The following is a 72,089-nucleotide window of genomic DNA, read 5'->3' as shown; positions in this document are numbered from 1 at the left end:
CATCATTGCAGATAATGGAACACAATTCACAGGAGCTAGGGTGGCAGCGTTTCTACAAGCGTTCAAATAAGACGATATTGAACAATCTGAAAAGAAAGCTGGAAGATAAGAAGGGCGTATGGGCCGACGAGTTGAACCATGTTCTTTGGGCTTATCGAACAACACCGCGGACAACCACCAAAGAGACCCCATTTTCTATGGCATATGGCGTCGAGGTCGTGATTCCTTCGAAAATGGTGGTGACTACTTTGAGAACCAAGGCTGTGGAAGAGGGATCGAATTGGCGTATCTTGGCCGGGGATTTGAACTTGGCAGAAGAGAGAAGAGATTCAGCTCGCATCCGATTGGAAGAGTATCACAGGAGATTACAGAGGCAATATAACAAGCGGGTCAGGCCGCGACAGTTCAAGATTAGGGAGTTGGTGCTACGTCGGGTGACTCCAAGTATAAAGGAAGAAAGGGACGGGAAGTTGGGCCCAAACTGGGAGGGGCCGTACATTGTGGTGGAGGTAGGAGGATCTGGTACCTATAAGTTGTAGACAGTGAAGGACAAACGGATAGAAAAGCCTTGGAATGTAAGGATGCTGAAGAAATTTTACAACTGAATGTACTGAAGTTACAAAGCATTGTAAGGAAGGTCCAGAGCAGAGGACTATAGTTGTTTGTAAATTTATAAAACCATAGCACTTTTGTGAAAGAAAGATATGTTTATATTGTGATTTCTAAGTGAGAATGCGAACCATAGAATAGAGATACGAGAGACGCATGGGGCAAAGAGAATGCCTCAGTAGTCTTACCTAATGGGAGGCAGCGGAGGGGAGGAGCCCATCGCTGACCCTAGAGGTGGAGGGAGCCTGGGACAAAAAGAGTTGTTCCGGCAGGCTTGAGAGCTGGACTGAGCCTGCGGAGTGGGATGAGCTTTCCGCAGATCGGAGATGCACGAGACATGTGGGGCAAGGGGAGAGGCCCCAGCAGGCTTCGACACTTACCAAAGTGATAGGTAGTGGAGGGGACGAGCCCTTCGTTGACGCTAGAGATGGAGAGAACTGGGGAAAAAAAGAATTGTTCCAGCAGGCTTGAGAGCTGGACCGAGCCCACAGAGTGGGATGAGACCTCTGCGGATCAGAGATGCAAGAGGCACGTGGGGCAAGGGGAGAGGCCCCAGCAGGCTTCGACGCTTACCAAAGTGAGAGGCAGCGGAGGGGATGAGCCTTTCGCTGATGCTGGAGATGGAGAGAGCTGGGGGGGAAAAAGAATTGTTCTAGTATGCTTGAGAGCTGGACCGAGCCCGCGAAGTGGGATGAGCCCTCCGTGGATCACAGATTCAAGAGACATGTGGGGCAAGGGGAGAGGTCCTAGCAGGCGTCAACGCTTATCAAAGTGAGAGGCAGCAGAGGGGGTGAGCCTTTCACTGACAATAGAGATGGAGGGAGCCTGGGACAAAAGGAAGTGTGCCAGCAGGCTTGAGATTCGGACCGAGCCCGCAGAGTGGGATGAGCCCTCCGCGGATTGGTGATGCAATAGACACGTGGGGCAAGGGGAGAGGCCCCAGTGGGCTTCGATGCTTGTCAAAGTGAGAGGCAGCGGAGGGGATGAGCCCTTTGCTGATGGTAGAGATGGAGGGAACCTGGGACAAAAAGAATTGTGCCCGCAAGCTTGAAAGTTGGAGCGAGCCCGCGGAGTGGGATGAGCCCTCCATGGATCAGAGATGCAAGAGGCACGTAGGGCAAGGGGAGATGCCCTAGAAGGCCTCAATGCATATCAAAGTGAGAGGCAGCGGAGGGGATGAGCCCTTCGCTGACACTAGAGGGGGAAGGGGCCTGGAGCAAAAGTAGTTGTACCAGCAGGCTTGAAAGCCTGACCGAGCCCGCAGAGTGGGATGAGCCCTCCGTGGATCAGAGGGCAAGGGACAGACTAGAGATGTGTAAATGTTCGTGTGGGTATACTTTGCAAATCAGACAGGCAAATAAAGCTCAAAGATAAAGAGATGACGAGCATATAAAAGCATGACCAAACATCAAAATCAATACACTTAGGGCGAAGAAAATCGCAAGTTTGTAACAAGTTTTAGTACAAAAGAACACTAGGGCATTCCCTAGGTGGATTCATCAATCCTCATTTCCTCGGAGGTTCCTTCGGCAGTGGCAGCAGGGGTCTCCTCAGTGGCTGCCGCGGGAAGGGAGTCTTCGCCCATCACCGGGTTCTCAGGAGCGACCTCAGGATCCGTGGTTTCGTCCCTGGTGACCACAGGGGATTCAATCACCGGGGTGGTAGGTCTCTCGGGGAGAAGGTGGCCTTCCTGAGTGAGATGCTCCAGTGCTTCCTCAACCTTCCGGGACACCCTCTTGTCAGCCAGAGCCTTGAAGCGATCACGGAGAACCATCATATCGGATTGGTGCTGCTCCACCAGCTTGGCAGTATCCTCCGTATGGGTCTGGCTAAGAGCGGCCGCAGTCTTCTGGTGCTGAAGGGTGAGGGCGTCCAAATCAAGCTGGTGTTGACGGAGGAGCGCTTCCCTTTGATGGCTCATGCGCTCGTTGACCGAATCCATGTACCATTTATGAGATGACTCCATAGTCACGAGTTCATCTTGCGCCCTGACTTTGGCCAAGTTGGCAGCTGCCAGATCTGATTGGAGTTCGGCATAGGAAGCTCTTAAACCAGTGGGGCCGTTAAGTTCCTGCTCCCAGGCTATCACCTTCGTCTTGGCACTGAACAGGCCGCGGATCATGAAGGAGATGTCCAGGCTCACCTGGGAGCAAAGAGGAAGATGGATAAAAAAAAAAAAAAAGAGAGAGAGACAGTGGTACCCTTTCCCAGTTGGTGTACAATGAGGTGCTGTGCTGGTCGAACGAACCCCCATCCGCGTAGGCTATGTCCTTGGGTAAGTGTGCATTATAGAACAAGGAGGAGGCCATAGCAGCATTGTCAAGAGCGGAGTCCGCCGTATTTAAGATACGATTGCGTACCTTGAAAATAGGACAGAAGTCCTCTACAGTGGCAAGTTCGGAGGATGGGGCAGTAGGTGGAACCGGTTCTTTTCCAGGGCGGCGTGTGCGGGGCGAGGAGACAGCAGGATGATGGGGTGAAGAGACTGGGGCTTGTTCTGTGGGGGTGGAGTCCCCTTGAGTGTTGTGGGTGATAAAAGTAAAATGATATAGTTTTACCTACGCATAAATGATTAAACTCTAAACGCAAGTAAAACTAAAACTATACTCGTGTGAAGGGATTTATCAAAGTTTTTTACTCTCGATTCTATAACAATATAGTGGGAATGGAAGATTCGTTCCACTCCTAGTACTTTAGAATTCACGTTTCCTAAGATTCTCAACCTATCCAAAGTTAATGAGAGTTTTACGAAATTATATTACGATGCAAATTATACTAACGAGATACAATAATTTAACTATGAAATGCTAAATTGAATCTATGATAAGGAATTAGGGGGGATTGATTCCACCTTAACTCAACTTAATCAATTAACAAAGAAATGTCGTAATCCAACTCGAAATGCTTTCGCATAGCAAATTGGTAATTCTAATCCCTAGTTGTTCATGGCAATCTCTACCAACTAACATCTAGCATGTAAAATAATCAAACCCATTCTCATGGTGAACTAATTGCTTTCTAGACATGAATAGATTATCGTGACTATTTCTAAGCTAACAACAATCAAGTTTTCATCAAGGTTTCTTCAACCCGCTCTAATGGAGGTTTAGCCTAGAATCATTACATTATCATTTCTATATAAATTTAAGCAAGACATGGTGTAAAGATTCTAACTTTGCTTATTTTAATTCAAATGGAAATCTAATCTTGCAAGAATTAGTCGAAACTAGTAATGACGAATAACTAAATCTATAAATTGAAACTAAATAATTAATGGAAAATGAAACTAGATTATCAAGAACTAACTAACTTTATTGATCTAATGAAGAAATAAGAACTGATTCAATAACTAAATTAAAACAAGGTAAAATGAAAACTAATTAATAAACTAATTAATGGATTCTCAAAACTAGATCTAAACTCTTCTCTAATGGCTACTTGCTACCTAAAACTAATTATCCTTTTTTAGAATTAAGTCTTGTGTGTTAAAATGGAGGAGACCAAATCCACATTTTCGTACATGGGCTGAGCAGCTATGTTTTGGGCCGGAAAATCGAGCCCAAAACCCGATTTCTTCAGTCCACCAAGGCCTTCTCAGCTGGATTTTATTTCAACAGACATTTTGTTCACTTCTTCTCCTTTGATTGGGTGAAGTCTTGGACCATTGGAAAACTCTTTCCGAGCTGGTCGTTTTGACATAAGGTAGGCCCAATTCCGAGGTCTGAGTCCAAAGATACAGTGTTCATAAGTTTTGCTGACTTTTGTGCGCTATTTCTGCCCGCGTTAACTTTGACTTTTCATCTTTAACCGGGCTTTCCAAAGGCTTTTTCTCCTTGAATCTTGGCCTTTAATCATAGAACTTCTTAGCAACCAACGCTCCTTTATCTCGCAAAAGTGACACATTTCTGCACATAATTGACTTCAATGCCTGAAATACATAAAAGCACGTAATCAACATTAACTCTTATTTATTACTCGCATAATTGGTCTAAAAGTATTATTGTTAAGGGGTTAAAACTAAAGTTTTGGGCTTTTATCAAACCACCCCCAAACAACATTTTGCTTGTCCTCAAGAAAATATGAGAAATTAGAATAAGTGACAAAAAATGGAGTTCTAAGTACTCTCGTTTCGCCGAGTGCAATTGCATTGACCCTATGCAACAAGGCCTTAAACCACTAGGAATTCCCTTGTGGATGAGTTATAGCCTCGTGAGAGTTTTCCAGTGAAAGTACTCACAAACTTCATCTATACTACAACGACTAAGAAATAAAACTATTGTTTCCTTATTCATGCTCCCAATTATCTATATATCTCACTAGCAATGAATACAGAATAATCAAGTCAAAACCTAAGCTAATATATGCATAATAATCAATCACATTTATACAATGAGTAATACTATGAAATGCACTAGCAGGTCCGTTTATGAAAACTCGGAATAGCGTCCTTAAGTAGGTCCTCACATAAATGTCAAGACAAAAACCACTCTGATTTTTCCGCTCAAGTTTCGCTACTCCAGTGTGCAGTGGGCACACTTTACCTTACAATCTTAATGACACACAAGGAAGCCGGAGTCGATCAAACACATCTGCCACTTACTATCACACTAACTTATTCCTAATTGAGCTAGAGGTCTTTATTAGGTGTTGCGGGGATTAGGAGATGGTTTAAGAAGGAATGAAATAGATATTCAAAATGGACAAGTCTGAGATAATAGAGTTTTCATATTATGTAACTAGAGAAAACTTTGTTCTTTAGTTTTGCTTCTACACTTTGTTTCCATCTTTAGCTATATTTTTCTTTTTCTTTGGCTTTTGACTCATTTGATTCTATTTTTGGAGTTCTAACTCTTATTTTCTTTTATTTATATATATATTTTTTATTTGGATGGAAACTTCTTTTCTTATTTGAAGCGACTAACAATTTCTTGATTTCCCAGGTCTTTCTCTTTTCTATTCTTCATCTCTATTCTCAGACTCATTCAAAGAATGGGTAGGCTGATTTTTATTTTGTTTTATTTTTGTAAAAGGTTAAAAGATTTGCGATTTATGAAAGGCTAAAGAAAGGCTCAGATGGGCGACTAGTGGAAAATAATTTCATAAGGGTTGAATTTCTGCTATATTGATCCAAAAAGGGCCTAAATTCTCGTTTAGGATATGGTATAGTGATCAAGCAAGTGGACGTGTGATTTCTCTATCCAGATTTTACTTCTTCCTTGTGTCATTTCTCAAATGTTTCACTCATATAAGGCTTTAGGCTATATTCTCACAAGATTTGTAGAATAAGTATTCTAGCCTAGATTTCAGAAACTTACTGCCAAACAATCATAGATACTCATGTAATATATTTATAGATAGATGCAAAGATTATTACCTACATATTAACTTAAGTTTTTAAAAACTATTCTAATGCAAAAGCTTCGTGAGACTTCTAGATTATTAAGAGCATAAAAAAAGAAAACAATACCAATATTCGTAAGTGTATATCATAACTTTTTATTTATATTTTTAAATTTTTGAAATTTTTGAAATTTTAACTAGAAAACAAGTGCATATTATACATATCTATATCCTAACAGATGCCTTAATTATACGGGTTTCTATGCCACCCCCAAACAAGAAGCATGTTTTGTCCTCAAAGTATTAAAATAAAAAGGGTAGAAAAATACCATGGAAATGCGTGAAATTCTGGAACATCTAAAAAACAAGGTTAAAACATACTAATATAGAAAATAAAATGGATGCAACTCTATAGGAGTTTCACCCATTATGGGGTTAACAAGAATAAAATTGCTTGGGACATAAGCAGAGACTAACTGAAACTAAAAACTTACCTCCACTCCTATTTACTCGTCATCATCCTCATCATTCTCCTCAAAGAGATGAGGTTCCTTCGCGTCCTGCCATGCCATGATAACTTGCCAAGCCTTTCATCGTGTATTATCAACTCGTGCTAACCTGTCGAGTGTTACTTGGTCTGATGGGGTGTAAAGAGCAACCAAATGAGGTTGCACCTGCTATCCCGGCCAAGTTATTACTCGGAATGAACGAACCACACAATTGGTGGGTCTCATGATTTCAACCCTAACCCAATCCGTGAATTGGGTACAGAATACAGGTAAGCAATCGCGTATGATGTGGCAAACCAAAACAGGCATAAGAAGATACTTATGCCTCATGTTATGGGCTCTCTTTAGAGTAGCCACTAAAACTCTGGGAATGTCATATCGGCGACGTCCCTCAACTAGAGCAAGGAAAACGTCACCAACGGTACTATTTGCAGAAGTAAACTGCCATTCCCCTAAAATATTCATCAGTATAAATAGCATGGTGGTGCCTACATTCAAGGACAGACTACCAAGGGCTATGTTATATCGCCCTTGGTCTATTACACGAAATACCCCTCCCCCATAATACTCATGGAAATATGCATATTCATAGAGGTATGAGTTATCAGTCATATATCCCCATGTGTTTGTAGGGTCAGGCAAGGGCAATCCCGAAACTAATGCTACCAAATTCTTACTGAATTCCATAGTCGTGTCATCAATTGCAAAGGAGAATTTTTGTTCTCCATTAGCTTGACAAAAGAAACTAACATTATTATAGAAAAATTCAGTTAGTTGAGGTGAATATGAGTCGTCATCACTCACCAGAAGATGCTACCATCCTAACTGCACGATCCTCTCACGGAACGATGCTCCATAGGTCTCGCTTCCCAACAAGTCTTCGAAAGACTGTTTAGGTATGACTATAGGAGATGTCATCTCAATCAATACTCTCTAGAAGTGCTACAGACGACCCCGAAAAGATTCACAGAAAAAAAAAATAGAAAATCGAGTTGCGAAGGTCAGGGCGTAGGGTGCGCTCGTGCCTTGCTCGAGTTACAGTGTTTTGAGTGTGGGGTGCGCTCTGTTTTGGTCTTGTGAGGGCACAGGGTGCGCTCTGGTTTTGATGGCCGGAGTTGCAGGCGGTTCAAGCGCAGGGTGCGCTCTGGGTAGTCTGAGCAGGCTGAAGTGAAAAATAAAAGAGTAAAAATTGGGAGTGAAAGGTGAGAGAGAGGCAAGTGAGATGTGTGGGTTTTGCGTGTAGAATGAAGAAAGTATATATAGGTTTTTACTTTCTAAAACGAATTAACAAGTTGCCAAAAAAAATTAAGGCAATTTCCTGAATCAAAATATTTCCAAAAAACCTAAAACGGAAACAACCCATATGCATTATTGTAAAACAAACCTAAAAGCTTTTAGATTTAATTTAAAATAGAAACTTCCTAAGTCATTGAAATTTCATCCTACCACAGTATCTAATCCTCCCATGCCAATATCGTCAACATTTCCAACACTTATAGTTCCACGATTTGCAAGATTTAACGTCTCAAACGGTAGATAAGATAAAAGCATAGCTAAAAAAACTATAATGCCACCCCCAAACAATTCGGGAAGGTGGGATTTACTCAAAATTCATCGCATGCTTTTGTCAAAAACCAAATTAAATTAAACTAGAAATTCAAATAACATTTAACTACAGAATTCAAATTTAACTACGGAATTTAACAACTTAACATCCAAACTAATAAAAATAATAAAAACAACATAAAAACAACAAATTTCATAACCACTAGCCACGAGATGAAGATGGGCCATGAGATGAAGACTGTTCATGAGACGAAGAAGGGCCAGAGTCATTCGTCCTTCTTCGACGACGCTCATGCCTCACAGACGCCTCCTCAGAAGAAGAAGAACCCCCCTGGGGTGGCAAACGTTCTAGCATTTCTACTCGAAACTTGTTTTGTACCTCCATAAATGTTTTCATCTCTTCCCAACGCTCATCCTCGCGCTGGGAACGAGTCTCATAATTATGATGTATGGTAGTCTGCTGAGTCCGGAGATCTTCACAAATAGTATTAAGAGAACGCATGCCACGATGAAGCACTGACATGCGTTCCATATCCGAATTACATCTCTCCAAGGCATCGACATCAAAACATGCCATATCCTCCTCCTCCCCATCCAAATCAACTACCCTATCTTCCAGCAACCTCCAAGTCTTCTGGATACACTCCTTATAAATAGTTGCATTTGAATGCAACTTCAAATATATGCGATCATATTTTGGAACAGCTCCAAAAGACATCATGATCTTAGTGATCAATATAGGGAAGGGTGCAATACTCTTTCCAACTCCTCTAATCATATTTAATATAAAGTCGAGGATACAGAATTTATACCTCTTCTCCTGCAAGATCCAGAGAACGTGCAGACAGTTCAACCCGATGTCGCTGACTTTCTCTTTTCCAATGACGTTCTTACCAATCCACTGGGCTACAACCAATTGGTTGGTTCGCAGAGATGACTGTTGGACACAATGTGATTTCGGATTGTACTGTCCTTCCATGATAGTGTCTCTCATCAATACAGGAACTCCACCATACTGTGATTCCTGCAAGGTGGCTTCGAGATGGCGTTCTGGCATAATGCCTAAAATATTAGCCAACAAATCTCTAGAAACATCTCTCCTCATCCCAACGATCTTCACAAATTTTTTTTGATCCTCCAACTCCCTCTTCTTATAGAATTGTTCAACCAAATCCAAGTGATAGAAGTCGTTTTCTGAATACCACAAACCCTTCCAATTCCACTGAATCATCTCGTCACTAAAAAATGAAAATGGCGTAAAGTGGTCATCAATAAAAGCCTGTTCCGGCAAAATTCGTCGTTTTAGAGCCATTGAAGTTTTGAAACGATTTGTGGGATGAAGACAATGTAGGGAACGAGTTTGAATCCAAACTCACTAAAAAAAAATGGGAAGTGGCGCGGTGGTGGTGGTGGTGGTTCAAAATTTTTGTTATGTTTTGGTGGTGCAAAAGGTTAGAAATGGTGGTGGGGATGTTGTGGAGAAGTTTTGGAATGGGTCTAAACTTTTGGCGTGGTGGTATTTAGGTTTTTTTTTATTAATTTTGGTTAGGGTTTAAAGTTTGGTAATGGTGGAAGTGAAAACAAAACTCGCGATCTATTTTTGATATAAGGAAGGAGACGCACGTGCGTGCGAGATTTGGGCCCAAGCCCAATTCAATTTCTGAAATTTTCCAATTTTTTTTACACAACTTCAAACTAAAATTGCCGCTTTGTTACCGGTCTGATTTTTGCGAATGAGATAAGGAAACGATCAGGAGAGAATTTCCAATCCAATGTTCCATAAAACACTCTATTCAAACCGTGGGTGACATATAAGAAGATGAAAAATGCCTCAAAGTGTGTGCATGATGTAAGTTATATGAACGAATGAAATCTAAATTTATAGATCATGTCAACCCGAATCAAAATACAATTAAACGACATAAGTAACAAAATAGAAAGTTGAGCAATCACAGATGGAAAGACCGACACCCCACCTCCAAACAAATTTTAGACAACAAAGTTTAGAAAATTTGTTTTAAACGTGGGTCTTTTAAAGTCAGATTCCCGAGACTTACTAGATTACTATTTTTATGATTTTAATTTTTTTTTTTACTTTTTATGCATGATATTTACCATAAGAAAAATGAAAAATAATAAAGACATAATTCACACCATAAATGAACATGACTAAAAAAATGAGAAAACATGCAAGAGTGGAAAACATGAATTATGTTAAATGTGAACTTATGATCCGATACTTACAACCACACACTCCATAGGGAGGGCCCGATTACCTGAATGGTGCACTTACCAATATATGGACGTGAAAGGAAGTACACCAAATAACAAAGGTCACTCCTCATAGACCCATTAATTTGTAAAAGGACTTCCTCCACATCAGGGGACATTAATTTGTGAAATTGTTGTAACAGTTGGCCATTGACTTGAAAGGTACTGTTGTCTTTGGGATTTACCAAGGTGATTGCCCCATAGGGGGTGACTTCAGTAACCAGAAAAGGACCAGACCAATGGGTTTTTAATTTCCTGGGAAAAATGTGCAAACGTGAGTTGTAAAGCAAGACCTTTTGACCTACCACAAACTCTTTGCAAAAGATTTGCTTATCATGAATACGTTTCATGTTAGCTTTATAATCCTTTGCGAGATCATAAGAATTGCTACGGATTTCTTCAAGCTCATTTAATTGCAACTTGCGCTTGACACCCGCCTCATCAATATTAAAGTTAAGGCTTTTTATAGCCCACATAGCACGGTGCTCCAATTCAACGGGCAAATGACAAGGTTTCCCAAATACAAGTCTAAAAGGAGACATACCTATAGGAGTTTTAAAAGTAGTTCTATACACCCATAAGGCATTAGTTAGACGCTTCGACCAATCTTTCCTATCAGGATTTACAGTTGTCTCTAAGATCTTTTTGATTTCCCTATTAGAAACTTCTACTTGTCCGCTAGTTTGTGGATGATAAGGAGTTGCTAACTTATGTGTAACTCCATACTTTTCACTAGAGATACAACATTGATCAATGCAGAATTTTACGTTTATTGGTTTTCTTGGTTAAATTTCTTAAGTCCGAGGTCCACAATCCGAAGTCCGAAGTCCGAAGACCAAAGTCCAAAGTCCAAAGTCCGTATAGTCGTCCATTTTAGTCAAGTTACCTTACTCACGTGGGTTTGGTAGGATAGGTCGAGTAAGGGATCGTCCAAACCTTAGGGCTCGAAAAGGTTCACAACTGGAATTACAACTTTTGGTGAGTAGGATTTTAGGTTTTTTAGTTGGTTTAATTAAATTAACGGTAATGTAAATAATGTAAATTACTACTGTGATTTTGATGTAGATAAACAAAGATAGAGAAATAGGGAGAGGGTTAGTCGTACTCATGCAAGAATTATTTTTAACAGTTTATATTAACACATCACTACATCTCTAATTCGTCTCGTGTTCGGAGACGACGTCGAGTATTGATCCCTAGCGCATGCCCACATCTCTGAGCCGCATCGCACTAGCATAAGGAGTTGAACTAATATTTCATCTCTGGAATATCATTTCAGCTCCTGGCTCGATTCCACATCAGCTGGACAAATTGGAGAGCTGTCTGACACCATAGAGTCACGCGCAAAATATTTTGGGTCGCGCACGAGACTGTTCTGGAGCATCAACACTCCAAATTTGTACAGTCTCAGTCATTTTGGGACTAGATGTCTAATCTATGCCTAATTCCTAAGTAATGATTCTAGAATATTAAAGAGTCAATCCGAATTCTCACACGAAGAAAGATAACCCTCCCCAGCGGGGATTAGCTCATGGTCATTGAAGGAATAATAAAACTTGCTGTATACATTAAGTAAATAAATGCAGGACAGGAATTAAACTAGAAAAGAAATGACTGTTATTAAGGGTAAAATGACTTACAGTATTTAAGCTGCTGGAATGAAAATGACAGAGTTTAAGTGCTGGAATGAAACTACAGACGTTAAAGTAAAACTAATGTATAGCTAAAGCATAGAATGCTGAAGGCCGAATAATGAAGGCCACCCCCTCATATATATAGGTTGATCTCTCGTGAAGCTTTTAATTGGGTTTTGTCTGTTTGCTAATTGAGACATTCAAAACTTTGAATGTTTCCATGTGAATTAATTTGATCCAAAGTTAAACAAAACTTTCATTTAATATTTTGTCCTTTTGTGTTTTGTCTTTTAGCCAATTTCAACTCAAACCACCTACTTTGAATTGGTACATGTCTTCTCCTATTGCAAGGTGGCACCAAATTAAGACCATCACTTGCCACCTGCTTATGCTGACTCATCATGCCTTTTGGGCCCATAGAGTGGGTCCACGTGGTGTGTCTAGTGGCAGCGCCGATTTTGGCATTTTTATAACTTTCTGTCCTTGCGAAGAGTTTGTCGCCCTGGTCGCTCTGGCAGTTCACTAGCCAACATCGACATCCAAATTTATCAGATATGAGCTTCGGAAGTTTGCTACTTCTTTATAAGTGGACCCGTTCTGCACTAGTTTTGTTCTTTTGAAAACTTCGGCTCTAGTCAGGCCTTGTTAGGCTTCACTGGGGTTGAGTGGGAAACTTCAAATATTCCAGTATTCCCGTACTTCGATGCATGTTTTATCATTATATTCATTTTAACTGCGGAAACCTGTAAAAGTACGAAAATATAATTATTACATGATTATTAAACACATAATCGACCAAAAGGCTATGTCTCTCGGGGTTTAATATTATAGTTTTGGGTGCTTATCAAACATCTCTGCTGCAAAAATATGTGCCACCATCACTAATGATGACTTTAGGAATGCCAAATCGACAGAAAATATACTCCTTAACAAAAAGCACAACTATCTTATGGTCATTGCTACGGCAAGCCATGGCCTCTATCCATTTAGACACGTAGTCCACGTCAACTAGAATATAAATGAAACCATGGAAAACAGGAAAAGGCCCCATGAAATCAATGCCCCATATGTCAAAAATTTCTACCACCATGATGGGATTTAATGGCATCATATTACGTTTGGTGATTCGCCCCAGTTGTTGGCAACGAATACACGTCTTGCAATGCACTTGGGCATCCTTAAAAAGGGTAGGCCAATAAAATCCATATTGAAGAACTTTAGCAGCTGTTTTCATACACTAAAATGGCCACCACACTCTTTGTCATGGCAGAACGATAGAACCTCATTATAGTCCCACTGGGGAATACAACGATGAATAATCTAATCCGCACAATACTTAAAAAGGTAGGGCTCATCCCAGTAGTATAACTTAACTCTGGCCAAGAATTTCTTACCTTCATTTCTTAACCAAACGTCAGGAATAAGATCAGATGTGAAATAATTAACAATGTCAGCATACCATGGTGCATAAAAAATAGCATAAAGATGCTCATCAGGAAAAGAATCCGGTATGGACTCAGAATCACTATCATCGTCATTTGTTAGTCTAGATAAGTGGTCGGCAACTATATTTTCGACCCCTCTTTTGTCCTTAATTTCTAAGGTGAACTCTTGCAAGAGAAGAATCCATCAGATCAATCTCTGTTTAGCATCCTTCTTTGCAAGAAGGTACCTAAGAGCTGCATGGTCCGTGTAAACTAAAGTTTTAGAACCAACCAAATAAGGTCGAAACCTATCTAGAGCATAAACGACAGCTAAGAATTCTTTTTCCGTAGTTGTATAATTCTTTTGAGCATCGTTTAAAGTTTTACTAGCATAATAAATAACGGTGGACTTATTATCTAGTTTCTGTCCCAAGACAGCACCAACAGCATAGTCACTAGCATCACACATGAGTTCGAAAGGTTTAGACCAATCGGGAGGTTGTATAATGGGCACATATGTTAAAGAGGCTTTTAAAGTTTCAAAAGCCTGTTTGCAATTATAATTGAAATAAAAAATGGCATCCTTTAAAAGTAGATTAGTTAAAGGCCTAGCTATTTTTGAAAAATCTTTGATAAAACGCCTATAAAAACCTGCATGGCCTAGAAAGGCTCTAATATCACGGACAATCCGTGGTATAGGTAGAGAGGCTATCTTATCTAATTTGGCCTTATCTTCTTCGATGCCATCGCTAGATACATTGTGACCTAGCACTATTCCCTTTTTCACCATGAAATGACATTTTTCCCAATTTAAAATCAGGCTCTTCTCTTCACATCGTGTCAAAACCTTTGATAGGTTAGACAGGCAGTTAATGAAAGAGTCTCCATAGATAGAAAAATCATCCATGAAAACTTTCATGAAGCGCTCTACCATGTCACTAAATATATGAAGCATACACCGCTGGAAGGTACCAGGATCATTACAAAGGCCAAAAGACATTCGTTTATAGGCATACGTTACAAAGGGACATGTGAAGGTAGTCTTCTCTTGGTTATCAATATCAATAATAATCTGAAAATAGCCAGAGTAGCCATCTAGAAAACAATAAAAAGCATGACCAGCTAAACGTTCGAGCATCTGATCTATAAAAAGTAAAGGAAAGTGATCCTTTCGTGTCATGGCATTTAAACGTCTGTAATCAATACAGATAATCCATTTCATAGGACCTTGCATGAAAACATATTCACCCTTAGCATTAAGTACCATGGTAATCCCCAATTTCTTAGGAACTACATGAATGGGACTTATCCATTCACTATTAGAGATTGGGTATATGATACCCGCATCGAGTAATCGTAAGACTTCTTCCCTGACCACCTCTTTCATGGTAGGGTTCAAGTGACGCTGAGGTTCATGAGAAGTCTTTGTGTTATCCTCCAAATGGATACGATGAGTGCAAACATTAGGGTCAATTCCCTTAATGTCGGCTAAGGATCAGCCAATCGCAGAACGATGTTCCGTAATTACCCTGATCAACCGTGCCTCTTCATCCACAGATAACAGAGAAGATATAATTATCGGATGACTACCATCCAGATCAAGTTGAATATACTTTAACTCCGAAGGAAGAGGTTTAAGCACTGGGGTGGGAGGAATGTTGATAAAGGCTTCTGGAGGGTCCTCATCTTGAGTAGTGAAGACTTGTTTAGGTAGCAGGTTTTCAAACTCAGTAGATGGAGCAACATAAGGATCCAAGGTAGGTGTAGACTCGAAGAGGGCATTGACTTCCTCTACGTAGGAATCATCTTGAAAATCTGAACTTCCGAAAGAAAGGAATTTATGCATCTTGTTTTCTGGGAACGTGTTATTAAAATAATCTTGAGCTAAGGTCTCGATCATGCTAACCTCTCCATCGATAGTCGTATCAGGTAACTGTTGTGTCATTTTAAAAACATTTACCTCAACAGAAAGATGTCCAAAAGATAAAGACATCGAACCATCGTGACAGTTTATGAGCGCGTTGGCAATAGCCAAGAAGGGACGCCCTAAAATGATAGGAACAGAGTCGTTAGCAACTTCTGTGTCGAGGATAACGAAGTCGGCTAGGTAATAAAAATTTTGAACTTTAACTAGCACGTTTTCAACCACACCCTTAGGATACTTAATAGAACGATCCGTTAATTGCAACGTCATTTTCATTGGTTGCATATCTTGTAGACCGATTTGTTTATATAAATAATAAGGGAGTAAGTTAACACTTGCCCCTAGGTTTAATGGAGCAGTTGTCGTGTGATTATCCCCCAAGGTGCATTGTACAGTAGGACAACCAGGGTCCTTGTACTTAACGATTCCATTATTTTCATATAGAGTTGGGAACTGTTCAGTTAAAAAGGCGTCTTTAGGAATATTTGTCTTACGCCTAGTAGTGCACAGCTCTTTGAGAAACTTAGCATGGTGAGATAACTTTTTAATCACTTCGAGAAAAGGTAGGTTTATTGCTAGATTTTTAAAAACTTTTCTAATCTCATCGAAATTTGTATCCTTGTTCAACATCGCTAATCTCTGGGAAAACGGTGGTTTCTCTCTATATTTAGCATATGGATCAACAAGATGTTTAACCTTGGCCTTTTATTTCTTTGGTTGTGGTTTAACTGGTACCTCTACAGGGGTAAGATCTTTAGTTTCTAGTTCGGTATCTAGTAAAATATAAGGTGTAGGGACTACTGGTGGGGTAACTACAGGCATAGTTACTGGGCTATCAACCACTCTACCAGAACGGAGAGTGGTGATGGCATTTAGCTCACCTATATTTCCATTTTCATTACTAGTATTACGTTTACCTCAAAGATTGTGTTTGTTGTTTTAGGATTACGTATCGCTTGACCTGGAAACACACCTTTGGGTTGGGTTTTATCTTGGTTTATTTGTTATATGCCTTGATTAATAGATTGTAAAATTTGTTGGTTAGATTGAGTCATGGATTGGAAAAGTTGTTGGGTAACCTGTATGAAGGCGTCGAGACGATCCGGTTGTGGATTTGTAGTTGTTACAGGTGGTGTGACAGGAACTATCTCACGATGATTATTAACAGGTAGGTTGTGATAGTTCTAATTAACTAGAACGATACCCCTATTAGTATTATAATTATTATTGTTGTAATTATTATAATTGCCTTGTCCTTGTGCTTGTCTAGGTGGAGCTTGATGATAATTGTTGGCTGGCCTAACATTTTGATTATTAAACCCTGGAGGTGTGACTTGTTGATTATTTCTCTAACTGAAGTTGGGATTTTGTCTCCAAGGAGCGTTAGAAATGGGATAGCTATTTATGGAGCAAGCGTTATCTTGCTGTGATGGTTGTTGTTCATAGGCGAGAGGATAATAGGAGTCGGGATGCTCAGGACTCAAACAGAAATTACATGGGTTAGAGTTGACATTCATGACAGGGGGGTAGGCTTTTGTTGAACAAAAATAGCTTCTACCTTTTTAGTGAGAGATTCGATTAAACTTTTAAGTTCAGGATCAGGTTTCATCTCAAACATACCGGCAGCCTTAACTGTTGAATAAGAACTAGCTGAGCGGGGGATATCGTCATTACTTCACCCCCCCCCCCCCCTAGTTATTATTACACTTTGTTTGATCTTCTAGAAATTTATAAGCCTCTGAGGCTTCTTTACTGAGGAAACTACCCCCATTCATTATATCAAGGACTTCTTTATGGTGGTGTAGAGGTCCCTTGAAAAAGGCACGAACTAACGTGTCTTTCGCAAGGTTATGGTGTGGACACTCTATAAGAAGGTCAGTGAAACGATTCCAAGCCTCTGAAAAGGATTCATGAGGATTCTGTCAAAAAAAATGAATCTTGGAAAGCATTCCATCTGTCTTCAATGGTGGGTAAAAATATTCCGTAAATTGTTGAACAAGTTTGGCCCATGAGTGCACAGAATTAGGCGTTTGGGCAGTTAACCAAGACGCCACCTTATCGGCTAGCGTGAAAGGAAACACCCTCAGTTTAATTTGTTCAGCACCAACCGTAGGATGATGGAATGTGGTAAGGACTTGTTCAATCCTACGCATGTGCTGATAAGGTTTTTCATGGTCTAACCCATGAAAAACGAGTAACAAATTAAATATATTCGAGGGAATTCGGAAATCCCCCACTAGGTCTGCAAGAACGATGCAAGATTTAGGGCTATCGCTCAAGGCTTGTAAAAGTCAGAGAGAGGAGTCTCTCTTTCTTCAGCCATTATATCAGGTGGAGTGTGTGGTATATTAGCTAGAGGTGTAGTGAGTGGTATACTAGATAGGCGTGTTTGTTGACTTTGACGTTTGATTACGTTAGGCATTTTTCTTCGACCAGACCTTAATCTCTTGCAAGGCTAAGTCCAAATTTAAAGAAACACGACAACAGTCAAAACAATCCTGATATGCTAGTATAAATCCTCTTATAGGAGATGCGGGGAGTGGAAGAAAGAAGTACTTGAATGCCTCCTTGCTACGCTTATGAATAGCGTCTACGCGCGCTCAGTGTAATTAACAAGTTAGAAACACTGAATAACTTGAATAAATGGAAGTTTGAACTAACCTATGAAAATCTGGCTGTTTAGAAGAAGGCACGGGGTGTGCTCTTTTTTAGCCTTGGGAGGGCACAGGGTGCGCTCTGATTTTCCCTTGCAAGGGCGCAGGGTGCGCTCCGGCCTTGGCAGAGTTACAGTGTTTTGGGCGCGGGGTGCGCTCCAAATTTGCTTACCAAGGGCGCAGGGTACGCTCCGGCCTTGGCAGAGTTACAGTGTTTTGGGCACAGGGTGCACTCCAAATTTGCCTACCAAGGGCGCAGGGTGCGCTCCGGCCTTGACAAAGTTACAGTGATTTGGGCACTGGGTGCGCTCCAAATATGCCTACCAAGGGCGCAGGTGCGTTCAGTGTATTCCTGCAAAAAAAAATCAGTTCTGAAGCAAACAACCACAGTCAGTATCAAACAAGGGTAGATGGGTTTACTAGGACTTTGGGAAGACTAACAATACTAATGAAAACAATTCTAAACCGAACTAAGATGGCAGCGACACCATTTGATAAAAGTAAAATGATATAGTTTTACCTACGCATAAACGATTAAACTCTAAACGCAAGTAAAAGTAAAACTATACTCGTGTGAAGGGATTTATCGAAGTTTTCTACTCTCGATTCTATAACAATATAGTGGGAATAGAAGATTTGTTCCACTCCTAGTTCTTTAGAATTTGCGTTTTCTAAGATTATCAATCTATCCAAAGTTAATGAGAGTTTTATGAAATTATACTATGATGCAAATTATACTAACGAGATACGATAATTTAACTACAAAATGCTAAATTGAATCTATGATAAGGAATTAGGGGGGATTGATTCCACCTTAACTCAACTTAATCAATTAACAAAGAAATGTCACAATCCAACTCGAAATGCTTTCGCATAACAAATTGGTAATTCTAATCCCTAGTTGTTCATGACAATCTCTACCAACTAACATCTAGCATGTGAAACAACCAAACACATTCTCATAGTGAACTAATTGCTTTTTAAAATTGAATAGATTATCACGACTATTTCTAAGCTAACAACAATCAAGTTTTCATCAAGGCTTTTTTAACCCCTCTAATGGAGGTTTAGCATAGAATCATTACACTATCATTTCTATATGAATTTAAGCAAGACATGGTATAAAGATTCTAACTTTGCTTATTTTAATTCAAATGGAAATCTAATCATGCAAGAATTAATTGAAACTAGTAATGACGAATAACTAAATCTATGAATTGAAACTAAATAATTAATGGAAAATGAAACTAGATTATCAAGAACTAACTAACTTTATTGATCTAATAAAGAAATAACAACTGATTCAATAACTAAATTAAAACAAGGTAAAATAAAAACTAATTAATAAACTAATTAATGGATTCTCAAAACTAGATCTAAACTCTTTTCCAATGGCTACTTGCTACCTAAAACTAATTATCCTTTTTTAGAGTTAAGTCTTGTGTGTTGAAATGGAGGATACCAGATCCACATTTTTGTGCATGGGCTGAGGAGCCATGTTTTGGGCCGGAAAATCGAGCCCAAAACCCGATTTCTTTAGTCCACCAAGGCTTTCTCAGTTGGATTTGACTTTAACAGACTTTTCATTCACTTTTGCTCCTCTGGTTGGGTTAAGGCTTAGACCATTGGAAAGCTCTTTCCGAGCTGGTCGTTTTAACATAAGGTAGGCCCAATTCCGAGGTTTGAGTCTAAAGATACGGTATTCAGAAGTTCTGCTAACTTTTGTGCGTTGTTTCTGCCCGCATTGACTTTGATTTTTCAGCTTTGAACGGGCTTTACAAAGGCGTTTTCTTCTTGAATCTTGGCCTTTAATCACATAACTTCTTAGCAACCAACCTTTGCTCCTTTATCTCGCCAAAGTGACACATTTCTGCACATAATTGACTTCAATGCTTGAAATACATAAAAACACGTAATCAACATTAACTCTTATTTATTACTCGCATAATTAGTCTAAAAGTATTATTGTTAAGGGGTTAAAACTATAGTTTTTGGTTGTTATCAGTGGGCAGGCTCCTCGGATGTAGAAGTTCGCTGCCTCTTGGAGGGAGGCTGATCAACAGGAGTGGGAACTCCGATGGGGGGAACTTCACTCACCACATCTACATCAGAGTCACTATCAAACAAGTTTTACTTATGGACATCCATGTTCACAGAAGGGGAGAGAGGAGAAGTATATTGATCGTCCCAGGAAGAGATGGAGCGGTATGATGGGACATGTTTTGGTGTGGAAGAGCGGGGTGGATCAGGAGACTCAAGAGGTGCGGGGGAGTGGGAGGAAGTTTGGAGAGGCTGATGGGGTGAAGTATGTGGATGAGGCCTAGGCCTTGGAGGTGGAGATGCTTAGGGATTTCACTCATTAGGAGGCGGAGGATGGAAAAAAGGACCGGATAGACCGCTGATGTGTTGTGGATCGAGGATGGGCAGCAATGGAGTCGCGGTAGTGGGATGGATACCTAGCCAGTCCGGTTGGGCAGCACCCAGGTTGCGAAGTCGTTGAAAAACAGGGGAAGTGATGTGGGCGTAGATTTGGGATTTGGAGTCCGGACGCCAACCTGCAAGCAAGAGAGACTGTGGATTAGTGGATAACTTGAATAGTGCTATAGGAAAGGTGGAAAGATCTAAGATACTCACCACTTGTGATGAAGGTGAGATAGTTAAGCGTTAAGTCAGAAGGAAGGTCGGCAGATAGAAAGTTGCCCGATACATATAGCGGGTAGTGATGCCACACCTTGTCGGAAGTGGTGACACGGAAGAGGAATGTTTGCTTCATAGGACGAACACAGAAAGACTGGTACTCGATGCCTACATCTTTAGTACTCTTTTTGATGTAATATTGATAGAAGATAGCACGGCTACTTATCTTGGGTTCACCGGTTTTATTGTATAAGTTCGCGGCATATATAATCCGCCTAAAATTACTGATGCCTTGGCAAAGGGGGATGTTAAAATGGTTACACACTTCGACATCTAAGTGAGTGAGGGGAAGCCGTAGACCGACAACAATTTGGCCTATGGTAACAACAAGATACCCCGGTCAGTAGGGAACCAAGTGAGGGTAGTGGGTCACGGAGGACACGTGCTCCAATTCTATGTTGGATGGGATCCCATAGGCAGCCCTAATAGCACCCAAAATAGGTCTACGATATCTAGATGGAGGGGGTAATAGAGTGCCCTGGCGGCCAGAGGTAGAAGGGGCCACAGCAGGATCAAGAGGGGGTAGGGACGCTCCCTCGGTAGAACGAGAAGAGGATGAGGCGCCAGAGCTGGGGCCAGACATCGAGAAAGAGATGAATGAAGTCTAGGTGTGAAACAAGTTCAAATAAAAGTGGGAACTAAAGAAAGACAAGGTTAGAGAACTTACCAAGGGAGCGAGTAACCTGAAAAGAATGCCCGGAAGATGAGGAAGTCAGCAAGAGGAAGGAGAGCGTACCCACAAGCTGGAAGTTGGCCAGAGGAAAAAAAGAAGGCAGAGCAGCAGATGAACAAGAGAGATGTGTAGAAGGAAAAGTGGGAGAGGAAGGAGAAGGAGAAGAGGTTATATAGAGGAGGGGTAAAAGGGTACTTTCGAAGGGTTGGGAAAATTGAAGAGACAAGGGGTAAAAGGGTAATTGTGGAGAATTGGGGAAAACGAAGCTACGAGATAGGGAGCGAGCCTAAGGGAGATGCGTGTCAGTGAAAGGTACGAAAAATGGCCACAAACGCGCGTGATGATTACAACCAACATCACACACAACCCAATGAGTGGATATTAAATTGCACAGAGAACGAGGCGATGAGGACCGCAGAATCGAGAAGGGACATTTGTGGTGGCTCAATCAGGGAAAAGATGTCAGGTCAGCAGTACACGGAGTGGGACGCAGCATAACAAGGTAAGCCGGGGAGTATGTGATCATGTCTGCAAAACCCTAAATCGCGGACGTGGCACTGGTATGACTTTAAGAGGGACCGATGGATGAAGGGAGAGAAGAACGGTCTGGATGAGGGCATTTCCACAGAGGAGAGAAGACCAAGTCAGCGGGACAAGGAATGGGAGGCACCTTAAGATGCTAACTGGGGGAGTAGGAGAATAGAACTGCGGAATCCTAGATTGCGGACGTGGCGTAGGTACAGCAATAAGGGGAGCCATCCGCTGAGCGGACAAATGGACGGTCCAGAAAGGAAGAGGAAAGGTATAAAAAGAAGAGGATGAGGACAGGAAAAGAGCAGGCCACACAGTGAGAAGAAAAAGAAAATGAGAGAAAAATAGAAAGAAGAAGAGAGAATAGTGAGTGTGTGTTGTTTACTTCGAGTTTCTATTGAATCTTATAGATTTTGGTTTTTAGGTACTTATAATTTTTTTTTTTTTTTTAGCATTGCTTTTATCTTATCCACCGTTTTAGAAGTAATTTTGCAATCTAAAAAAAAAAATGAGTTGGTTGAGAATGTTGCCAATATTGGTGTGGCTAGGATTAGATATTGTGGTAGGATGAAATTTCAATGAGTTAGGAAGTTTCTATTTTAAATTCAATCTAAAAGATATTAGGTTTGTTTTGGAATAATGAATCCAAATCGTTTCAATTTTAGTTTTTTGGAAATATTCAGTTTCCAAAAATTGCCTTAATAAATCGGGAAACTTGTAGAATTCGTTTTAGAAACTAAACCTCTTTAAATACTTGATTCATTCTACTTTACAAACCACACATCTCACTTGCATCTCTCACCTTGAACCTCCAACTTTTTTCTTTTATTTTTCACTTCATCCTGTTCAGAGTACACGGAGCGTGACCCGCGCCCTACCCACACCATTCCAGAGCGCCCACTGCGCTGAAAACACTGTAACTCGAGCAAGACCAGAGCGTGACCCGCGCCCTACCTAGGCCATTCCGGAGCGCACCCCCACACCTTGACCTTCGCAGCCCGATTTTCTAATTTTTTTTGTTAGGTTTTCTAGGGTTGTTTGCAGCTCTTCTAGAGAGTATTTATTGTGATGGCATCTCCTCATATCATCCCTGAGCAGTTTTTGAAGATTTGTTCCAAAGTGACACCTATGGTGCGTGGTTTCGCGAGGAAATCATACAAGCAGGCTGGGAACCGCTAATGGTTAGCGATCGTAGATGATAAATAGCGTGAAGCCTGGCAAATCATCATGGCATGGCAGGATGCGAAGGAACCTCACTTCTTTATAGAAGAGAAGGATCACGCTTAAACGGTGAAGGTAAGGTAAGTTTTTAGTTTCAGTTAATGTCTGCTTATGTCCCAAGCAATTTAATTCTTGTTATCGTCATAACGGGTGGAACTCATATAGAGTTGCATCTAATTTTCTTTATCTATATTAGTATGTTTTAACTTTGTTTTGTAGATACTCTAAATTTTCACGCGTTTCAATGGTAACTCCTATCCTCCTTAATTGTTTACTTTGAAGACAAAGCATGTTTTTGTTTGGAGTGGCATAGAAATACGTGTAAATTAAGGCACCTATTAGGATATAGATATATATAATATGCACTTGTTTTCTAGTAAAAAAAATGAAAAAAATTCAAAAATATAAATAAAAAGTTATGTTATACACTTAGGAATATTGGTATTGTTTTCTTTCTCTATACTTTTAATAATCTAGAACTCTCACGTTAGCTTTTGCATTAGAATGGGTTTTAGAAACTTAGGTTAATATGTACGTAATAATTTTTGCATCTTTCTATAAACATATTGCATGAGTATCTATGATTGTTTGGCAGTAAGTTTTTGAAATCTAGGATAGAGTACTTATTCTACAAATCTTGTGAGAATATAGCCTAAAGCCTTATATGAGTGAAATATTTGAGAAATGACACAAGGGAAAAGTAAATTCCGAATAGAGAAATCACACGTCTACTTGCTTGATCACTATATCATATCCTAACCGAGAATTTAGGCCCTCTTTGGATCAATATAGCCAGAAATTCAAACCTTATGAAATTATTTTCCACTAGTCACCTCTCTGAGGCTTTCTTTAGCCTTTCATAAACCACAATTCCTTTACCCTTTTACAAAAACAAAACAAAATAAAAATCAACCTGCCCATTTTAGAATGAGTCTAAGAATAGAATGAGTGAAGAAAAGAGAAGAGAAAAACCTGTGTAAACAAAAATTATTTAGTTGCTTTAGAAAAGAAAAATAAAATAATTTTCCATCCAAAGAAAAGAAAATAAAAGAAAAATAAAAAATAGAAATACAATGAAAACTCCAAAAATAGAATAAAAGGAGTCAAAAAGTCAAAATAAAAAGGCTAAGGATGGAAACAAAGTGTAGAAGCAAAAAGAACAAGATTTTCTCTAGTTACGTAATATGAAGACCCTATTAGCTCAGACTTGTCCTTTTCGAATATCTATTTCCTTCATTCTTAAACCATCACCTAATCCCAGCAACACCTAATAAAGACCTCTAGCTCAATTAGGAATAAGTTAGTGTGATAGTAAGTGGCAGATGTGTTTGATTAACTTCGGCTTCCTTGTGTGTTAATGAGATTGTAAGGTAAAGTGTGCCCATTGCACACTGGAGTAGCGAAACTTGAGCGGAAAAATCAGAGTGATTTTGGTCTTGACATTTGTGTGAGGACCTACTTAAGGACGCTATTCCAAAGTTTCAAAAACGGACCTGTTACTACATTTCATAGTATTACTCATTGTATATATATTTATTCGTAGAAGATTGATTATTATGCATATATTAGCTTAGGTTTTGACTTGATTATTCTGTATTCATTGCTAGTGAGATGTATAGATAACTGAGACACAAATAAGGAAACAATAGTTTTATTTCTTAGTCGTTGTAGTATAGATGAAGTTTGTGAGTACCTTTACTGGAAAACTCTCACGATGCTATAACTCGTCCACTAGGGAATTCCTAGTGGTTTAAGGCCTTGTTGCATAGGGTCAATGCAATCGCACTCGGCGGAACGAGATTAGTTAGAACTCCATTTTTGGTCACTTATTCTAATTTCTCATATTTGTTTGAGGACAAGCAAAATGCTGTTTGGGAGTGGTTTGATAAGAGCCCAAAACTGTAGTTTTAACCCCTTTAACAATATCGCTTTTGACCAATTAAGTGATTAATAAGTAAGAGTTAGTACTGTTATCGTGTTCTTATGTATTTCAGGCATTGGAGTCGAATATGTGCAAAAATGTGCCCCTTTTACGAGATAAAGGAGCAAGGGTTGGTTGCTAAGAAGTTCTATGATAAAGGGCCAAGATTCAAGGAGAAAAAACCTTTTTAAAGGCCGGTCAAAGCTAAAAAGTCAAAGTCAACGCGGGCAGAAACAGTACAGAAAAGTTAGCAGAACTTCCGAAAGCCGTATCTTTGGATTTAGACCTCGGAATTGGGTGTACCTTATGTCAAAACGACCGGCTTGGAAAGATCTTTCCAATGGTATAAGCCTTTATCCAATCATAAGAGCAAAAGAAAAAGTGGATGAAAAGGCTGTTGAAGTCAAATCTAGCTGAAAAGCCCTTTGTGGACTGAAGTACTGAGGTTTTGGGCTCGATTTTCTGGCCCAAAACAGGCTCCTCAGCCCATGCACAATTTTGTGGATCTGGTCTCCTCCATATAACAAAAAAAAAGACTTAGCTCTTAAAGTAGAGCTAGAGCTAGATCAGAGAAATTAGTTTTGAACTTAGTTTTTTACTTAGCAATTCATTTTCTAGTTAGTTTTGAATTAGTGAATGATCCAAATGCTTAGTTTTAATTCATTAAATTAGTTTATATAGATTAATCTAGTTAGTTGTCAATTCTATTAGTTGTTAGAACAAGTTTTGAATCTTAGAAGAAAATAATTAGTTTATATTTCAATCTTTAATTTCGAATTCAATTTTGCATTCATAGATTTAGTTGTTTTACATTGATAATTAGTATTCATAATTTTAGTTCTAGATTAGTTTTAATTTCAGTTGTAATCCATTTTGAATCTTAGACTATTGTTAAATTAGATTAAGAAAGTTAATTAGTTATTCTATAATGACTTGTTTTGATTATTCTTGATTTAGAAATGATAGTTTGATGAATCAAAGCTAAACCTCCATTAGAAGGGTTTGAGGAAGCTTTGATGAAAACTTGATTGTGTAGTGTAGAAATAGTTGTAAGATTCTATTCCACTCTAGAAGATAGTTGATTCGCCATGAGAATGGGTTGAACTTCCTCACATGCTAGTTATTAATTGGTAGAGATTGCCATGAATAATTAGGGATTAGAACGACCAATTTATTGTGAGAATGTAAAGAATTAGATTACAACAATCTATGCTAGTTTATTAAGTCGAATTCAAGGTGGAATCAAATTCTCCTAATTCTTTATATAGATTCAAACCTTAGTATTTAATTGTCATTTTATTTATTAGAACATCAAATTCGTATTTCAATCGTATTAGTATAATTGGGTTTGCATTACCCTCATTGACTTTGATAGACGGATTATCGTAGTTAACATTAATTCTAAAGAACTAGGAGTGGAACGAATTCTCTACTCCACTTAGTGCAATAGCATCGAGAGTGTAGAATTTTGATATATAAAATAGGAAATAAGCTTTAGTTTTACTTACGTTGTCGTAATAGTATTCGTGGGTAAAACTAACGTTTTCCCTTTTATCAGTCCCCAGTAGAAAGTACATTTATCGTGATCGAATCGAGACTCACAATAGGATTATGAGGGATTACTTCGTGCAAACCCCAAAGTATCCCCTTGATGTCTTCCATAGGAGGTTTAGGATGCAACGCCATCTCTTCCTCCGTATCTTAAAAGTCGTCTCTGACCATGACAAGTACTTCACATACAAGGTTGATGGTATTGGAAAGCCATATTTGACGGGTATGCAAAAGGTGGTTGCTTGCATTCGTTTGCTTTCATATGGTTGTGGTGAGGATGCGTGGGATGAATACGTTCAAATCGCAAAGAGCACCTTTTTCGAAAGCGTGAGGCATTTTTTGTGATGTCGTGTTGGCGGTCTTCAAGGAAGAATATTTGAGGGCTCCCAATGAAGAAGACATTCAATGTCTACTTGCACAAGGTGAAAATCGTGGCTTCCCAGGTATGCTTGGATGTTTGGATTGTATGCATTGGTAATGGGAAATGTGTCCTACTGCATGGAAAGGTATATATGTAGGACATAAGAAGAAACCTACAATCATTTTGGAAGTCGTTGCTGATCAAGACTTGTGGATTTGGCTCGCTTTTTTAGGTATGGCGGGTTCAAACAACGACGTCAACGTGCTTCAACGTTCTCACCTCTTTGACAATCTGATGCGTGGTGATGCTCCTCGTTGCAATTACACTGTGAATGGTCGCACATACAAAATGGGTTACTATCTAGCCAATTGGATTTATCCTAAATGGGCTACACTTGTACAAACAATCTCTCACCCAATAACTCAAATAGAAGGATTCTTTGCTAAGATGCAAGAAGGGTGTCGCAAAGCATACATTTGGTGTCCTACAAGATAGGTGGGGGATAATCAAGAGGCCGGCGCAAATGTGGAGTAGGGATGACATTAATCGGTGTATAATTTTATATAATATGATTGTTGAGGATGAACGAGAGATTAATATTGAAGATTGGCAAATTGACATGGATTGGGAGCCACCAGTCGCATTGTATGTTGCCGGGAATCGGAATGAAGAAATTGCAAGAAGACTCAACACACTTCCTCACATTCAAAGCAGAGAAACTAATGTTCAACTAAGAGTTGACCTCATCAATCACCTTTGGCAATTTCGTGCAGATCAAGAAATATAGTATGAGTATTATCTATGTTTGTAGTTTGAGTATTTCTATGTTTGTAGTTTGAGTATTATCTATGTTTGACTTTATGTTGTTTCAAGACAATTCAAATTAAAATTGAAATTATAATATTGGAAATGAACTAACAACAACAATGGAAATGAAATAACTAAAACAACATTGAAATTAATTTAAGTAGTAGAAGCACTACCCCCACTAGAAGCACCACCACCATTAGAAAGCACCACTTGGAGTTCCAAACGTTCCACTCTCTCTCCTTTTGTGAATTATCTCCATTTTCATCGTCTTGAAGTATTCAACAACTTCCGGCTCAAGAGTGGAAGTATCTTGTGCTAATATTTTGTTGTCTTCTTTCCACTTCTTGAGCTCCATCATCTTCACCCTATCGGCGGCGGCATTCGTCATTTGTGCCAAATACTTCTCCATCATCTTGTAATTCTCTCCTCTTTTCTTCAACCTTTCTTTCTCACCCCTTGTTCCCGATGTTCATTTTTTCTTGGTTCCACTTCTACTTCCACCTCCACCTCCACCATCATTTCCATCCCCAACTTGTGTAGGAAATGGATCAATTGGAATGCCACCAAGAGTTGCCGACGGCGTTGTGGGTGTTGAAGGCACGACTTCGTCATCTACATCGAGAATGACGTTGGTTCGTCTCCTTGATATAGTTGTGGACCGGCTCTCCAATTCTTTATTCCATTTTGGGCTATCCTTGAGGAGGACCCAATAATGCTCAAATTGAAAGTGTGTGTTATGAGCCAACATATATGTTGTTTTTGCCTCGGCCAACCGATCTTGGATCATTGTGCCACTTCTTGTGGTCCTCTCCAAAGTGGAGATAATTCCAACCCACCGGTTGCAAGCTCGTTGGATGTGTCCAAATCGAGTTGACACCAAGTCCTTGCTTCTCTTGTTGTTTTCGCCAACTCTCTCTCTCAAAATTTCTCTAATATTTTCTCTCAATAGTGTGTGACTCGTTGCCCCACACGAACAATTGGATCTTCATTAACATATATCCACGCTTTGCAAAGAGCCTCGTCTTCTTTAATTGAAAAATTGGCGGACCTTATAGATTTCTTTCCTTTTGATGTGGTTGCATGTTCATTTGGATCTATTGTTGTACTTGGAGTAGTGATTATTGTAGTTGGAGTAGATAGAAATTTTATGAGAATTGGGAGCAAATGGTGAGAGAGTTGTGTGAAGTAGTTGCTATAAATTTGCTGTTTCAGAAAAAATAGCCATTTCTAGCCGTTGGGATGTCTGAACCATACAGACGGCATAGAGTCTGCCGTCCGTTACAACTTAACATACAGACGGTAGAGTTTCAGCCGTCCGTCTCCCGAACTTAACAACTGCTAAAAATATCTGTTGGATTAGTTTTTTGTGTTTGGCCAACCAAATTTGGTTGGGCCTGCTAAAAGGCCTATGTGACACCTTTTAGCAACCCATTATGGCAGCCCTCCATTAGACTTGCTCTTAGAATACACTTCACCAACAAATAAATGCGTCATTCCATATGTTTCCCATATTTTTTCTTATAGGCGTACGTGTATTATTTAAACTATTCAAGCCATTGGATTTGACAGTTACTAATGGCGTGACTGGTGTGTGAAGTATTTATTCTGTTAAAGTACTAATTAATTAGCTCATTAGTTATTCTTTGAAGTTTAATCAACAGGTAGGTGTCTGCCCCTCAACCCCGTAACCAATCCAAAAAACAATTAGCTCATGATCTAGCTTATGCTGCTCCTACCTGTTGCAGCCACTAATGAAATTGTGCAAGATTTGCCGGCCTTTAGCTTCTAAGATTTCGCCTCTCGTATGCGTCTCCTTCCTTACCGTACGCAATGTTGGCTCTAATCGTGTCATTGAACAATGCGGGTTCCTGGCTCACTAGACCCATCTGTTGCCTCAGCCACTGATAAAAGTGATTTTACGTATTCTAACTATCTAAGCGTAAACACAAATAATCAAAATACGTAAATACGTGTTTATATCAATATTCCTACTCTCAATAACGAAGTAATATAAGAGAGTCAGGATTCGTTCTACTCTTAAACCTCAAGACTTAAACAAATTCAACTAATCAAACCCAAAAGGAACAATGGTGAGAGTAATGATTTGATGTGAAATTTCTATACTACCATTCCCAACACAAGAACAATAATAAGAACATGTCATTATGGAATAAGTAATTAACTTTATAAATCTAATAGAACAATAAGAACAAGATATGATTGAATGAATAACTAATTATGAATTTAAGACAATCAATCTAAATAAGAATTTAGGCAATAATCTAAATTGAATTGAAGAACTAATACTTTATTCTAAAAACTAAATATGATTCTAAACTACTAATTGAATGAATGTAAAAAAACTAGATCTAGATCTAAAAACTAAGGTTTAATGGCTACTTTTCTTATCCTAACCTCCATTAACATTAGCTTCCTAACCTAACTTATTTTCTAACCTAACTATCTACCATTAACAAAGAGCTAAGCTTTGGTTTTTATATGTTTAAATCCAAAAATCGTGCATGGGCTTGGAGCCATGTTTTGGGCCAGAAAATCGGGCCCAAAACCCAATTCTTTCAGTCCAAAAAGGCCTCTTCAGCTGCAGTTGGCTTCGACAGAATTTTTGTCCACTTCTGCTCCTTCGATTGGGTTAAGGCTTGGACCATTGGAAAGCTCTTTCCGAGCCGGTCGTTTTGACGTAAGGTAGGCCCAATTCCGAGGTCTGAGTCCAAAGATATGGTCTTCGGAAGTTCTGCTGACTTTGTGCACTATTTCTGCCCGCGTGGACTTTGACTTTTCATCTTTTGACCGGGCTTTACAGAGGCTTTGTCTTCTTGAAAATTGGCCTTTAATCACAGAACTCCTTAGCAACCGACCTTTTCTCCTTTATCTCGCTAAAGTGGCACATTTCTGCACATAATGGACTTTGAAGCCTGAAATGCATAAAAACACGTGAATCGGATATTAACTCTTACTTATTATTCACATAATTGGTCTAAAAGTACGATTGTTAAGGGGGTTAAAACTACAGTTTTGGGCTCTTATCAAACCACCCTTTAAACAGCATTTTGCTTGTCCTCAAGCAAATATGAGAAATTAGAATAAGTGACCAAAAATGGAGTTTTAACTACTCTCGCTTACCGAAAGTCGCGATTGCATTGACCATATGCAACAAGGCCTTAAACCACTAGGAATTCCCTAGTGGACGAGTTATAGCCTCGTGAGAGTTTTCCAATGAAGGTACTCACAAACTTCATCTATACTACAACGACTAAGAAATAAAACTATTGTTTCCTCCTTAATGAATCAACTATCTATACATCTCACTAGCAAATGAATAAGAATAACCAAGTCAAAAACCTAAGCTAATATATGCATAATAATCAATCATTTATGATACAAATATATATACTATGAGTAATACTATGAAATGCCTAGCAGGTTCGTTTCTAAAAACTCGGAATAGCGTCTTTAAGTAGGTCCTCACATAAATGTCAAGACAAAAACCACTCTGATTTTTCCGCTCAAGTTTCGCTACTCCAGTGTGCAGTAGGCACACTTTACCTTACAATCTCAATGACAAACAAGGAAATCGGAGTCAATCAAACACATCTGCCACTTACTGTCACACTAACCTATTCCTAATTGAGCTAGAGGTCTTTATTAGGTGTTGCGGGGATTAGGAGATGGTTTAAGAAGGAAAGAAATGGATATTCAAAAGGACAAGTCTAAGATAATAGAGTCTTCATATTATGTAACTTAGAGAAAACCTTGTTATTTTCTTTTGCTTCTATACTTTGTTTCCATCCTTAGCCATATTTTTCTTTTTCTTTTCTTTGGCTTTTGACTCACTTTTATTCTATTTTTGGAGTTTTTATTTATTTCTATTTTTTTTTCTTTTCCTTAGATGGAAACTTCTTTTCTTTTAAAGCAACTACCTAATTTTTTGTTTACACGGGTTTTCTCTTCTTCTTCTTTCTTCACTCATTCTATTCTCAGACTTATTCTAGATTGGGTAAGTTGAATTTTTATTTTGTTTTGTTTTTGTAACAGGGTAAAGGAATTGTGGTTTATGGAAGGCTAAAGAAAGGCTCGAGGGGCTTACTAAGCGGAAAATAATTCATAGGTTTGAATTTCTGGCTATATCGATCCAAAGAGGGCCTAAATTCTCGCTTAGGATATGGCATAGTGATCAAGCAAGTGGACGTGTGATTTCTCTATCCGATTTTACTTCTCCCTTGTGTCATTTCTCAAATGTTTTCAGCTCATATAAGGCTTTTAGGCTATATTCTCCACGGGATTTGTAGAATAAGTACTCTAGCCTAGATTTCATAAACTTATCGCTAACAATCATAGATACTCATGTAATATATTTATAGATAGATGCAACGATTATTACCTACATATTAACCTAAGTTTCTAACAATTAATCTGATGCAAAAGCTACGTGAGACTTCTAGATTGTTAAGAGCATAGAGAAAGAAAACAATACCAATATTCCTAAGTGTATAGCATAAACTTATTTATTTATATTTTTGAAATTTTTAACTTGAAAACAAATGCATATTATACATATCTATATCTTAACAGATGTCTTAATTACACGTGTTTCTATGCCCCCCCCCCCCCCAAACAAGAAGCATGCTTTGTCATCAAAGCATTTAAATAAAGAGGGTAGAAAAATACCATGGAAACGCGTGAAATTCTGGCACATCTGCAAAACAAGGTTAGAACATACTAATATATGAAATAAAAAAATTGACGCAACTCTATAAGAGTTCCACCCATTATGGGGTTAACAGAATTAAATTGCTTAGGACATAAGCAGACACTAACTGAACTAAAAACTTACCTCCACTCCAAATTACTTTCGTCATCCTCCTCTTCTATAAAGAAGTGAGGTTCCTTCGCATCCCCGCCATGCCATTATAATTTGCCAAGCTTGCCGCCATTTATCATCTATGGATGCTAACTGTAAAAGCGCCACTTGGTCGGATGGGGTGTAAGGTGCAACCTGATGAGGTTGTATCCTCCACCCTTGCCAAGTCATTGCACGGAAAGATCGGATAATACAATTGGTGGGTCTCACAATTTCGACCCCAACCCAATCCGTGAAACGGGCACAAAAATAGGGAAGAAACATAGCATAATACACAAACTAAAACAGGCATAAGAAGATACTTATGCCTCATGCTATCAGGCTCATGCTAAACTAGACATCAAGGTTAAGGGAAGGTCATGGCACATTAGTCCCGTGGCTAAAGCAAGGAAGACGCTGCAAGTGGCATCATTCACAGAAGAAAAAAATGTCATTCCCCTAAAATGTTTAGCATGATCCAAAACATAACAGTTCCTATGTTCATGGACAGGCTACCAAGGGCGACGTTATATTCGCCTTTGGTCCTCGATCTGAAAATGCCTGCCCCATAAGCCTCATGCAAAAAGTCATAAGTGTAGACATGCATATTATCTACCCAATAGCATCATGGGTCTTGTATTTTAGCGGGCATGGCAAGTCCAAGAACAAATGCTAGCAAGAACCATAAGCGGTTCCCAAACCTACGTGTGTGATCACCTCACAAAACCAAGCACCATAAGTAGTGCTTTGAAACAAATCTTCGAAAGACTGTTCGGTATTATTGTAGGAGATGTCATCTCAAGACTACGCTCTGGAACAAACCGCAAATCACCGTGAACGACCCAATGAGAAAACTAGAATTTTCCGTGTTCACGTAGGCGGCACAGTGCGCTTCCACTCATGCTGGTCGCGCTCGAGGTTTTTGGAGTTTCAGATGTTTGAAGCGAGTCGCTCAAGTTGGGGCTGGTCGCTCGAGTAAACTTTCTGAAATTGTCTAGGGCGCAGGTGTGCTCTACTGACGCGCAGGTGCGCTCGTAAGTGTTGAAGCAGAAGTTTAAGAGGAAAAAGAAGGAAAAGCTTGGAGTGAAAGGTGAGAGATGATGGTGGGGTGTAGTGTGGGTTGCGAGTGTAGAATGAAGGAAGTTTAAATAGGTTCTGAGCTTCCAAAACGAATCGGCAAGTTTCCAAATTGTTTAAGGCAATTTCCGGAAATAGAAAATTTCCAAACCCGAAAACGGAAACAAACCATATTTTTGATTTTATAACAACCCTGGTATCTTTTATACTGGATTTAGAATAGCAACTTCTAAACTCTCTTAGATTTCATCCTACCACCACATCTAATCATAGGTATGCCAATTACGACAATATTCTCAACCTTCACTCCAAAACAAACTCTAAAATGGAGGATCTTCTACAAATCATGATAGAATAAATAATACCACCCCCAAACAATTCGAGAAGGTGGGATTAACAATAAAATTCATGCACAATTTGAAAAGAATAACATTATATTAAAATTGAAATTCAAACAACATTTAACTACCAAATTCAAAGTTAACTACGGAATTTAACAACGTAACATCCTATCTACTAAAAATAATAAAAAACAACATCAAAACAACAAACAAGGAGAAATCTAGCTACTCTTAAAGGGAGCGAGGTGGGGATAAGAATAGGAAGTTTAGTGATCAATCATGGAAAAACCAAACACCCATTCCCCAAACAAATTTTTTGAAAACAGGTTTGTAAAAATTTGTTTTAAAATGTGGTCTTTAAAGTCGATTCCCTAGACTTAAAGTGATATATATGTATTTACATGCAGTTTCCCATATATCAATAATCTAAACAATTGTGGATCTTTCCATAAATAGTTAACATGGAATGCACCACCAAACGTAATCAAGCTCCAAAACTTTCTACCACGCAACTTAGTTGAATAAGAAGGTGTCCAAGTGAATGATCGTGAGTAAATGAATGGTTTTGGAAAATACTTGGAATGTGGATAAGTGTTAGAAGAAAAGGGTTGGAAGAATGATTGGATTTTATGAGGGATTAACTCAGGTGGATGGTGGTAGGGTGGTGCTCTAGGTAGTGTTTGAGAAGGTGGATCATCACACGGGCTCTTAGAAATTCGTCGAATTCCTCATCTAGGTTGTTCGCATCCATATAATTATGGTATTCATCTCCATCTTTGAGGAATTCATCTATCTCGTCTATTGTGAGGTTTAGTCCATCTCTTCTATGATCAGAAGGCAGGGTTGAAAATTATTTCTCTAGTTTAGTTATGTTCAAAGAGTCAAAATTGTGATCTTTGTCTTCTTCCATAAGAGGGATATGTACTAGTGTAGGGACGACATCGTCGGAAGCACTAATGTGATATACAAAACTCTTAATAGACTTAACTTCACCTTCTACAGGAAAATCTAGTTGTTCATGCGGTGTTTTATCCCTATACCTAATATGAGGGGGAACATATTTGTTAACCGTTGCTTTATCTTTTATCACTTTCTAACTAGGTTTCCATATTGGAACCTCTACAGGTGTAGGGTGTTCAATTTCTATGACAGTATTTGGTATAGTATCATTTATAGTTTGCGGGTGATCTTTAGGCATAGTCACTTGGTTATCAACTACTCTCCCTAAACGAAGGGTAGTGACTGCCTGTAGGTTCCCTTGGTTTATATTACCATTACACTGAATACTTTTTATTTCCAAGGCGGTGTTTGTTAACTTAGGATTAGGCACTACTTGACTTGGAAACACGCCGGTTTGGTTATTATTTTGGTTAGAAGACATGTCAATAACCTTTTGGCACAAAGACTGCATCATTTGCATCGTTTGTTTCATCATATTAGAGTTTTGATCATGCTGATCTTTCATCAAGTTGGAGTTTTGTTGCATAATTTGATTTTGTTTCTCCAACAAGGTCACTACTTTAATGTCCGTAGATGGTTGTATTGGAATTAAAGTTTGTTGAGCGCTCATGTCTTGATGCCGATAGTTCAGGTTATAGGTACTAAACCTCTATTCTACGTCACCTAAGTTCCCTTGTCCTTGATGTTGAGTTAACTGGTTGAAGTGTGATGGTTGTGGTGGTGTTTGTGCATAGACAAGAGGATAATAGAAGTCGGAATGCTCAAGACTACAAATGCACATTACAACGAGTAGAGTTAATGTTCATGACCTGGAGTGGGTTGTTGTTGAACAGAGATGGCATCTACCTTTTTAGTGAGGGTATCGATAAGAGTTTTAAGCTCGAGATCATGTTTAACCTCAAGAGAAGAAGGAGAGGAGGGAGGAATCGTTCCTCCCCAATTGTTGTTCTTCTTAGATTGATCTTCTAAGAATTTATAAGCCTCCAAGGCTCCTTTACTAAGAAAACTACCCCCCACCATGATATCTAGAACCTCCTTATGATAATGTGAAAGTCCCTTGAAGAAAGCACGAATAAGCGTGTCTTTCGCAAGATTATGATGCGGGCATTCAATGAGAAGATCGAAAACGATTCCGTGCCTCAAAAAGATTCATGAAGATTCCGGGTGAAGAAATGAATCTTGTGAAGCATTTCATCCGCCTTCGATGGGTAAAAAAACTGTTCCATGAACAATTGAACAAGTTGAGCCCATGAGTCCACAGAGTTTGGCGTTTGGGCAGTTAACCAAGACGCCGCCTTATCGGCTAAAGTGAAAGGGAATACCCTCAGTTTAATTTGTTCCGCACCAACCGTGGGATGGTGGAATGTTGTTAGGACTTGTTCAATCCTACGCATGTGCTGATAAGGTTTTTCATGGTCTAAACCATGAAAAACGGGTAACAAATTAAAAGTATTTGGGGGGATTCGGAAATACCCCACTAGGGCCATCGTTTAGGGCTTTATAAAAATCAGAGAGAGGAGTCTCTTGTTCTTTAGCCATTGATGCAAGTGTAGTGTGTGAAATTCTAGATAGGCGTGTTGTATTTATTTCTATGAAAACAAGCCTGATTATACTAGAATTAAAACTCCTCACAGAAGAGGCGAGGAGTGGAAGAAGGAGTACCTGAATGCCTCCTTGCTACGCGTTTGAATAACGTCTTGTATACGCGATCTCAGTGTATATAACAAGTTAGAAACACTGAGTAACTTGAAGACATAAAAATTTGAACTAACCTGTGAAAATTGGGCTGTTCACGCTGAATTTTCCTTCGAGGGCGCGAGTGCCCTCTGTTTGGGTGCGGGTGCGCTCTTGGTTTTCGAATGTCCAGTGTTTTGGGCGCGGTCGCGCTCGGTTTGGGCGCGGGTCGCGCTTCAGGGTTTTCGAGTTTTAGGCCTTTTATCGTACTCCAAAAAATTTGAAATTTTTACAGTAATTTTCTAAGACATCTATCAAGTAGCCTGTAAAATTTCAGATCAATCGGAGCTATGAAAGTCCTTATACTGCCCTGCAAAGTTTGCAAAACAGTTTTCAGACACAATACAAACAACCGAATGGTTAACCCATCAAAACAAAGCTAAAAATTGCCAAATTTGTACTGGAGACTCCTGACAGATCCTACTTGTTCCTGTAAAACTTTTAGAGCAATTGGAGTTCTACAGCCTCTCCTTATCGGCTGGTGTTCCAGATATTAAGTGTTTGCAACACTGCAGAAACACACTGAAAACACTCTACTATTTAGGTGGTCAAAACAAATAAAAAACTCATCAAATTTTTACTACAAACTCCTGACTTAGGATAGATACTCCTGTAAAAATTATAGAATTTTTAGAACTCCCTAAGTAACCTTACTCGTCTGTTATTCAAGAACATATGGTGTGAAAACTGAAATGCAGCACTGTAAAGATCGTATTTTTTTTCACAAGGTAAACCAACTTTGAAAAATCTGAAAATATTCTAGTAAATCAACAACACATTAGATATTATGTATGAAAATTTTCAGAATTTTCGAAAATTTAGAAATACCTTCACCGCAGTGTTTTTCTCTGTGAATCCGCAGCCCCTATGCCTAAAACAATGAACAGTTCCGAAAATTCAAGAAATAAGAATGAAAAATTAAAAGGGTGGGTGGGTAGAGAATGGGGGATTTCCCCTTGGATTCAAGCAATTGAATTCTTGTCTTGAACGAGATTAAGATAGCAGTGGCGCCATTTGATAAAAGTGATTTTACGTATTCTAACTATCTAAGCGTAAACACAAATAATCAAAATACGTAAATACGTGTTTATATCAATATTCCTACTCTCAATAATAGCGGTAATATAAGAGAGTCGAGTCGATTCGCTCCACTCTTAAACCTCAAGACTTAAAAAAATTCAACTAATCAAACCCAAAAGGAACAATGGTGAGAGTAATGATTTGATGTGAAATTTCTATACTACCATTCCCAACACAAGAAATAATAAGAACATGTCATTATAGAATAAGTAATTAACTTTATAAATCTAATAGAACAATAAGAACAAGATATGATTGAATGAATAACTAATTATGAATTTAAGACAATCAATCTAAATAAGAATTTAGGCAATAATCTAAATTGAATTGAAGAACTAATACTTTATTCTAAAAACTAAATATGATTCTAAACTACTAATTGAATGAATGTAAAAAAAACTAGATCTAGATCTAAAACTAAGGTTTAATGGCTACTTTTCTTATCCTAACCTCCATTAACATTAGCTTCCTAACCTAACTTATTTTCTAACCTAACTATCTACCATTAACAAAGAGCTAAGCTTTGGTTTTTATATGTTTAGATCCAAAAATCGTGCATGGGCTTGGAGCCATGTTTTGGGCGGAAAATCGGACCCAAAACCCATTCTTTTCAATCCAAAAGGCCTCTTCAAATTCACCGCAATTGGCTTCGACAGAATTTTCGTCCACTTCTTCTCCTCTGATTGGGTCAAGGCTTGGACCATTGGAAAGCTCTTTTCTGAGCCGGTTGTTTTGACGTAAGGTAGGCCCGATTCAGTCCGAGTCCAAAGATATGGTCTTGAAGTTCTGCTGCGACTTTGTGCACTATTTCGCCCGCGTGGACTTTGACTTTTCATCTTTTGACCGGGCATTACAGAGGCTTTGTCTTCTTGAAAATTAGTCTTTAATCACGTAACTCCTTAGCAACCGACCTTTTGCTCCTTTATCTCGCTAAAGTGGCACATTTCTCGCATAATGGACTTTGAAGCCCGAAATGCATAAAAACACGTAATCAGTATTAACTCTTACTTATTATTCACATAATTAGTCTAAAAGTACGATTGTTAAGGGGTTAAAACTACAGTTTTGGGCTCTTATCAGCCACCTTAACTGAAACTTTTGAATTTCAATTCCATATAATGTAATATGACTTGAATCAGGATCATAGAATCTCAGGAGCAATGAGATCACTGTCGATTTTCCACTGCCACTCTCTCCGACCAGAGAAACCGCCTGATAGATGCCATTAGTGCCTGCCATGAAAATAGACTGAGTTTTTGAACAACTTGTTTTAGAGTTTCCAGTGTGTTGGACGGAATTAACCTTATCTATGAGTTTTTCATGTGATTACCTTTCCGGAATGAATAGCCAAGCAAAGGTCTTTAAAAATTTGAACATCGGGCCTTGCTAGGTACTTAAAACTGACATGTCAAAGCTCAATTTCTCCCTCAGTGTTTTGTAATGTAATTCCAGAGTCGTCACTTGAATCTATCTTTCACTTTTGATCGAGAATCCCGAATATAGAAGCAGTAGAACTCTTAGCTTTAGTGGAATCAGGGTGCAAGGAGCTTGACCGCGGAAATTCTTTGTGGTTGCCATCGTAAGAGCAAGGAATACTTGGGAAGCAAGAAAGAAGTAACAGATTAAATGACGAATAAATCAGAGCCTTTGGTGCTTTGTGTGTGTTTATGTAAAACTACATTTGATCGCTTAATGATTTCTTCAAAATGTTTAAAATGAAAAGCTCGATAGAGGTAAATATATCTTGATGCATAATAATTCAATATAGATGGAAGGGAACGTACTCGGAAAACCTACGTAAACGTTGTTTTTCCATACTCAACTAAATGGCCACCAGCATAGAAACTGAACATCACAAAATTGGAAATCCCAAAACCCATTCCACTGAACAAACCTAGCCTTATTCCTGTCTTCATTGGGCCTTCAAACTTCTTTTTGTACAATAGCATGACCTTCTCTTCAGAACAGAAAGAAGCCACTGTCCTTATACTCCCAACTGCATAATTAGCAGCTTGACTTGCTTCCTCATACATCATCTGCAACATTAGATTATGTTGTGTTATTTTGAATAAAACAAGAAGTGAACTTGGGCTTGGGCTTGGGCTCTTTGATCCCTTACCTGTTTCCTGATAAGGTTGGAAACAGAATTGGATATGGATTGGAAAACAGAAACATAGTAGACTAGTAGACTCCAATCCCTATAGGAAAACTGAAGCAGTTCCCTACAAAAACGGATCTACTAGTGCTCCACATTTCTTGTCTTTATAAAAACGCCTCTACCAGCAGCCTATACAGTATCTGAAAAAACTATTTTCTAATCTACGTTTTGGGCAATCATAAGATCAGTATCGTGGTTCTTCCTTTTCTTCTTTGGTTTATCTGCAGTAAACAAAGGAGAGTAATAACTAGCTGTTGTATCATGGAGGTTGACGTGCTCTGTCTACATAAAGAGGAATAGACGCGAAACAACCTTAAAGAAAGCGAACCGATTCGTGCCTCAGCCAGCCTTCTTTATATTCACAGTTTGTTCTTGTTGTAGAAATTATATTCCAATAATTTTAAGGTTGTTTGAACAATGAATATGAAGAAAGATTAAGGCTTGTTTCCGAGTTTTCGTTTATGGGTTAAGGCGATTATGAGGTAGGCAAAGCGATGGCGATGGCGAAAGAGAATGGAGGATTAGTTGTGGTGGAAGAGGGACTTAATATAAAAGGACCAACCAATCCTATGGTGACATCTCTTCTCACCGATCTTTGTCAGTTTACTATGGCTTATGCCTATTGGAGAAACGGCAAACACCTCGAACGTGCCGTGTTTGATTTATTCTTGCGAAAGAACCACTTTGGTGATGAGGAGATCACATATCTTCGTTCAACATTGCCTACATGTGAGGATGGCTTTTTGATTATCTTAGGAGTATTGACTGTTGTAAGAACCTAAAAACCAAATCTATAAAATTGAATAGAAACTTGAAGTTCAAACACAAACTCACTGTTCACTCCACTCCTCTCCCTATTGTTCTCTCTTCCTCCTTGTTCTTCTTCCTGTCCGCCCCTTTTTCTGTCCCCATCCTCTTCTTTTTATATCCATCCCCTTCCTTTCTGGACCGTCCATCTGTCCACTCATCGGATGGCTCCTCCTTTTGCCGTACCTAGGCCACGTCCGCAATCTAGGGTTCCGCGGTTCTATTCGCCTGCTCCCCAAGTTAATGTCTTAAGGTGCCCCCCATTCCTTGTCCCGCTAACTTGGTCTTCGCTCCTCTGTGAAGATGCCCCATCCAGACCGTTCCTCTCTCCCCTCATCCATCGGTCCCTCTTGAAGTCGTACCCATGCCACGTCCGTGATTTAGGGTTTCGCCGTCATGATCATATACTCTCCGACTTACCTCGTTATGCTGCATCCCACTCAGTGTCCACTGACCTGGCATCTTTTCCCTGATTGAGCCACCACAAATGCCCTTCTCGATTCCACGGTCCTAATGATGGACCCGGGGTCGAGAACCCTCATCGCCTCGTTCTCTGTGCAATTTAATATCCACTCATTGTGTTGCGTGTGATGTTGGGTGTAATCATCACACGCGTTTTTGGCCATTTTTCGTACCTTATGCTGACACGCGTCTCCCTTCGGCTGGCTCCTTGTCTCGTCGCTTCCTTTTCCCCAATTCTCCAAAATTACCCTTTTACCCCCTGTCTCTTCGATTTTCCCAACTCTTCGAAAGTACCCTTTTACCCCTCCCCTATATAACCTCTCCTTCTTCCCCTTCCTCTCCCATTTTTCCTTCTACACATCTTTTTCGCTCATCTGCTGCTCTGCCCCCTTTCTCTCCTCCGGCCAACTTCTAGCTTGTGGGTACGCTCTCCTTCCTTTTGCTGAGTTCCTCATCTTCCATGCATTCTCTTCAGGCTACTCGCTTCCCTTGGCAAGTTTTCTAGCCTTGTCTTTCTTTAGTTTCCACCTTTATTTAAATTGGTTTCGCACTAGACTTCATTCATCTATTTTCCCGATGTCGGGCCCCGGCTTCGGTGCCTCAGCCTCTTCTCGTTCTACTGAGGTAGCATCCTCACCCCCTCTTGATCCTGCTGAGGCCCCTTCTACCTCTGGCCGCCAGGGCACTCTGCTACCACCCCCATCTAGATATCATAAACCTAATTTGGGGGCTATTAGGGCTGCCTATGAGATCCTGTCTAACATAGAATTGGAGCACGTGCCCTCCGTTACCCACTATCCTCAGTTGGTTCCCCACCGCCCGGGGTATCTGGTTGTTACCGTAGGCCAGATTGTTGCCGGTCTACGGCTTCCCCTCTCTCGCTTAGATGTAGAGGTGTGTAACCATTTCAACATCCCCCTTTGCCAAGGCATCGGTAATTTCTGGCGGATTATGTATGGCGCGAATTCATATAACAAAATCGGCGACCCCCAAATAAGTAGCCGTGATATCTTCTCTCAATACTACATCAAGAAGAGTACTAAAGATGTAGGTGTTGGGTACCAGTCTTTTTGTGTTCGACCTATGAAGCAATCATTCCTCCTTCGTGTCACCACTTCCAACAAGGTGTGGCATCACTACCCGCTCTATGTATCGGGCAACTTTCTGTCCGTGGACCTTCCTTCTGACTTAACACTTAACTATCTTACCTTCATCTCCAGTCGTGAGTATCCTAGATCTCTTCACCTTTCCTGTTGCGCTATTCCAGTTATCCACTAATCCATGGTCTCTCTTGTTTGCAGGTTGGCGTCCGGATTCCAAATCCCAAATTTACGCCCAGATCACTTGCCCTGTTTTTCAACGACTCCGCGACCTCGGTGCTACCCAAGCCGATCGGCTAGGTATCCACCCCATTACCGCGACTCCATTACTGCCCGTCCTCAATCCACAACACATCGGCGGTCTATCTAGACCCTTTTTCCATCCTCCACCTCCTAAGGAATGGAAGCCTCGAGCATCTCCACCTCCAAGGCCTAGGCCGAGCCACCGTACTTCACGCCGTCAGCCTCCCCAAACTTCCTCTCATTCCCCTGCGCCCCTTGAATCTCCTGATCCACCCCGCTCTTCCGCACCAGAACACGTCCCATCATACCGCTCCATCTCCTCCTTGGACGATCAATATACCTTTTTTTTTTTTTTTTTTTAATACATCTTCCTCTTTGATCCCAGGTGAGCTTGGACATCTCCTTTATGATCCGCGGTCTGTTCAGCGCCAAGACGAAGGTGACAGCCTTGGTGCAAGAACTCAACGGCCCCACTAGTTTAAGAGCTTCCTATGCCGAACTCCAATCGGATCTGACAGCTGCCAACTTGGCCAAAGTCAGGGCACAGGAGGAACTCGTGACCGTGGAGTCCTCTCATCAACGTTACATGGACTCAGTCAACGAGCGTCTGAGCCGGCAAAGGGAAGCACTCCTCCGTCAACACCAGCTGGATTTGGACACTCCCACCCTTCAGCACCAGAAGACCACGGCCGCCCTCAGCCAGACCCACACAGAGGATACCGCCTAGGTGATGGAGCAACATCAGTTTGACATGACGGTTCTCCGAGACCGCTTCAAAGCCCTAGCAGACAAGAGGGTGGCCCAGAAGATCCAGGAAGAACTTGAGCGGCTCACCTAGGAAGGTCATCTTCTTCCCCTGCCACCCTGGTGATTGAATCCCCGGTGGTCACTAGGGATGGAGCTGCGGACTCTGAGATCGCCCCTGAGGACCAGGTGATAGGCGAGGACTCCCTTCCCGTGGTCGCCAATCGAGGGAGACCCCGCCACTTTTTTGCGGAACCACCGAGGAGATGATGGTTGAGGAATCCACCTAGGGAATGCCCTAGTTCTATTTTGTATTAAACCTTGTCACTAACTTGTGATTTGAGTCGTCTTATGTTTATTGAATTTTGATGTTTGGTTTCACTTTACATGTATGTCCCCTCTTTATCTTCGAGCTTTATCTGCCTATCTAATTTGCAAAGTATACCCTCATGCACATTTATGCCTCTCTAGTCTTTCCCTTGCCCTCTGATCCGCGGAGGGCTCATCCCACTCCTCGGGCTCGGTCAGGTTCTCAAGCCTGCTAGTACATCTCTTTTTGCTCCAGGCCCCTTCTATCTCTAGTGTCAGTGAAGGGCTCACCCCCTCTCTTGCATATCACTTTGATAAGCGTTGATGTCTGCTGGGGTCTCTCCTCAAGCCCGCTGGAATAACTTTTTTTGTTCCAAGCTCCCTCCATCTCTATCGTCAGCGAAGGGCTCACCCCCTCCGCTGCCTCTCACTTTGATATGCGTAGAAGCGTGCTGGGGCCTCTCCCCTTGCCCCACGTGTCTCTTGCATCTCTGACCCGCGGAGGGCTCATCCCACTCCACGGGCTCGGTCAAGCTTTCAAGCCCGCTGGAACAACTCTTTTTGTTCCAGGCTCCCTCCATCTCTATCGTCAGTGAAGGGCTCACCCCCTTCACTGCCTATCACTTGGATAAGCGTTGATGCCTACTGGGGTCTCTCCTCAATCCCACTGGAACAACTATTTTTGTTCCAGGCTCCCTCCATCTCTATCGTCAGTGAAGGGCTCACCCCCACTGTTGCCTCTCGTTTTGATATGCGTGGAAGCCTGTTGGGGCCTCTCCCCTTTCCCCACGTGTCTCTTGCACCTCTGATCTGAGGAGGGCTCACCCCACTCCGCGGGCTCGGTCGAGCTCTCAAGCCCGCTAGAATGACTCTTTTTGTTCCAGGCTCCCTCGATCTCTATCGTCAGCGAAAGGCTCACCCCCTCCACTGCCTCTCGCTTTGATATGCGTGGAAGCCTGCTGGGGCCTCTCCCCTTGCCCCACGTGTCTCTTGCACCTCTGATCCACGGAGGGCTCATCCCACTCCGCGGGCTCGGTTGAGCTCTCTCAATCCCGCTGGAACAACTCTTTTTGTTCTAGGCTCCCTCAATCTCTATTGTCAGCGAAGGGCTCACCCCCTCCGCTGCCTCTTGCTTTGATATGCATGGAAGCGTGATGGGGCATCTCCCCTTGCCCCACGTGTCTCTTGCATCTCTAACCCACGAAGGGCACATCCCACTCCGCGAGCTCAGTCAAGCTCTCAAGCCTGCTGGAGCAACTTTTTTTGTTCTAGGCTCCCTCCATCTCTATCGTCAGTGAAGGGCTCACCCCCTCCACTGGCTCTTGCTTTGATATACGTGGAAGCATGCTGGGGCCTCTCCCCTTGCCCCACATGTCTCTTGCACCTCTGATCCGTGGAGGGCTCATCCCACTTCACAGGCTCGATCGAGCTCTCAAGCCCACTGGAACGACTCTTTTTGTTCCAGGCTCCCTCGATCTCTATCGTCAGTGAAAGGCTCCCCTCCCTCTGCGCTTTGATATGATAGGGCGTCTTTGGGGCCTCCCCTGCCCCCATGTCTCTGGCATCTCTTACCCGTGGAGGGCTCACCCCACTCCGCGGGCTCGGTCAAACTCTTAAGCCCACTGGAACAACTTTTTTTTTTCTAGGCTCCCTCCATCTCGTTGTCGCCGCTGGCTCATACCTCCGCCGCCCTCCCTCGTAAGATCAGGCCGGGCACTCTCTTTTTGCTATCGTCTCTCAGATCTCTATTCGGTGTTTCGCATTCTCACTCAGAAATCATATAATAAACATATCTTTCTTTCACAAAAGTGCTATGGTTTTATATATTTACGGATAGCTCTAGTCTTTTACTTTGGACCTTCCTTACAATGCTTTGTAATTTCAGTACATTCAGTTGTAAAATTTCTTCAACATACTTACATTCCACGACTTTTTTATTCGTTTGCCTTTCATTGTCTGCAGTTTATTAGTACCAGATCCTCCTACCTCCACCACGGTGTATGGCCCCTCCTAGTTTGGACCCAACTTCCCGTCCCTTTCTCCTTCATACTTGGAGTCACCCTGCGGAGCACTAACTCCCCTATCCTGAACTACCGCAGTCTGACCCGCTTGTTGTATTGCCTCTGTAATCTCTTGTGATACTCTTCCAACCGGATGCGCGCTGAATCTCTTTTCTCTTCTGCCAAATTCAAATCCCCAGCCAAGATGCGCCAATTCGATCCCTTTTCCACAGCCTTGGTTCTCATAGTAGTCGCCACCATTTCCGACGGGATCACAGCCTCGACTCCATATGCTAAAGCGAATGGGGTCTCTTTGGTGGTTGTCCGTGGTGTCGTTTGTTAAGCCCAAAGAACATGGTTCAACTCGTCGGCCCACGCACCCTTCTTATATTCCAGTTTTCTTTTCAGATTATTCAATATCGTCTTGTTGGAAGATTCCGCCTGACCACTGCCCTTGGGGTTGTAGGTGGCAGAGAACCCTTGTTTCACTTTGTACGCTTGTAGAAACGCTGCCACCTTAGCTCCGGTGAACTGCGTTCCATTATCTGCAATGATGGCATACGGCAACCCAAACCGGCATATGATATTTTCCCATAGAAACTTTATCACTTGCGTCTCTTTTACCTACTGCAATGGAACAACTTCTATCCATTTCCTAAAGTAGTCTGTGGCCGCCAGCATATACCTTATTTTGCCACTAGCCATGGGCAATGGTCCCACGATATCCATCACCCACATAACAAAAGGCCATGGACTTGAGACATTATGCAGGGGCGAATATCAACTGTGAAAATCTTTGGCACTTGTCACATTTCTTAGCGAATTCCACTGCATCCTTCTTCATATGGGGCCAGAAGTAACCTTGCGTCAAGAGCTGGTGCGCAGTTGTCCTTCCTGCAGAGTGGCTCCTGCAATCCCCTTCATGCAATTCTGCCATCACCTCTTTTGATAGCCGCAGACCTAGGAATTTTAACAAAGGCCCGTTGAAGTTCTTTCGATACAATTCTCCTTCTAGTAGAACATATCTCTGAGACGTCTGTTCCCATCTTCTTTTCTCCTTCTTGTCTACCACCTCCCTTCCTTCCAAGAAGTGCCTGATGGGGTCCATCCACCCCCCTTCTTCTTCTATAATCTGACACACCTCTACTACTTCCTCCGTGCTCGTCCTCTCCAATCTTCCTACTCGTATCACTCTTTCCTCTGACCCAGGTATGGTTGCCGCCACATATGCCAGGGCGTCCGCATGCCTATTCTCGCCGCGACCTAAATGGACAAACCAAAGCTTCTCAAACTTACTAGACCTTTCTCGCACTACCTTCAAATATTTAGCCATTCGCGGACACCGGGCAGCGAACCCTCCATTAGCCTGACACACCACTAAATTTGAGTCAGAATACACAGTCAGCTCCTTTACTCCCAAATCCTCAGCCATTCTCAACCCCGCTATCACCGCCTCATATTCCGCTTCGTTACTGGATGTCGTGAAGCCCAGTTTCATAGTCTGCTCTATTCTATGATTGTCCGGCGTAACCAGTACAACTCCTATGCCTCTGCATGCGTCAGTGGCAGATCCGTCTGCGAACACCCTCCGTCCATTCTTCTTATCCCAAGGATCTAATAAGTCGGGCTCCTCCTGCCTCTCTGGTTCCATGACCATCTCCTCTCCCCAAGTGGGATCCTCCGCGGGGAACTTAGCTAGGAACTCTACCACTGCCTGTGCCTTTTCCACAGTCTTTATCTGATATTGTACCTCGTACGCACTGAGCATCACGGCCCATTTCAATATTCTCCCTGACTTTTCAGTCCTTAAAGCTTGTTTGAGTGGCAAGTTTGTCACCACCACCACCGAGTGTGACTCGAAGTAAGGCTTTAGTTTTAGAGCCGAGAAGATTAATGCCAAGGTGTACCTTTCAATTCTGCTATACCGCGTCTCTGCGTCCAGCAATATTTTGCTCTTAAAGTACACCGACTTTTCTACTCTGTCGACCAGTCGGACAAGCACTGAGCTGACTGCATACTTGGTAGACCCCAAATACAACTACAACTTCTCCCCCTGTTCCGGTCGAGACAACAATGGAGCTTTGCCCAAGTACCTCTTTAGCTCTTGAAACGCCTCTTCACACTCCGATGTCCACGTGAAGTCCGGGGTGCTTGTCAACAATCTATACAGTGGTCTACATTTATCAGATGACTTGGAAATGAACCTATTCAAAGCCGCTACCCTGCCCGCAAGCCACTGCACCTCTTTGACATTCTGCGGTGACGACATCTCTATCAGGGCTCTTATCTGTTCAGGATCAACCTCTATTCCCCGATGAGTAACAATGTATCCCAAGAACTTTCCCGTGGTCACTCTGAAAGTGCATTTCTTTGGATTCAACTTCAAATTGTACTTTCGTAGGATCCCAAATGTCTCCCTCAAGCCCTCTAAATGCTCCTCCTCAGACATGCTCTTCTCCACCATGTCGTCTATATATATTTCAATCCCCTTCTGGATCTTGCTCTCAAACATTTTCTCCCCCAATCACTGAAAAGTGGCTCCGGCGTTCTTCAGCCCAAATGGCATCCTCGTATAGCAGTACGTGTCGCCTTCTACCACAAATGTTGTCTTTTCACTACACCAGAATTGTGGATTAAAGACGAAGCTATAAGACTGATTTTACCGTCCTTAATAAAGTACTTGTATACCCGTCGTACACTCTTCAAAACCGATGCAGGGACAAAGTCCAGAAAATCCAGGACTCTTTAAAGATTTGACCTGGTCATAATAGAAAACATGAAACCCAGCCGTCGTAATCCCAAACATTTTTCGTTGCCTTCCAAAATCCCCCTTTCTTTGGATCCGTGTTTTTGCTTCACTTGAACCTAAAAAAAATCCTCTTATGACTTTCTGTCTGTGGAAGCCGCCCCATAATCCCTTGATTTGGGTGAAGAAGCATTCTTCTCTCATGGGGATCGATTCGGAATGGAAGAAGAACCATTTCAAAATCCTTTATTTAGCCCTAGTTATTCATCCAATGAAAACGTTTCAATCAAAATTAGTACATCCCCATTTATATTCCTCTTTCTGAAAACCTCGTCTCAAAGCACGCAGCTGTCCACGGTGAAGCTCAATTCCAACGCCCCACTATTCTCAACTCCTTAAAAAAGGAGCAGCTTCTCGAATGCTGTTTTTCTAAAATGTTATAATTTTGGAGCAGCAGCCACCGATGAAAGATTTGTTTCAAGAACGTGTCGGATAGTTGAGTCAAGTATGCGGTATGTTGGATTGTCAATGGGGGCGATGAAGGTAAAGGTAAACTTGCCCATATATATTTTGGTCGCTCATTTCGGACCGCTGCTCGTTGTCGGGTATATATATTGTTGAAGGCAGGAAACGCTTCACAAATACAGGGTGAAGAGGAACTGTTGGCCCAAGGTCCGTGGTGTTGCTATGAATCCTGTTGAGCATCCTCATGGTGGTGGTAATCACCAGCACATTGTGCATGCTAGTACTGTTCGTCGTGATGCCCATCTAGGACAGAAAGTTGGGCTCATTGCTACTAGGACTGGTCGTCTCCGCAGTCAAGCTACTGCTACTGCTGGTAAAGAGAAGGCTTAGATATTATGCGTTCGTTCTCAACTTCTTCTTTGGAAGTGATCTGTGTCAGACATTTGTTATTCACATTTTGAGAAAAAAAAATATATATATTGTTATTATTATTATTTTTCTAATTTATTGAATTTGTTTAGTGTTTTTCTTTTTATCTATATTATTTATATTAATATTGTCATTTTAATTTTAGTATGTAAGTTGGGATTATTTGATTGGGAAAATGTAGTCAACGTAATCGTGTTGTCTAAGGTGGCCCTTAAGCCATTGTCACAGAAGACCAAGATGTCGGTTAAGGAAACCGAATGCCTCGCTCATGACAAAATAGCTCAATGACTCTATCTCGGGGCAAGAGTGTAACTAGATGTAAATAAATTTGTAAAATGCATAGTGACTAAAGGTAGTGATACAGTAAGACTACTAGTGTGTTCTAAGAAGAAGAACTATGGGTTGTGATAGAAGGCTTTGGTATATTGAAATTATGAGTAGTGAAGGAGCAATATAGAAGTATAATATGTTGTGTAATTTACATGTAAAGGACCGAGTCATTTACATGAAATAATGTTAATTTTTAGGTATATACACTTTATAGGTGCTTGTTTATATATCTTATGTGGAAATGATGAAATGAGTGTTTACAAATCTTTTTCAGCTCTTGATGTCATCTAGTCTTGAGGAAGGATCATAGGAAGTGTTCGTCTTTAGTTGGTGTAACTGTCAGGCATTGTTAAGATTTAGTCTAGTTATTATACATTCACATTATTCTTGTACAAAGTAAAATGAAATTAGTGGAAGTTCATTGTTTCGACGTTTGAATCGTAAATTCCAGAGATTAGGTTGGGCTCGATTAAATTCTACTAGCTTTAGTCCCTGCTTTTTGTTTTATGTTTGCTATCTATCTACTGATCTACAAACACGAGTCCTTATATAAATTCAAAAGGATTATGGCACGTTTTAGCTAAAGGAATCCTAATTATTTTTTTTTAGCTTTTGGATCATTGCATTTATGTACTTGTTTCTCAATTTGTTTAGTATCTTATTGTTGATATTCATGTGTCAGGGTGCTGGTATTCAAGAACTAAGGTTCTAGCTGCTTTCAAATCTATCTTTTTGGCTTGTTTAGGCATGTGTAAGATGTAGCTTGGCAAAGTATATTAATCGGATCAAATAGATTGGTATTAATTTTCATAGCACTTACTTTGTAATTGGCAAACATGAGTGTTGTTGACAAGTGCTGCCTACGTGCATGTGCAATTAAAGCAAGCTGAATTCTCCAAGTACACTAGGAACTTTTCCCCTGCAAGTTGCTCTATTTTTCTCTTAGGGCCTACTGGTATGTTTATGTTAAGTATGTCATCCATCTGATATGCCTTGACGGCGTTTATCATAATACATCAGTTCTCAAACCTCGTTTATGTCAACTTGTTCCCGGTATGTTGCCAATATCTTTCTCTGCATTTTCTTGTTTTCTTATGAACTTATTTCGGTGATTTATCTTACATCGGTACACATGACGCATTTACATTGAATACTTTTGCAAGAAAGGAAAGAAAATTCGGGTTTGGACACACTTTATGTATAAACCATCCATGGCTTAAAAATATCTCGAGTTTAATTTTCCATTTTTCCTTAATCTTATTGTGCGCAAGGTTTTACTTTTAATTTGTCTATTAGATAATACTCCCAAGTCTAGGAGATGCCTTGTGGTTTTAGCTTGCTTAAATACTAAATAGTTTTGGATTCTTTCCAATTTAACAAATCAAGCAAAATACACCTCCTATGGTTGCAGTTCAACGTGTCTTGATAGAATAGATAGTAGGGAAAACACATGAGTAGGAGTGGAGTGGAATTTCATGTCAAGGATGGTAACTTGGTGAGTACGTATAATGTATTTGTGATCTCATTAAACCAATGCAATGTATGTTTTTTTTCATTCCTCAAGAAGATAATCAACTTTTTTTCCCTGTTTTGACACATACCTAGGATAAAAAAAAAAGAATGTGGTATATAGGATATATATAGGGTATTAATCTATAAAAGTGTAGGTGGAGTTTTAATTGTGTGGTTCTTGTTGAGTAGAAGAATGTGGATTGATTTGTGTTGCTGCTGCAATGATGACTGCTGATTTTGTGTTTGTCCTTTCTATTTTTGATGAGCTTGACTTTGTGGTCGATTGCATACTCTGAAGCCTTTGTTACATGAAAGACATGAATATGGAACAATTGTTAGTGTCTCTTATGCGAGTATAATTGTTTGTTCTGTTCTTAACTAAAATGACAATTGATTTTCTTGTTATATTTGTAATCTAGCTAAAGTTTTTCCTAGTTACAATTTTGTTCTGACATTACTTTATGATGTCGCAGCTTCGGGACAAGTCTTGGCGTTTATTCCACTTTGATCTTTCTAATATTACTTGGACGAGCCGTATTGGTTATTCTTGGCTCAGCCATCTCCAGTGTTTTCAATAAGATGTATGGATTCTCGAGGATTACATACAAGGATCAGGTGAGCAATCTCAGCATTTAGCAACTTTTTCTTTATAAATTCAAGTGTAGTATATGTTCTTTCAAATGCATTGAAGTCCAGCTCTGTTCATAACAAAGAAAAAGAAAACAAATGGCAGGGCCTAGAGATAGGATAGAAATGCAAGTATTTGATGGTCACGAGGCTTACTCAGCTAAATTTTGGTTAGGTTATAATCTGGTGGGCTGGACTTATGAGACGTGCTATTTCTATTGCTTTAGCTTTTAGTCAGGTATGTTGCTAGAGAAATAATATCATTGAAATGAGGCAAATCTGATACTCATCATTTATGCAAGTTTTGTTTTAGTAAGTTAGTAACAACACTACTCTGTATCTTTGTCTCTACAGTATACACACTCTGACGTACCATGGGATTCTGTTCAAGCAACAATAGTGATAGACACCATTATTGTTGTACTCTTACTACACTGGTGCAGGTTTTGTCATCTGGAATGATTGCTAGCCACCTCCTTGTTGCAGTTGCATTTTATTGGAATGTTAGTCGGTGTTGTGCACATTAGACTCTTCATTTCAATCATGTATTTATATTGGTTGCGAATCTCGAAAGTGTTGGCATTTGAAGCTTATATAGTTCCGCAATTCCCAATGTTTAGAGTGGTTTCTAAGTATTATTCACCCTTCCCAACCTAGGCTGTTTGTGGAAGAAGGTTCTCGCTCCTATGGTGTCATGGGGATACCTTCACTAGTGGGAGTTGTGGTATGAGCTTGCTCTCAAATTCTTAATATTGCTTAATTATTGTTAATGGTGTTATATCACTTTTTCCCGATGATGAGGTTTTTTCAGTCCTTTGTAGTGTTCTTCTCTCTTGGAATTGGAGCTATTCCATGGGTTATAATGTCCGAGGTATGCTCTTTATATCGAACTTCTGATTTCTCAAATTTTAATGGATCCCTTTCGAAAAGCACGAAAAATATGGGTGCACACCTCGGAGGTCCTATATTTCTTTCTATTCCTTTGATGATTGCCTCTCCATTCCCGAATTTGCAGATTCTATTTTTATTTTGTTAGACACTTTAGTGTAGGATAGGATTTAAAGTGGTAATGTTTTATATTTTATCCTCGGCTCCAAATACTTGGCTTTGTCCTTAGTAGAAATAAAATTGATGAGAGTGCATTATTCTTAATGTGGCGTTGGCTCGTTCGCGAGATACTCCCAATTAATATCAAGGGCCTCGTTGGTAGCATAGCCACACCGCCAACCGCTCGTATCTTGGTTGATAACTATGACATCAAACTTGCTTCTACATTGGAGTCAGGGAGGTGTCCTCCCCGCCCACCTTTCCACGGACATCGAGTTACTTATTGTATCTATCTGCTGCGGCACATCTAAAATACTAAATAAGCTTTATTTGTGACAGGGACTTTTACCATTTACACAGTTGTGAGTGCTTTTACTGTTGTGTTTGTGGCAATGTGGGTACCCGAGACTAAAGGTAGAACTCTGGAGGAGATTTAATGGTCCTTCAGATAAGTTTCGCCTAGGAAGATTTTTTATCTCAATATTTATTCTACATTCCACTTGCGAATGCCCGTCCAGAAGCAAATTGTAGCATTATCTGGTGCAATCATGTTTTTTGAACTTGTGGAAGAGCTGGTTTTACCCTCATGAAAGGTTGTGTGACTCAATGAAAGACCAAATTGCATAAAGGTGATGAAGATAGGAATTTCAAAGCACAAATTGTTTTTTTTTTTCTCATTATGTTTTTATTATGCCTTGTGTATTTTAAAAGCCTAGTTATTTATTGGCAATCAACAGCTTGAAAACATTGTAAATTTTAGAAAACCAATGTTAAATATATTAAATTTTGAAATGTGTTGTTTTAGTATGTTTGTATAATTGATTTTATGATATGAGAATCATGGAGTATTAGTAGTGGTGTCGAGGAAAAAATAGGTTCTACCAAAAAAAATAATTATTTTAAAAAAAAATACTTTAAACAAATACGACGGGGAATACTATCGTTACTTCCTAAACTTAAGACAAACATTTACGACGGTTCAGTACATTCTAGATTTGAAAATATGTAGTTCCAGGAAAAAGGAAATTTGCGACGGTTTTGGATGTCTTATAATTAACGACGGCTTTAAGTGTCGCACACCCGTCGCATTTCTAATTCACTTTACCACGCATTTTTCCGTCGTTAATATTAACGACAGGGCTATTCGCGACGAACTCTAGGACACCATTTCCCGTCGTAAATCTCAATTTAGGACAGCAATTGCCGTCGTTTTTGGCTTTTTCTGGTGTAGTGTTTCCTGATCCGGCCCATACATTGCGACCTGGTTATACCCCATAGATGCATCCATGAATGAGAATATTTCGAATCATGATGTCCTATCCACCAACTCATCTACGCACAGCATGGGATAACTATCCTTCGGACACTCTGCATTCACATCTGTAAAATCAACGCACATACAAACCTTGCCGTTCTTTTTAGGTACCGCGGCCACATTGGATAGCTAATCTGTGAATTCCACTTCACGTATTATTCCAGCTCCTTTCAACAGAGCAACCGCCTCACGGACGCCCTCCACATACTTCGGTCTGATGCTCCTCATTTTCTGCCTCACCGGCTTCGAATCCTCTTTCATGTGTAGCCGATGACACGCAAACTCCGGGTCCAATCCCGTAACCTCCTCAATCGACCATGCAAACACGTCTCTGCTTTCTGCCAAGAATTGTATTAACTTACTTTTCCATTCATCCGACAAGCTGGATCCTACCGCGATAAACCTCTCATCCTCCCCTCCAATATTTACTACTTCAATCTCGTCCAGTGTCTTCGACCCCGTAGTTGCCTCTACCTTTTCCTCCACTGCGGCACACTGTAATTGCTATGCCTGTCTCTTCCTCGGGTTCGAGCTCTCCTCTTCCGTTCTGCGGATCAACCGTTTCACTGTGCCCCTGTGACTGTTCTTAGCCGTCACTTGATCTCCGCAAACTTCATACATGCCCGTTGGGGTAGGGAACCAAATCACTTGATAATATGTTGACGGGACCGCCTTCATCTCATGAATCCACCGCCTCCCCAAAATTGCATTGTACTGAAAAGAGGAATCTACCACCATAAACCGTGCGAATACTGTTACCGGACCTGTGGTTACCGGCAACAAGAGTTCTCCCATAGGCTTCGTCATACTCCCATTAAACCTGTACAAATTAGTCCGCGGAGGTCTTAACTTCCTATGATCCATCCCCATTTCTTCCAAGGCTCCTTTAAACAGCAAGTCCACTGCACTACCACAATCTATCAACACCCTTTTCACCATGTAGTTACCCATTGCTACTATGATGACCAACGCGTCTTCATGTCGAAAATCTATGACCGTAAAGTCCAGACCTAAAGACGATCTTATCTCGTCCTCTTCCCCCCGCCTTTCGTTTCATTCGGCGGTCTCTGTCCCATCAATGATCTGCTGGATGCTAGCCGTTCTTCTCACCCTGTCCCTATGGGCATTATGACTCAACACCTCCCCACTGAAGATTACATTAATAGGTCCTAATATTTGGTCCTGCCGCGGCACCCATTCCTCATTCTACGCTCCCCTTATAAACTCTCTCATCTTTCCCTTTTCCACCAAACGATGAACCATCCATTTTAACGTATAACAATCATCGGTCTCATGATTACGTATCTGATGATAGGCACAAAAAGGCTTATCTGGCAGCTCCCCTAGGGTATTCCGCGAACCTTCATACCCCTGCAAGTGCTTAATCAACGGTAATATTTCACTCAAGGACCTATTCAGCGGCGTCACCTCTATCTTGCTGTATTGTTTCCTTTCCCTGTTTTCCCATCGAATCCCTTCCCAGCTCCTTTCTGCCCTTGTCGAGTACCCACGGTACCTTTCGCCTTCTTTTTCGGGTGCTCCCACCTTTCTTTGTTCCCCATCTTTCTCCAATGATAACATTGCCTTCCTAGATCTCTTAGACTCCTTATGTATACTGTCCTCATATCTGATATACTTCTCCACTCGCGGGTACAGTTCATGTAAGGTTGCAATCTCGTTCTTCGCCACCGATTGGTGTACTCCTGTTCCTGGCCGCAGCCCTCTTTCAAAGGCAATCACTGTGGTTCTCTCATCTAGATTTTCGATCTTCAATGTCTCTGCCTTGAACCGACACAGGTACTCCCACACTGACTCCGCGGATCTTTGCCAAACATTGAATAGAGCCGCGATATCCACCACCCGCTTTTTCTGATGTATGAAGTGATCTATAAAGGCCTGTTCCAATTCTTGAAAGTTTCTTATGCTTCCCGCTGGTAACCGGTAATACCAATCTGACGCCCCTCCTTTTAGGCTAGCCGGGAACAACATGCAATGCAACCCATCATATCGGGATTCTTGCCACAGAGGCATCTTCTGTCATAAATGCAAGATGTGATCTGCCAGGTCTCCTTTACCGTCGTACCTCTCGAACCTAGGAAGGTTGAAATGCTTTGGGACTTCCAAAGCCCAGATTCCGTCCGCTAACGGGTTGCGTTTTAGCCTGGCCACCACCTGACTGGCTGCTCCCCCCCCCCCCTTCCCTTTGTCTGCTGCTGGTTAACTTCTCTATCATTGTTTATCATGTCTTGCACTTGTTCGAGTGTCAGGCCGGTAACCATGTTTCCACAAGATTCGGCCCCTCCTCTTCTTCTTCTGCGCTCTCACTTGCCTCCTCGCTTGTCTCTTCTTCTTCCCTTTCCATCTCCTTTCTCAACTCGTCATTTTCCTCTCTTAACCTCCCAATCTCCTCTCTCATGAGCCGGGCCTCTTCTACTACTTGTTCCTCTCTTCTGTCTCCTTCTTCCTCAACCACCGCCTCGGGCACCGATTCCTGCTTCGCCACCCTCCTCGGTCTACCCACTCGTCTCTTAGGTGCCATTTCTATCTTGCTTTTATACTGTTCTCCACATACGGCGCCAAATGTATAAAATTGAATAGAAACTTGAAGTTCAAACACAAACTCACTATTCACTCCACTCCTCTCCCTATTTTTCTCTCTTCCTCCTTGTTCTTCTTCCTGTCCGCCCCTTTTTTTGTCCCCATCCTTTTCTTTTTATATTCCTCCCCTTCCTTTCTGGACCATCCATCTGTCCACTTATCGGATGGCTCCTCCTTTTTCCGTACCTAGGCCACGTCCGCAATCTAGGGTTCTGCGGTTCTATTCACCTGCTTCCCAGGTGAACGTCTTAAGGTGCCCCCCATTCCTTGTCCCGCTGACTTGGTCTTCGCTCCTCTGTGAAGATGCCCCATCCAGACCGTTCCTCTCTCCCCTCATCCATCGGTCCCTCTTGAAGTCGTACCTGTGCCACATCCGCGATTTAGGGTTTCGCAGTCATGATCATATACTCTCCGGCTTACCTCGTTATGCTGCATCCCACTCAGTGTCCGCTGACCTGACATCTTTTCCCTGATTGAGCCACCACAACTATTTTGATGTTGAAGTATATATATGTTGTTACTGAGGGCTCAGTTGTGTTCCCAAAGATTCCATTATTAAGAGTTGAATGGCCCGTTGTAGTGAGTACAATTTAGTTGGTTCAACTGTTGGATACTCCTTTTGTGAATCTCATCAAACTATGCTTCTCTGGTTGCAACAAACGCTGCTAGGCATCGATTTGTTGCTGGGAAGTCCAAATCATTACTTGAGTTCGGATTACGATGGTCCCAGGGACCTGATGGTGGAATCAGTGCATCAAGATACTGCTATATTGGTGGTTTTGACGCAACAATTCGATATTTGGAGTTTATTGAAAAAGAAGAAATAGTTCGAAATTCGGAATGGTGGGACAGTTCTGACAAAAACGACTATAACATTTTCCTCGATAATTGGATTCACAATCCGCTTTTTGCGTTAGAAAGCTAACTCAAAGATGTTTCCAACGATGTATGGATTGAAGCCTAATTCGTCCAGATCTAATTCAGTTTTATAGTTCTTTATGGGTTAATTTCCCATCGAATAGGGAAACGTGGTAATCCGATTTTTCAACTGGATAGGTATCGTATTCCTTATCAAATCTATGCAATTCTTTGTTTTGTATTGTGAGATGAATTAAAACATAGAATTACATGCTAGGGTTTTTAATTTAAAAGAAATTTAAAACCTACGACTATATGCTCTAGTTATTTATCTAGTCAATATGTTGTGGCACTGGGTGTTGATTAACATGCATTGAAAGTTTTTTCATTGACTAGATATAATTGTTTGAGATTAATTTTTCTTTTGTACATATATGATCACCAAGTTTTGTGTCTTTGTTGGTAAGGGATATGCATGTAAGGAGATATTGAAGTTTGTTGATCCCACATCTAGTAATAATGGAGCTACACTTCTATTGATATAGAACCCTACACCTTAGATGAGGTCCAACTGAGGTTTGGGCCAAGTGATGGCTAAGGTTGGGGACACTATCAGTCTTGGGTGAGAGATCTATGAGGGTACCATGTATGGTCCCTAGGCTTGGCCCTGGTCATGCCTGACTGGTGAGACAAAACCGATGGTTCGGTTAGACCAGTTTCGGTCCAAGGTGGAGATTGTTAGGTGTTTGGACCAAATTGGATGTTGTTGATCTTAATAATCTTATATGTCTATTTACATGATTTCTTGTTCTGTTAATATTTGGTATGGTAGATTATGTCATATTAACATGAAATATGTTAAGAACATGAGCATACTTGATTTAATTCCTAATTTGAATGATATGATGATTTTGTACACGGTGAATCTTGCACTAAGGCCAAAATCACAAAGAAGCGTCACAAGTCAGTTGAAAGAAATACAAATCTGCTAAACTTGGTATACACTGATATTTGTGAGCTTGAAGGTGTTTTGACTAGAGGTGGTAAAAAGTATTTTATTACGTTCATTGATGATTGCTCGAAATTTACATATGTTTATTTGCTGAAGATAAAAAGTGGTGTTTTTTATACTTTTAAAGCTTATGTACTTGAGGTTCAAATTCAGCATGATAAGAACATTAAAGTAATTCAAGTGATTGAGGTACTGAATATGGTTATGCTGATTTTAATCTTTTTCTTGCAATCATTGGTATTATTCATGAGATGACAGCTCCTTATTCACCTGAAATGAATAGAGTAGATGAACGTAAGAACAAAACACTTAAGGGATTAATTGTTGCTATGTTGCTTAGTTCTGGAGCACCCTCAAATTTGTGGGTGAAGTTGTTTTGACTGTATGTTATATATGTGCTGATAGAATTGTTAATTCTAAGACAAAGGTTACACTTTATGAGCTATGGAAGAATAGGAAGCCTAATTTGAGTTACTACAGAACATGGGGATGTCTGGCTTTTGTAAGGAAGCATGATCCTAAAATCTTAAAGCTTGAGAGTAAGGCTTTTGAGTGTCTTTTTAGGCAATGCAATGGAGAGCAATGCCTACGTTTTTCTAGATATGAAGAGTAAATATTTTTGTTGATCATCTTATGCTGAGTTTCTTGAAAATAGATTCCTATATTTATCTAGAAATAGTGGGGGTGCTAGTGGGGGTATTATCCTCCAAGGCCCCTAATATTGATGTTTCTGACACTGACATATCTAGATTGCATAATAGGATCATAGACAAAGAAGATGAACCTAGAGGATATAAAAGAGCTTAGGGTCACTAAGGTCTTGGGACCCGACTTTGTCACTGTACTTTGGAAGGAGATCACCCCTCCATTGAAGAAGCTCTCACATCTTTCGATTTCGAGTTTTGGAGAGAAGTCATTCAAGTGAGATTGATTCTCTCATGGAAAAAAAAACTTGGAAACTTGTTGATTTGCCTATTGGTTGTAAAACTATACGAATCAAATAGGTTTTAAAAAAGAGGTTTAAAACCGATGGTTCAATGGACAAGTTTAAAGCAAGGTTTGTTATTAAGGGTTTTCAACAGAGAGAGAACTTTGATTTCTTTGACACATGACCCTGTTACAAGGATAACATCTATTAGAGTATTATTTTCTGTTGCTGCTGTTCATAATCTTGTTATTCATCAGATGGATGTTAAGACAGCTTTTTTAAATGGGGATTTAGAATAGGAGATTTACATAGATCAGCCAACAGGTTACGTGGAACCAGGCAAGGGTAAAAAGGTATGCAAATTACTTGAGTCACTTTATGGGTTGAAACAGGCCCCTAAACAGTGGCATGAGAAATTTGATAACTTTATCATTACCAGTGGGTTTAAGATAAATAAAAGTGACAAGTGCATTTATCATAAGTATTATGATGGGACGTGTGTTATTAATTATATGTTTATATATTGATGATCTACTAATCTTTGGTTCTAATTTACATGTTGTGAAAGAGACCAAGAATCTGTTGTCTTCTAACTTTGATATGAAGGACTTAGGTGAGGCTGATGTAATGTTGGGAATCAAAATTACAAGATCATCTAATGACATATGGTTGGATCAATTACACTACATTGGAAAGATGTTGAAGAAGTATAACTACTTCGATTGCGTGACTTAGGTGTTATCTGCAGGTACACTAGCAGGCAATAGATTTGGATTAGAACATCTTTTCAGAAGACTCCGAGATCACCAGTGGCTATATGTTTAGCATTGGTGGAGGTGTTGTATCTTGGAAGTTTAAGAAACAGACCATAATAGCATAGTATGCTATGGAGTCTGAGATTATTGCTTTGGCTAGTACGAGTGAAGGAGCTAGTTGAATACAAGACCTTCTTACTCATATACTAGTCTGAGATAGACAATATTAGTTACAATGATACTTTGTTGATAGTATTACAGCTATTACTGGGAAAGTCCATATTATTTTAATTTTGTGAGATCTGAAGATAACCTTGCAGATTCACAAACCAAAGCTTTGGCCAAAGATAAAATGTGGACTGCTATACTAGCATGGGACTAAAGCCAATTGAAAGATGGACATGTATGATGGTAACCCAATCTAGGGACTGGAGATCCCAAGAACTAGGTTCAAAGGGAAGAACAGGTCATAGAATGTTGGTTGTGAGACATGTATTGTTACTTATCTGTCCCGTAGTTGGATAGTAAAATGTATGAAATCCTGAAGCGATAAATAAAGGTTGAGATTTTCTGGGAAAAACTCTTAATGAAGTTCTATGGTCCTTATGGGCGGAGTGCATAGCTACAGGAGCACTCTTGATAGACTCACCTAGTGAATGTGAAAGTACAAGCCGCTTTCTATGAGAATGAGGGCTGATTCTCTAGATCATTCGCGGATCCAGGAAGAGAGCACAGGGTCTTTAATGTGCAGAACGTGAAAGGAGCTAGAACACTAGTACTGGATATGTTATGTGTGATTATAACTTATCGTATACTCAAGACCTAAGTTTAAGACTTAGTCTCTTATGGCTCTTATACTTTGAATAATTTTCACTACGTAAAGGTTTAAGTCTTAGACACCTTCATCTATGCATAACATGTTGAAACTGATATTGATTGCCCTTAAATATATTTTATATTTTGTTTTTATCAAAAATAAGTAGGGGATTGTTGCGTTATTTTGAATAAAACAAGAGGTGAACGTGGGCTTGGGCTCTTTGATCCCTTATCTTCTTTTTGGTAAAACCTGTTTCTTGATAAGGTTGGAAACAAAATTGGATATATATTGGAAAATAGAAACGTAGTAGACTAGTAGACTCCAATCCCTATATGGAAACTGAAGCAGTTCCCTACAAAAGCTGATCTACTAATGCTCCACGTTTTTTGTCTCTATAAAAACGCCTATACCAGCAGCCTATACAGTATCTGAAAAAACTATTTTCTAATCTACGTTTTGGGCAATCATAAGATAAGTATCGTGGTTCTTTCTTTTCTTCTTTGGTTTATCTGCAGTAAATAAAGGAGAGTAATAACTGGCTGTTGCATCATGGAGGTTGATGTGCTTTGTCTGCATAAAGAGGAACAGACGCGAAATAACCTTAAAGAAAACGAACCGATTTGTGCCTCAGCCAGCCTTCTTTATATTCACAATTTGTTTTTGTTGTAGAAATTATATTCCAATACATTACTTATCTTCACTAATAACTAAGGATATGCATATGCTAAGAATAATTAGTTTTTAAAGTTAAACCATGTACCATTTCTTTCATAAAGGAAAGAGAATTTTTATATGTTTATGAAAGTTGACCTTAACCTTTTAGACTGGCTGAGTTCACAAAACAGGCATGGTCAAAGGAAAGAAAGATAATTTCTTTTTGTATGATTTCTTTTAAAATATATATTAAAAAGCATCGCTGATCCAAGGTTCCCATTTTTCGAAAACAACATAGAATGATGACATTTAATATAGATAATACTCAACCAAATTATGTCTATATCTTTCTTTAATTACCTCAAAAACTTGAGACCAGGGTAAGAACAAACCTTTGCATCCGCACTGAACCCTTTCAAGAACTTCATTTGGACTTATCCGTTCAGTATTATCAGGGGTAGCAAGGCAGGAATGAGGAGAGCCAATGTCCAATTTGCTGTGAAAGCAATAATCAGTGCAGCAACTACTGAAGTTGCAGCAGGTGCCGACTAGCAAAGTCGGTAAAACCTTTGGGTGATGATACTAGAGGTCTAGGGCTCGAACCCCGCCAGCATCAAAGAGTTACTGATCTCATTTAAAAACAGGCTTACCAATCAAAAAAAAAAAAAAAAAACTACTGAAGTTGCAATCTAAACAAGCAGAGCAAGTGCATCCCCAGCCAAACTGCGCACAGTGAACAAGCAGAGCAAGTGCATCCCCAACCAAACTGCGCACAGTAGCTGCATCTGCGGAGAGCTTTGCACCAATTGCTCGGCCAGAATGTTCGGGCTCATCAAACCAATTGATCTCCATGTGAACCACCTTTTTGAAACACATAGAGTGAATCCGTTGTATTAATCTACAACCAGCCACAGAAAAGAAGTATGTTCGACCTGGTGATGCAATGAATGATACCACGCCAAGGGTGATAAACATCAATGCCCAAAACCTAGAATCCTTCCAAAGCTTTTGTTTTGGTTCAAAAAATGTTTTAATCACACTAGAAAGGAGTAAACCAAATACTGGAAATATGACTCCATTGACGACTGCAAATATGACACCAAGTAATAGTATAGGAATCTCAGGCTTATTCAAATAGGCAAGTCGACGAAGTGGAACTTCCTGTGTCTGTTCTATAGGTGCTGGCGGCGTGCATTCACGATCTGTTACCGCAGTTTCCTCGATGTGTCCTATAGGAATCCCAAATGAGACTGAGAACGAGCGGCTACTGTTCCCTCCCTGATGATGCCAGGCTTATCGATCGTCTAAATGAGTGTCGTTCACTTGGGTTTCTTGCTAACCTCACATTTTCTGCCTTTTCTTTGTCACATATGTTTACTTCTTGTAAGCATATAAGCTGGCAGTATGCACCATCAGGATCTTTTAGGAGCTCTAAGTGGGAACCTGGCCATACGTACAAGGATGCCACTTCTCATGCACGTTCCCAAATTAATAAGCAGGACTATTTTAAGCTCAAGAAAGAGCAAAACCACTACACAACAAATTTAAGCTACCCCTATGGCATCAATCTACAAGCATCAATATAAGGGGTATGTAAATTTCTTACCTTTTTCAACGACCTTCCCTTGATGAACAACTGCAATCATATCAGCATTCTTAATTGTACTCAAACGATGGACAACAATGACGGTAGTCCTGTTGACCATAATCCTGTCTAGGGCCTCCTGAACAATGTGCTCAGACTCTACGTCCAGTGCACTCGTAGCTTCATCTAAAAGTAAAATTCGCGGGTCTTTCAGAATCGCTCTAGCTATGGCAAGCCTCTGTTTTTGCCCCCCAAGAGAGCTGAGTCCCATGCTCACCCACCAAAGTGTCTAATCCCTGGATGAGCAATTTATTGCAATATTGCAGAATTCACATTATAATATACTAAGGTAAGAATTAAGAGAAACAATATGGCGTTATTTTAGTTTTCAAATGTCATGGGAGGTATATAATAATGTTCAAAGGAGCACCTTTCCTATATTAAGATCTATGAGAAAAAGCATTGCTGATCAAACACAAAAGTAAGAGAAAACAACAACAATTTTTTTTTTCTCAGTGACAACAACAAACAGATAGCTTCCAGAAAATGTTAAATTCGCACAAAACTTTACATCAAACACAAAACGATGGAAAAAAAGAAAATGAAAAAACCTGAGGCAGTTTGTCTATGAACTTCGCAACATTAGCAAGCTCAGCTGCAGCTGTAATTTCTTCAATAGTTGCACCGTCCTTGCTATAGGCAATATTATCCTTAATACTTGAGGAAAATAGCACAAGTTCTTGGCCGACAAGGCCAATTTTCTCTCTGACCCATCTCAGTTGAAACTCCCTGAGATTTATACCATCGATCAGAATTTCACCAGCTTGTGGGTCATAATATCTCTCTATTAGACTGATTACAGTTGACTTTCCACTACCACTCTGTCCAACCAAAGCTGAAGTAGTGCCACTATGCATGGAAAGAGAAAATCCATCAAATATTGGCTCATCTGGTCTAGCTGGATAACTGAAGCAAACATCCCTTAACTCGATATCTCCAAGAATGTCATCCAATATACGTCCATTGGTGTCAGAAGAATCAATCTGTGGTTTCCTATTTATTGTCTCAAACATCTTTATATGCTGCAGCTCGTCCAGAAGCAAATGCCCCCAAGCATGGAGATGCCTGCCCCAGGGACCTATAAAAACCAAGTAGTACATGAAAATAATGTACAAGATCATCTTATTCAATTCTTCACACTTACTATGTGTGATATTTTTGGGAACATATATATTTTGATACATAAGATAAGGATATGATAACTCTGAAGCATATCCCTAGGAACAGAAGAATTGATCATATCATGTGTGTGGGTTAATTGTTTAATGTAGAGAAGTACAAGTTTGAAAAGATAACTTACAAGGAACCAGTCAGCACAGCAATAATAATGTTTATGACAACTCCACCATTATAGCCTTTTTCAATTATCATCTTTCCACCAAACCATACGGCCAAAGCATAAGTACAGAATACAATTAGCATAACTGCACCAAAACCTAATCCAGAAGCTAGGCCCTCGTGTGCACCAGACTCGTAAGCCTTCTTTATGTACTTTTTGTACAGAATAATAGCATGCTTCTCCCCAACAAAAGATGCGACCTGAACACAACCTTATGTTGTCTAAGTTTCTCAGAAGCAAACCACCGAAAAAACAAACAAAAGCAGCTCGTTGCCGCTTGTCTTAAGTATTTGTAAAATTCGTTATCAATAAAATTTCCACTTGTTTAAACAAAAACAAAAACAAAAATAAAAAATGCACCTGATTAATTATACATGCTGACTAGGTTGGATGCAGCAATTATGAAACTTTGTCAGAAGAATACTATGGCGGTTGGAATTCTTAAAGTCTATATATGTGCTACAGTTAGCTAGCTATATATGGAGGGAAAGGAATTATAAGAGATTCAGAAACACTACTCAAGACTGACTGTAAGGAGGTTACTTGCAGAACTAACTATCAGTAGTAATAAATGAAGAGCTTAGGGCAGTTGAAGGCACTGTTAGATAAGTTGGGGAATACTGTGACCTATGTTACTAAAGAACCAGTCCAATGTATATGGAAGAAGCCAGAGAGAGGAACAACCAAACTAAATCCTGGTGGCTGCATGTCAGATAATAGATGTGGGATAGGGGAAATCTAAAGAGATTCTGATGGCATGGTACTATTATCTTATATATACTAGAGCTGGTGATCCAAGGTCTACTATATCAAAAACTTAAAGCTATCTTGGCTGGTCTGCAAGGGTGCCAGAAGTTACAACTACTCGAAGTGCCTTCTGATTCTATGAGGGTTGTTAACATTTTTAAGAACCAAGAAAGAGCACCATGGCTGTGTGCCAACGTTACAGCTGCTATTCATGATCTCATTAGGCAATTTGTTAGTGTTAAAGTAGTACATTTATATAGAGAAGCTAATAGAGCTGCTGATCGTCTTTCTTCTCTATAAAATGATCATGAACTTGCATTGAGTATTTTGTACCCTCCTCTGTCTTCGACTTGAGGAGCACAAAAAGGGAACTATTTATTTGAGATCTTAATGCAAGTGGGATCTGCCTTAACCAAAAAAAATATATACATGCTTGAAACTCGGAATAACGGTTACATACAGTCCTGATTGAGCCGGCTGTCTGATCTACAACAATCCCTGCTTGGGAATAAGCAACTTGTCCACGAGATGCCATCTTAGATACAACAATTGCCATGAGAGCACCAGAGATCACAAGAAAAGGTATAGAGCTCAACAACACAAGGGTAAGGAGCCACCCTTTGGTAAATGCTATTGCAAAACCACCTGTGAATGTTGAAAATAGTTGTATGAACTTCCCAACCTGAGAAATTCAGAAATAAACATGTTATTCAGTCATCGTTAAGTTTTCAACTACAAAAATAAGTTGATAAACTGATAAAACTATTTCAACAGAGGTTGGGGCGGTGATACCTTCTCACCCATTGCGTCTTGAATAAGAATAGTGTCACCTGCCATCCTCCCAATTACTTCACCCATGTTTGTTTCTTTATCGAAGAAAGCAACATCTTGCCTCAGTATAGCTTCCAAGTATAAACTCTGTATTCTTGCAGCTTGTCTCTCCCCTGTCACTATCCAGCATTGACATATCCTTAACATCAATGGTTTAATATTTCTGCACACTGCGCACAATAATTAAAATCAAGAATGGGAACCTTATATGATGTACTTACGCAACAGTGATGCAACACCAGAACCAGCAGCCAAATAAACAAATTTCAAAGCTATCTGAAGTCAAAGCCAAAGAATATATAAGTTCTCTACCTTGGCAATATATAAACAATTCAATTGTATTAAATTTTGCAGTAGACAAGATTCTGTGTACTCTGATTGAAATTAAGCTAAAAACCGAAGTGTCAAGAGGATTGGTTTTAGTTTCTCCAGTGGAACGAACTTTACCTTGGAAACTTCATGAGATGTATTCTTGCTGTTGCATTTTCTCCAAATGCGTTAATTAGATCTCCAAGAAGAATGTATGAACCTAAAGTCTCAAATCAGGATCTCAAAGAAACACAGCTTGATCCTTTGTTTATCGCTGTAGCCACCTTCTTTTCTCTCTTTCTTGGCCCCTCCTTCTTTCCTTACATTCTCTCCTTTTTATATCTCTCACCCCTCTCCCTAGCCATCCATCTCTCCCTTCATCTAACGGCTTCCCGTCAGTCGTACCTTGGCCACGTCCACCTCTAGGGTTCCGCAGATCTACTCCTATGCTCTCCAACCCCACTTGGTTATCTTACCCCCAAATCTCCCTTTGACCTAGTCCATAGTTCTATCGTGGGCCACCACACGTCTCCACCCCTTATCTGGGCCATCCATCTGTCACTCTATCTGACGGCTTCCTGTGAGTCGTACCTCGGACGCGCGAACCCCTAGGGTTCCGCGGCTCTATTCCACTACTCCCCAGCCTACCCAGTTACCTTGCCCCCACCTCTCCTCTTTGACTCCGTACATCGTTCTATTAAGGGTCACTACAGATGCCCCTTTTCGTCTTCGCGGCCATATGATGGGCCCGAGGTCGAGAACTTTTTCCGTTCTCTCTCCTCCTTCACTATTACCTGTCCCTCTTGGGAAGCGTGTGAGGTGAGAGGCACTCATCACGCGCGTTCTTCCTGACGGCCCCTGGTTTCCAGTGCAACCACGTGTCATCCTCTGACTGGTACTACCGCTGATGCTTCTTTTTGCCCCCGACCTATTTAAACCCTTCACCACTTTTCTTCTTCCCTCACTTTCTTTTTGTCTGGTTTTATCTCCCACTCCTCACTTTCTTCCCTCACTTTCTTTTTCCTCTTCCTCCAAACCCTCACTGGTGTGCGTGTGCTTCCCAGTGGTGATCTTCCCAGCACCTCCTTCGTCTCCGGCTATCTCTCATTGACTCCTTTTCCCCACTGATAGGTACGTTCTCTTGGCCTTTTCTTCTTTTAGTTGCACTGTTTCTCCTTCTCGTTGGGAACTTTTTCGAATCTTAGAGTCTGTTCATCTTCCCTCCGATTTCGGGCCGCGAATCTGGTGACTTGACTTCTTCCCATTCCTCGGGCACCCCTTCTCCCACTCCTCCCACTTCCACTGCCGGACCCTCTACCTCCGGTCGCCCCGCTACTTTACTGCCGCCGCCCCCTAGATCTCGTAGACCTAATTTGACGCCTCTTAGAGTTTTATGGTGTTCCAAAGAGATGTCGCTACTGAACACGTGCCCTCAATCACCCACTACCCCCATTTGGTTCCCCGCCGACCGGGCTCCCTTATCATCACTGTAGGTCAGATAGTGGCCGGTCTGTGGCTTCCCCTTACTCTCTTGGATGTTGAAGTCTGCAATCACTTCAACATTCCCCCTTGTCAAGGTATAAGAAATTTCTGGCGGATAATGTATGCCGCGAACTCCTATAACAGATCCCATGATCCCAAGATTACTAGCCGCGACATCTACTCTCACTACTACCTCAAGACAAGCACCAAAGACGTCAGCATTGGGTATCAGTCCTTCTGCGTCCGTCCTAAAAAACAATCTTTTCTCCTCAAGCTTACCACTTCCGACAAAGTTTAGCACCATTATCCGCTCTATGTATCAGACAACTTTTTATCCGCGGATATCCCTTCCTCCCTGACTCTTAACCACCTCGCCTTCCGACTTTGCGGTGAGTCTCATAATCCTTTCCCCGGTTTTTCAACATGATTTCCCTCTGGTTCACTAACTCGTCTCTGCTCTTGTTTACAGGTTGGCGGCCAGATTCAAAATCCCGAATTTACGACAGCATCTCCTGCCCTATCTTTGCCCATATCCACGGCCTAGGCTCCACCCAAGCTGACCTCTTAGGTATTCATCCCACCACCGCGACTCCCTTACTGCCCATCCCCGCTCTTAACACCTTCCGCGGTTTAACAGGTCCTTTTTTTTGCCCTCCCCCTCCCAAGGAACGAAAGCCTCGTGCCTCTCCTCCTTCCAAGAAGAGGTCTCGTTCACGTAGCTCTCAACACCGCCTACCTCAGTCTCCCTCCCTTTCTTCTGACTCCGGTGAACCTCAAGACATCCGTCCCTCCGCCACCCCCTGTGACATCCCTTCCTACCGCTCTATCTCCCATTGGGACGACCAGTTCACCTCCCCCCCCCCCCTCACCCACTGCCAACATGGATGTTCACAAACAGAAGCTGTTTGACAAAATATTCGATGATGAGGAGGTCATAGAAATTCCTTCCACTGGGGCCTGGACCGACACTGAACAACCGCCCTCCAAGAGGCCGCGGACATCATGCTCCACAGAGCCCGAACTCCCCTTGCAGCAAGGCCCTGTATCTGGAGACCCCGCCCCCAACCCTTCAATACGACCCTCTGCCACTCCTTCATCCCCCCGGCGCCGGGTAAGGAACCCGCTCTGCGCTACTCCCTCCCACCGGCCCCGCGACTCAACCTTGCTGCTAGAAGAATTACGCCCGTCTTTCAAGGTGCGTAACCGTCGGGTAAATATCGACGATTCCGCTCTGGACAATGCCACGGTTGCCTCCTCCTTGTTTTACAACTCCCATTTGCCCCGAGACATTGCCTATGCAGATGGCGGCTCGTTCGACTCGCACCGCACTTCGTTGTACACCAATTGGGAAAGGGTGCGTTTTTTTTTTTTTTTTTTTAAGTGGAAATTTTATTGATACTTGATAAAGAATTTTACAAATAATTAGGACAAGCGTGCAAACAAGTCAAGCCAAGAAGTCCTTTCTCGAATAGCAAATCCTATTCTTCTAAAACAAACTTCGTTAGAACCAAATTGTCATAACATTATCGTCCATAACTTTCTCAAGTCTCTTGAGAAGCTCAATGATCGTTGTTCCAAGAAACCAAAAGTGTCGAAACTAAACGGAATGAAACAATGCTGGTTAGCCGTGCAAGCTTCCTTATGCTTCTCCATCTTCCCTGTCGCTGCTCTCTTAGTTGCTCCCCCCACCTCAAAGACTCCATTCCCAAGCCCTACCAACAGAGAGGCTCCAGTTACATCAACACATGCATGTCTCTCCTCAGACCAACTATATATCAATATATCCGCAGGTCGAAGTGTGGATCTTCCCTCATTCAGATCAGTGAGAAAATTCACAAGAGCCTCCTTCACTTGTACCCCAGCCCTCCAAAATGCATCACATAAAATATCTCTGACATGATCATGTCGGTATTTGAAACCTGGAAAATATCTACAGTGTGCTGCATGGTCTCCAAAAGCATCTAGTATACTCTTTTTGCAAACAGGGCATAGACCACCATCAGAGTACAAAGGAATCATGAGACGGTACCGGAGAATAGAACGATACTCCACTGACGACATATGTTGTCCAAGTCCCTCCATCGGAATAGCAAGTAGGAAGTCCTTTTATGCGTGTTCCGGACCGCAAGCATCCAATGATCGCTTCGACGAAGCGGATAACACAAACTCCCTCTCAAGACCAACAACAATCTTACTATAGAACGCCCGCCAAAACTTTTTGTGGTTTTGAGGGGACGGTAGCATTCCCACCATAACCCGAGGTCAAAATCGGGTAGACAAAGACTCATTGACCGCTAGCAACATCAAGAATCTCATCCAAAGGCACCGCCCACAACTCCTAAGAATGTGGTTCTCGAAGCTCGACGCCGATCGACAACGGGAGGCCACAAAAGCAAAAATAGAGACATCAGTGGCACAATAAATACCTAACCCACCCAGACGTAATGGGAGTGTCGATAAACGCCACTGCAAATCACCAAAGTTAGGACCATCAGAAACCACAATGCCCTAGAGAACACTGCGGAGATGCCGATCAAACGTCTTAGCTGCCTCTCTAAAAAGGGATGGTAGACAAGTACGAATTGCAAATACCAACTTAGAGAGCCCAGCACAAGCACGTAAGAGAGCTAACTCACACTATGCATCATCTAATGTAGCTAAACGATCCATCAAAGTCACAACCTTTTCAACACGCTTGTAAGCAAGGCCCCTGACAAAGGATGGATCAGTGCTGACTGCACCTCCAAGCAACCTAACTCCCTACTGAGGACGGGACAAATCTGAAGGAAAGAGACCAGGGGTGGAGCGACGTGGATCCAATGATGGCCAAAATAGCTCAGTTTTAGCCACATTAAGAACCAACCCATAAGAAGGTCCTTCTTCCTGAATCATACTCAAAGCTGTCGCCACCTGTTCTGTATCTCCAATCAGAGTCCCATCATCTAGATACCAAGCATGTAGCAACAACTGACAACTGGACTGGATCCGCAGAATCAGGGGATGCAACACCAGTGCAAATAGAAGGGGACCCAAAGTGGTCGCTTTGCTGACCCCAATAGCGGACCAATGTAGCTATCCCCCATATATAACCTCGCAGGTTGACAATACAAGTACTCAACCCAAGGGGAAATAGCTGGGCAACGGATACGAACCTCTCTCAACATAGTAGTCCGATCAACCATATTAAAAGCATTTTGAAAATCTACAAGCAGCATCGAAAGAGAGGTACTGTCACTGTTAGCATACACTATGCAGTTGACAGCGTGCAAAATCGCTTATGCACCACCATAAACACCAACCCCATACTGAAAATCCTGCAAGTATCCTACCACATCTTGGGAAACTCCTTTCATTGCAATCTTGGCATGGAGACCAAATGGCACCAAACCATGCCCACAGCTATAGGACGAATACTATTATCCGGCTTGAGAAGTGGAGTAAGCGGAGCACTCGCGAATGAATTCCGCTTAACTAACAGGACATCGCCCCTCAGAACCAAAGATTCACCACGTGGTCAAAGCATCTAGCAAATCATACGATATAGCTGCTGCAGCCCCACTCATGGCATCCAACAAATGCTGAGCTCGAAGACCATCACGACCACAAGAAGTACCCTTTGAAATGACCTAATACATGACAATAGGGCATCTCTCTCTACCACTAAAGGAGGCTCGACCAAAGAAAAGAAACAAATGGCCTCACGGTGGGTTGTCGATCGGTGTTTCTCCTCTAATGCACATATAGTCTCGCAGTATTGAGGCAACTCTTGCCGATGATAACATTTTGACCGGGCGTAGAAAAATGTCCATCGCCAACTTTCTCAAAAAATGACGCATTATTCCCGAGTGGAGGTAGATTTCCTGGTCGGCTGGACTGAAGGAGACTCTGTTACAGACTCTAAGAGACGAAACATCCCGCCAGGCTCATTCTATGTCGTCAAAGCATGGAGAATCTGTTTTTGCTGAAAGTTTTTCCTAGTGCCAGAACGACGTTCCTGACGATTCTGTGGTCGGAAAACTTGAAGAGTGCAACGCGGCAAGAGGAGGAGACCAACCCAAGACATAACTGAATTAG

At 40.9% G+C, this 72,089-nt stretch overlaps 5 protein-coding genes across 5 annotated transcripts in view; 2 read left to right on the top strand and 3 right to left on the bottom strand.

Moving 5' to 3' along the window:
• Positions 1-539, top strand: part of LOC147508078 (uncharacterized) — a 2,443-nt gene extending 1,904 nt beyond the window's left edge. The window contains exon 3 of the mRNA XM_086596800.1: positions 12-539. Within this exon, the coding sequence (XP_086452926.1) occupies positions 12-539 (528 nt within the window). The remainder of the gene's footprint in view (positions 1-11) is intronic.
• A 26,046-nt stretch (positions 540-26,585) lies between these two features.
• On the top strand, positions 26,586-27,381 carry LOC147508077 (uncharacterized). Its single transcript, XM_086596799.1, has 3 exons — positions 26,586-26,759; positions 26,893-26,968; positions 27,119-27,381. Exons 1-3 carry the CDS (start codon positions 26,586-26,588, stop codon positions 27,379-27,381), a joined length of 513 nt encoding a protein of 170 aa, XP_086452925.1.
• Positions 27,382-46,332: 18,951 nt separating this feature from the next.
• On the bottom strand, positions 46,333-47,337 carry LOC147508076 (uncharacterized). Its single transcript, XM_086596798.1, has one exon. The coding sequence runs from the start codon at positions 47,335-47,337 to the stop codon at positions 46,333-46,335; it is 1,005 nt and encodes a 334-aa protein (XP_086452924.1).
• A 7,207-nt stretch (positions 47,338-54,544) lies between these two features.
• LOC147508075 (uncharacterized) lies at positions 54,545-54,991 on the bottom strand. Its single transcript, XM_086596797.1, has one exon. The coding sequence runs from the start codon at positions 54,989-54,991 to the stop codon at positions 54,545-54,547; it is 447 nt and encodes a 148-aa protein (XP_086452923.1).
• Positions 54,992-63,716: 8,725 nt separating this feature from the next.
• On the bottom strand, positions 63,717-68,319 carry LOC147508074 (ABC transporter B family member 21-like). The gene is made up of 7 exons (XM_086596796.1): positions 68,089-68,319; positions 66,446-66,500; positions 66,186-66,343; positions 65,854-66,075; positions 64,608-64,846; positions 63,859-64,372; positions 63,717-63,812 (listed from the first exon to the last, which is right to left on the bottom strand). The coding sequence occupies exons 1-7, from the start codon at positions 68,317-68,319 to the stop codon at positions 63,717-63,719; spliced, it is 1,515 nt and encodes a 504-aa protein (XP_086452922.1).
• Positions 68,320-72,089: the final 3,770 nt, after the last annotated feature.

The sequence above is a fragment of the Coptis chinensis genome, chromosome 3 (genome assembly GCF_015680905.1).
Source record: "Coptis chinensis isolate HL-2020 chromosome 3, ASM1568090v1, whole genome shotgun sequence".
In the NCBI taxonomy this organism is placed as follows: Eukaryota; Viridiplantae; Streptophyta; class Magnoliopsida; order Ranunculales; family Ranunculaceae; genus Coptis; species Coptis chinensis.
This window is presented reverse-complemented; position numbering and strand designations above follow the sequence as displayed.

Bases quoted from the DNA above. Each gene is read 5' to 3' on its own strand.
- LOC147508076 (XM_086596798.1), bottom strand. From the start codon at position 47,337: ATGCTCAGTGCGTACGAGGTACAATATCAGATAAAGACTGTGGAAAAG.
- LOC147508075 (XM_086596797.1), bottom strand. From the start codon at position 54,991: ATGGGTAACTACATGGTGAAAAGGGTGTTGATAGATTGTGGTAGTGCA.
- LOC147508074 (XM_086596796.1), bottom strand. From the start codon at position 68,319: ATGGTGCTAAACTTTGTCGGAAGTGGTAAGCTTGAGGAGAAAAGATTG. The intron at 66,076-66,185 runs GTATCACCGCCC...TGAATTTCTCAG, and splicing joins AAGACGCAATGGGTGAGAAG to GTTGGGAAGTTCATACAACT. The intron at 64,847-65,853 runs GTATGTAACCGT...GGTTGTGTTCAG, and splicing joins CAGCCGGCTCAATCAGGACT to GTCGCATCTTTTGTTGGGGA.
- LOC147508077 (XM_086596799.1), top strand. From the start codon at position 26,586: ATGAGGGATTACTTCGTGCAAACCCCAAAGTATCCCCTTGATGTCTTC. The intron at 26,760-26,892 runs GTGGTTGCTTGC...GCGGTCTTCAAG, and splicing joins ATTTGACGGGTATGCAAAAG to GAAGAATATTTGAGGGCTCC. The intron at 26,969-27,118 runs GTATGCTTGGAT...TCGCTTTTTTAG, and splicing joins TGAAAATCGTGGCTTCCCAG to GTATGGCGGGTTCAAACAAC.